This window comes from Pelecanus crispus, chromosome 3 (assembly GCF_030463565.1).
Source record: "Pelecanus crispus isolate bPelCri1 chromosome 3, bPelCri1.pri, whole genome shotgun sequence".
Classification (NCBI taxonomy): Eukaryota; Metazoa; Chordata; class Aves; order Pelecaniformes; family Pelecanidae; genus Pelecanus; species Pelecanus crispus.
This window is the reverse complement of record NC_134645.1, coordinates 5,613,525-5,672,971: the sequence shown is the minus strand read 5'-3', so window position 1 is coordinate 5,672,971 and position 59,447 is coordinate 5,613,525. Positions and strand designations below refer to the sequence as shown.

At 43.4% G+C, this 59,447-nt stretch overlaps 1 protein-coding gene across 1 annotated transcript; it reads left to right on the top strand.

Annotated features, from left to right (window-relative positions):
- Nucleotides 1–4,115: 4,115 nt before the first annotated feature.
- On the top strand, nt 4,116–30,493 carry HAO1 (hydroxyacid oxidase 1). Its single transcript, XM_009487133.2, has 8 exons — nt 4,116–4,252; nt 12,345–12,496; nt 21,354–21,609; nt 25,076–25,251; nt 26,212–26,303; nt 29,520–29,678; nt 29,963–30,032; nt 30,423–30,493. Exons 1-8 carry the CDS (start codon nt 4,116–4,118, stop codon nt 30,491–30,493), a joined length of 1,113 nt encoding a protein of 370 aa, XP_009485408.1.
- The last annotated feature ends 28,954 nt before the right edge of the window (nt 30,494–59,447 follow it).

Genomic DNA, 59,447 nt, shown 5'->3' with positions numbered 1-59,447 from the left:
TCACGCACCACTTTAAAAACTCTATGTGCTTTAACTTTCACTTTGTCTTTCCTGAGGAGGAAGGAAAGCTCTGTATTTAAACATACAGGGAACAAAGGGGAATTTAGTAATCAAATATTTTCATTTAAACTTCCACTTCATATGGAAAGGCCATTTTTCTTGGCTTGTTTGAATTTCTCAGAGCCTGCTGGTACTTCAGACTTTGACACCTGTGAATCTGAATTCCAGCGGGGTGCGAGAGCTGAACCTAGGCACCGCCAATCGTCTCGGCACAGGCTGTGCCAGTAGCTCACGTGCTTGCAGAGCGTGCAGGAGCGACGGTGGCCGTTCAAAGCTTCTGACCGTCAGTCCCTCGTCAAGGACGTGGAAAGATCGTGCTCGATGAGGGCACTCTTTATGTCTGGTTATCGCTGGGCTGTTGAGGGGCCAAAAATGGCACCGAGAACCTCTTTTAGATCTCCCCTGGCTTGTTTTTGTTGTGCTCGGTTATCCGGATCCTCCCAGGAGAACTGTTCCTCCATCTGACGCTCCAGTCTCCTTCCACCCCGACGGTCCCCAGACTTCCCAAAATAGACGCTCCTTGAGGCTTGTTAGAGCCACCTGCTCACTGTTTACGCGGAATGGCCAAGAATCCATCCGCATCCCTGCAACAGGGCCATCGTTTTCAACTCGGTCTCATGCTGAAGTTGCAAATATTTTCTGTTGTTTCTTCTGACTGACTTGGAGGGGCCAAAGTAAATTGGTTCAGGTTTGATTGACGTGAGCTACTCGCTGAAAACTCTTCACCTTACAGTGTTCACAACCTGTAAATAGGTATTTGCTGACTTTATTTGGAGAAATTCACAAATGCTCATGGGGAATGTGGAAGTCAAAACAGCCGCTTACATGATAAAACATGCTTACTAGATAAAACAGGTTTGCACAACAGCCTTGAGAAATAGGTAATCACTGGGACATTGAAGTATTTTAATTATATACTGCAGTTAACTTTTCCAGTTAGTCTTTACTGCAGTTAACTGAAGTGAGAAAATCCCAGCTGACTCATCCTTCACCTATGGAGGTTTCCGCATGTTGACAGGAGACCGTCGACATCTCTCTGATCCTGCGCTAGGATACGGTAGTTCGGACTAAAATGCTGTGTAGAGATTTCCTCTAGGAAATGGCACGCGCAAGGACAAGCATGTCATGATATTTCTTAGAACACTTTTTGGCTTTTGATCGGAGTGCTTTCTAAGCCGGAAATTGTATCTCTGTGTTTAATAGCCCTCCATGGGGTTTTTCTCCTGGAATTTGTGCTACCCCTTTTTTGAGCTAAAGTACAAAGTTTCCTTCACAGAGCCTGGTTCAGCCGAGCTCTGGTTACATGACAGTTCTCCGTTGGTAATTCCCCAGTGACCTGCCAAAGGAACAAGGGAGAAGCAGCAGATATGGGAGAGGATGTTACCACTGCCCTGATTGTGTTGAGGTTCCCCCCTTATGCCCTAATCGCATCTGAACGTTTCAGTTGAATCCCACATTGGCTTTTATCAGTGAGGTTTGCCATGGCTGCTTGGGCAAACTCTTTGCTGTTAAGTCAGATGCAGTTCTTTTGCTTCAAGGTTGAAGTTCAGACAGCCGATGTCTCATTAAGCGGCCGGAGGAAACCTCTCATCCAGAGAGATTCATTAAAATGAGGAGCCAATTACTTGGAGGGAAGCTGTGTCAGAGCTGGTCTGTATGTCGGTGTCAAAAGTGCTGGGGAGATGTTTGCTGCGCTTTCCTAGGGATTACACTCGCGGTACCTATAAGAGGCCAAATAGTCCTGCTTCAGCAGCAGATTAAGCTTCTTGTTTTGCTGCCTTTGTGCTGAGTTTCTGCTGCACCCCGGTTCAAACCGGCCAGCACTGGGAAAGCAGGGGGGTGTTGCTGGAGTAGAATTGTCCCCAGCTCCTGGTGGACTCGTGGGCTGCGGAGCTTCCCAGGGCACGTTGGCTGGGCTGCGGCAAGAAGTCGGTGCCCCCAGTTGTGGGTCGTGGTCGGCACGTTTGGGGGCATCTGCAAAGGGCACCCTGTGAGCAGCTTCGTGGTAGGGAAGAGGAACTTGTAGCCTGAGTGGCAAATAATGACCAGTAAAGTAAGAGCCCACCGATATCGTGTGAATATGGCAAATGAACATAAAAGTGGAGAGAGAAAAAGATCAAGGTGGGAAGTGTTTTGAGGAGCTTAACTCTTTTTTTTTTTTTTTTTTTTCTTTTTTTTAAGTGAATATAGACATTACAAAAGGGGCAGGGGAAAACTGGTGATGAAACAGTATTGTTACCTTCAGCAATTTCTGTGCAAATTTGCAACATTAAAAGCTTTTGAATTCATGAAGGTTGAATTCAGCTGCGCGTATTAAAATGTTCAGCTATCGTGCAGTGCTTACTGGCTCATGCTCTAGGATAAATACCTGGTTTTAGCGCAGGCGATGCAAACTTTAAATAAATGAAAGCGGACACGTCCCCAGTTTTGTGCTGGGAGCACAGAGAAATGTCAATGTTAAGCCAGTTTGCATTTAAATTGTATCTGACACTGATGTGTGATAAATGCCTCATGGTGTAATTGTATGTATATTGATATTCATTTCCAGTAATTCCTCCCATGAATATTCTGGCCAGCTATAAAAATGATGCCCCCCCCACGCCCGTACGTCTTCATCTGAGATGCCCTCATCTGGGAAAGCAGTTAGAGAAATAGCTGCAAATCTCTTCGTGCCATCATTCCCTTTAAATAATTCCTGAGACTGAGCTTACAGCTGCACCATCCTTCCTGCCTCAGCCCCCAAGATATTTCTCCAAAGATATTTGACGATCTCCTTTGAATCTTAAGTGTTTTTTCTCGCTTTTTGCAGAATATTGTGTTCCTAGTTATTTATAAACCGGCAGGAAGGAAGATGGCTGTGTTTTTCATAGAGGTATATGTGTATTTAACTTGATGTTATCTGAGTTCTTCAGCCTTGCTGAAGAATGAAAAAAAAAAAAGTCAAGTCACTTAAAGCCCAGCATTACTGAAGGGAGTGAGGCACGGCCGTGCTTCTATTGCATTGCATTTCTTCCTTTCGGTGCACCACAAATAATGAACAGCGAGCAAAATACAGGTGCTCTGGTTTGCTTGCACCAGAGGTTAGATTTTTGCTCCTGTGCGCGCTGCAAAGTCTGCCACATCTTGCACTATGCTTCGGGGGATTTCTTTCCAATTAAGGTATCGATTTCTCCCCAAAATCTGGTTTTAATAAAATGGCATTGTTAAGAATTAGAATGTGCACAGCCAGAAAACTGAATTATAGACACCTATGATATATTTGTAAGTTTTCCCTGTCAAACAAATACTGTATACCTGTTGCAAATGATGTATATTTGTTAAATTTTAAGTCAAGATTCAATTGAGAAATCTTAACCAAGTCTGTTATGCTTTGGATGAGCATCATCTCGTTGATAAGCTGGTTTTATTTCCAGCTGGTGAGTGCATCTGACTTCGTAACATTTTAAGAATCACTAGCTCTCTCTGGGATGTGGAGTTGGAATGACCTTAAAATCAGGAACCATTTGCCTGAGGATGTATGAGATGGCTAAGCTGCCTGGCAGCTGGGTCCCTGCAACTTGACTTGGTATCCAGGGTTTTAATGGAAATAACTGGAAATTCGCTTGTATTAGGTGTTGTCCGAAACGCCAGTCCAGGCTGGGACCCGCTTTTATAAATCTCTAAATCAGGATTTTGCTTTTTGGACCTAAACAGTCTCTTTCTTGTCTCAGTCTCACAGATATTTTGGATGATAAAGGCATACATGAGAGCCAGTACATTCCTCTTAGTGCAGGTTTAAGTCCTGCTTGCTGCACCTACATATTTCTCCCCTTGCTGGTTAATTTTCTATCTTTTTGCCGTATTTTATTCCATTATGTTCTAGGTTGGCCTTGATTACATGAAATAACGTGGTGCTGAAGTCCAATGTGACACAAGAAGTTGCTGTATTTTTTTTTTTTTTGGTATGTGGGTAAGTTGAGTCCTCATGAGGTCCCATATTAATGATTTACAGGCAAAAATAGAGAGCTTAAAAGAGAGGAAAGTAGGAATAAACTAACCCTGTGAGATCTGTAAACATGTCTGGAAAACCAGCTTGCATTGCTGACTTTGAAGAGTATGCTAAAAAATTCCTCCCCAAATCAGTGTACGATTATTACCGATCCGGAGCAGATGACCAGGAAACGCTAGCAGATAATGTAGCAGCATTTTCAAGGTAGGAGGATGATTTAAGGCTGGAGTGGGAGGGGGGAGTTGTAAATTCTGCACTATTCGTTGAGGTGGTGCAATATTAGATTTTTCTGTGGGAACAAAACTCAATTTTTCTGAAACTTTTTTGGGTTTTATCAAAAAGACTCTCAAATAATTCCCTTTCAGAACAACTGTCTCTCCTCTTTCGCTCTTCCACCTAACGTTTTCTGTCAAAAAGCAGTCCCTAAAACCCATTAGCGTATTTTTAGCTTTACCTGCATTTTATTTCTTTTGTTAACATAAATTCTCTAAAGAGTCCTTCGGCTCTGATATTTAATCAGCTGATGGAACTGCAATTTCTGCATTTTGGGCTATAATGGCAGCAAGGAATTGTTGTGGTGGGGTTGTACCTTTTAGGTCCTGAGTTGGTTTTGCCTTTTGCTTGTTCTTCTTAGACCAGATTAATTATGCAGCTTTCCCTGGTAAGTGCTTGTGCAGCGTTACTAGCTCAGAGCTGCACAGCCTGGCAAAAAGGAGTTGCATATCCTCGCTCTGGAGCGAGCCGTGAAAGCCAAGGCTCGGTACTGGGTGGCCAAGCCACTCTTGGAGGGTCTCCAGCGGAAGGTCAGCGCTTCACCAGGAAATATTGTAAATGATGGGAACTATTCTAAACCAGTTTTGACTTAGACTGGCCACCTGTACTGTTGTCAAAACCTGAACTCGGTCACCCTTTGCCTCAGAAGTACAAGGTCAACACAAAGTCAGCCAGCGTTTGCCATCAGATTCAGTGGAAGAGCGTCAAAACTTGTGTCAAGTCAGTTGGTTCCCCATCCCCTCAATCTCCTCTGCTGCTCTGCCCCCAGAGCATCAGCCCAAGCACTGCAGAGGAAAAGAAGGCAGCTGGAGGCGGATCGCCGCAGCCAGCTGAGCCCGGGCACGCTGCTCAGACAGCTGTTGGCTTCCCTTTCCTTTGGGTGCTGTGCTGGTGCAGGCATCTAACCCACTCCGTGCTTGTCTTTGCTACTCTCTAAAGGCTTGGTCTTAAATCCCCTCTGAGTCTAACAAACCAAAACAAGATTTTTGCAATTTGTCTTTAGTCTTTCTCCCTCTTCACTTTGCTTTTCTGTTGTTGAGCAGCAATCCCAGTTACTGCTCCAGTTGCCTTTCCACAGGCTATGAGCAATTTGGCTGGAAATCCCATGCAGCTTTAGGAAGGTTCTAGGAAACTCTGCAGTAATTAATTTAACAGGATCTCAATGGCCGGATCTCAATGGCCAGATCTCAGAAATTAGCTCAGAACCCTAATTTTGGAGACACATATAGAAAAGCTTTATAATGGCAGGAGAAGAAAACTGATCTCCACTGTGACCACTTATTCCAGACCTCTTAGTTCTATGTGGAATCCCATCACAGATTGGCGATCCCCTTGTGCTTGGTGCTGTTCAAACACAAGCCAATGGACTGTTCCAACTCCAAGGAATAAATAGGAGCAGGAGGGGATGTAGCAGTGCTTACCTACTGTTTTTTGGTTTTTTTTTTTAATGCTTCCAGATGCCATGATATTATTTGCCCTCATAAAACCAAAATGAGATGGTAAGGAAAGGGCGCTCAAAGGAAGTGCTCCAAGGCAATAAACTGTAAAAGTAGACAACTTTTTACTACTAATTACTAGAGCTAATCAAGATTAAACAAAAGTTGGATCTAAACTGCCCAGAGACAGGCTAACAAAAAACTGGGTATGTCCACTTGTTGTTTTGGTATTGGCAGAGCTGGATGTTAGTGGTGAGAGAAGAGCAGCTATGAAGTTCTGCTCTGAAGTTGTTTCCTACTGCGGAGGCAGATTCCTCTGAGAAGACTACCTCCTCGCATCGGGGTGCTCACCTGCGGGGTTCAGGCTCCTCTTTCCTGGCATCTTCTGTCATATTTTCAGTAAGAGCCTCCAGTTTTAGTTGTTCGATACTGCAGAGCTTGCAGGCAGCCTGGAACTGAAGGAGATATTAGTTAGCAGTGCCTTGAACAGCCTGAGACATTAAAATAAAGTAAATTAAATTTTGCTAGGTGCTGGTGTGACTAAAAGGCCCTCAATGCTGGGTTCCTGCCCCTCAGCAGCGAAGGCATGAAGGGGATGGAGGCTGTGTTTCTGTCTTTGCTCTCCCTCCTTTTTGTTTTGTTTAAGACAAATATAATCTAATCCAATTTCTGCAGTAGCCTTAGGCCATTTAAACGTCTTCCGAAAAGGCAGTTAATGAAGTCTTAAAAGACTTGACAACGGGGTTTACTCTATTAAATCATCAAACAACAGAACTTGTTGACAGCCAAAGAGAGAGGTCACCGGGCAGAAATGTTGAAGTCAAAGCTTTGTTGCCTTCCCATCGCTTTACACATACGCCTCTTTCTGGGTGTCCACCAAAGCACAGGAAAGTGCAGCGATGTGCTGACGGTCAGCCAGCAGATCAGCGGGAGAGCTGGGATCGGAGCCCGAAACCCAGCTCCCCCGGCGCGGCCCGCAGTCCCCTCCTTTCTGGTCCCTGCAGCGCTAGCACAGCCCTGCCCGTGAGGATGGGCATCACAGCTGAACGCATCTGCTGGGGCTGACCACCTTTACCTGTGTGGTCTGGAGCATGGATAATAGCAATTTACAGCTTCATGGACAAACGTGCTCTTTTATCTATCCAGAACAAGAGGGAGATGATAGTAAAGGTGATCAGAGTTCAAAATAGCCCTTATGTAGCACTGAAGAACATAGTTAAATCATTCTCAACGTTTCTAGTGTCTTCATGTACCTGTCTATTTGCAAACGGAAATATTTCCAGTAGGCAGCTTGCACTTGCTGCCCGCAGGCAGGCGGACCTTCCTCTCTGCAAAGGCCACCCCCTTTAATGGGCCATCGGACCTTTTCGGAAGCACGTTGAGCGCAGGGCTCCATGGGCTCCACCCCAATAGCTTGAGCGGTTCCTGCTTGTCGCTGCTGAGGGACCAGACACGGTGGTGGGTTCCTATTTTCTGAGCACATGGGATGCTACGGTTAACGGTTTATTAGACCGTGTTTGCAATGGCTTCCTGGCAACACATCTAGAAAAGGTAGAAACCCAGTATAAAGACTTCACAGTATTTTGGTTTATAAGACCTGTTTGATGCAAGCAACTTTTAAAAATCTTTTTTTCTTTGATGCTGTTGGGAGAAGCATCGCCTAATCATTAAGGATGCAGGACTGCTTCTCACGCTGACTCTCCCACAGTCCTTGTGTGCCTCTGAGCATGCTACTGGTTTTTCTTCCCATTCCTGAGCACAGCTTGTGGCTAAATATAAAGTAAGATGGACTTTACACCCCCGAGCCACAAAGCTGGATGACTTTGTGAAAGAAATGAGTACGTTCAGCTTCATTTCCCATGGCCAGAGAACTCCTGTTGATTTCCACTCAGTGTTCAGCCTGATTAAAAATGTTTATTTAAATATTTATAGAGATATGTGTAAATGTTTATGTTTAAATGGAAGAAAAGAAAACACGAAACTGACCCAGAAGCATGAATTGTTAGCCCATACCTTTGTGGTGTGAGTTTATTCGGGTGAGTGAGACTGCCAGGACAAATTGTATTGGGAGAAAAATCAGTGTTTGGTTCGTCTGTGAGCTCTTTATGGTTTTGGCAACTGAATGGTTGCATTTGTGGAGAAATAAATTATAATTTATTATTATTAAGGATGGATCTAGCAAATGAATGGTAGTTTTGATAGATGCTGGAATACCTTTGGAATGGCCCATGCAATTTTTGGAGCAGCGCAATCCGTATTCATTAGATTATAAAATGAGTGTCCTGGCCTTTTGACAGCAGCGGAGCTTGAAGTACTTCGGACCTGTAATCAGATAGCACAGCATAAAATGTCTCCAAAAGGGCAGTGTTTAAGATGAGGTTAACACCAGCTACGGTAACTCTTCTCTAGCTTCCAGTTTTTCTGGGATTGAGGGAAGAACCGGAGCTTGCATTCAACATCACTGTGTTCCTGCTAAGGCCAGGTGATTTTTTTTTTTTAATTTATGGTTTTCAAATGATGTGGAGATGGTACTGGTGTAAGGGAGGCATTAAGGCCAGAGAAGACGATTTGGGATGTCGGAGCATACATTGCTCCCTATGGCATCTGACTGCATTCACCTTCCATTTGCTCTGTGTCCCAAAACGCCATGTGTCCTTCTTGCACCGTGCTGTCTGGCGATTAAATTCACTCTCAAGTTGTCAAGGAACCAAGGGGCCTGAATGGAGAATAGATTTTATGACAAGGTCGGGGTGCCTTTAGCTTGATGACATTCAAGAAATCAATCTGAAATCTCTCCTCTCGGCATTTTAATGAAGGGGGATGTCTGTGTGTGTAGGAACACGTTTCTGCTAATCTGTTGTGACACCTCCTGCCACCAACTCCCTGGTGGCCTTTGGAGAAGATGAGTTTTGTTGTCATGTATGAGGAACAGCAGTCGCTTGTTTTTCAGTGACAGCATCGACGCATATTTTTCTGCAGATGTATCGTTGTCTTGTAGCTAGGTATTAAGGGCGTTAAAATGCCTGGGCACATAAATAATTCAAATATTGGTTAAAAAAGCGAGGCTGAGAATGTGATTGGGGTCAAACAAGTGTGTGAAGTTGTAGGGGGGAGAAAAGGAAAGGAATGCTTGCAATAAGAAGTTGGTTACGTTTTCTGCGACATCTTTCACCTCGGATTCGCAGAGTGCTGCAAAAAGAGTCGCGTGTGGATGGCAAGACACCCTGGGAGAGCAAATCGATTTTCCTCAAGCAAGAGCAGCTGTTGCTCAGCCTTGCACAGCACTAGGAGCCGCCCCTTATGACGGGAAGGGGAGCTGTAGGGGAGCTTAAGGTAGCAAAGTGGGTTGGGGTTGGGATGGAGGCTGCCTGAACGGCGTGTCCTTGCCCAAATGCGCCGCTTGCGATGCAGCACGAAGGGATTATTTAGCACGGACTTGGAAGGGCACCAAGAAGAGCTGCTTCAAAATGTGTTGCAGTTCGAAAATTTCAGCATTTTTCATGGCTGAAAACGAGTGGGGAAAGGAGTGCTTCTCTCTTACCCAACTGCGAGATAATTTACATTCTGAAGTTTTTGAATGTAGAGGGAAAAGGGAAAAAAACCCGCGCTAATCCCCCCTCCTTTCCTTTCATCCTTCTTTCAAGACAGTGTTTAGCTGAAGCTGCCTAAATCGGGAGTGCTCGCTGCCTTCCCCGCTGCGGCATCTCCCCGCTTCCAGCTGGGAAGACAGACGCGCTCGCTTGCAGTCGCTGATTGCGGCATGCGAGTGGGGACATGGCTGGAAAAAAATGTGGGTGATGAGGAGAAGATTAATTTAAAAAAAAAAAAAAAAACCCCAAGGTTTTTACAAAACATCCAGGAAATCTTTACACTCAAAGACTTGGAGGAAGCAGGTGGCGTGTGGCAGCCTAATGAACGCACGCTCCGGTTAGTGGGAAATACGGCTCTTGGGGTTTGCTCGCTGTTGTTAAGGGCTTTTCCCTGTGGGTTGTCCAGAAAATGCCTCACTTCAAGTGTCTGGCAAACAGCTGAAAACACCCACGTTTTCAAAGCAAGATCAGGTTTTATTTAAAGAGTATAGTACTAAGGTAGCGATCCCCTTTGGTGTTTTTCATGGGACCCAGTAAATTCTGAGTTCTGAGTATTGATTTGACGTCGGTCTAGAGGACGTGACCTGATAAGGTGCGAGGGGAAGAGAAGCCACAGAAGGCATCAGAGGAGATATTTACATTTAAAGTCTGGGGCTAAGGAGCCTGAGGACCCCAGAAAGCTCAGGGATGGAGTAATTTGATTGTACATAAAGGTGAGTGAGAAGGAGGCTGTTCATCGCTGCTTGAAACAGCATCATTTTTCTTGCATACACTGTTGGGAGGATTTTTTTGCTCTTTCTGTTTCTTTTCCCAAGCTAAAAGCACTACAGCAATGTTGGTACCCCAGGTCTGAGCCTCGTGCACGTGTTTTGAGATGGCAGTGGTTCGCACCAGGTAAAAAACGGACAGGTCCGGCACAGCAGAGAAACTAGGAGGGAAGAGGGAGATACTTCACATCCTTATGCTTTTGAGTTTGACCATAAAAATGAGCAAGGTTATTAAAGGATTTTTGTTTTCTTCATATTTGTTGGGAAAATGTCTCAGAGCTAGGACAGAGCCTTTGGAATGAGGATTAGGAAGAAAGGTGCAGAAAAAAAGTCGTGTTTTCTTTGTCCCACCCTCAGCCCATCCTCCCCTGAAAAATAACAAACCGATACAATAGCCTGAAAACAAGTCTGAGGAGACGTACTTGCAGTGTGTGTCTTGGCATCGAATAATACAGCTGACTCCCACAACTACATGTCTCCTTCCAAGCATCATAACTAGCTTTCCCCTCCCTGGGGAGCGCTTCCTGGAGAGCTGGCACGACCCGGTGCTCTAGGCCCACAGGAATTTGGGTCTTGTCCTGGCTCTGTCCCAAGCGTCTAATGGAAAAGTCTCTTGATCTTTCTATAAAATGACGAGATTGTGTCTTATCTTTTCTTTCTAACTTGTCAGCTTAATATGCAAGCCCAAGCTGACCGCTACTCGCTGTCGGAGCATAGTCCGAGGGTAACAGTGCCTCTGGTGGCTATCTCCTTGCTAGTCACAACAGCAGCCTCGGGCTTTCTAGTGCTGAGGAGGTAGTCAGGTTGAGCAGTACTAGAGCTTAAGCTTTCAATTATTTTCTGTAATTAAAATCCAATAGCCATCATCTAAAAGTTCAAAGGCCTTTCAGAGGGAGGGATGCCTTAGCGAGAGGTTGATGCGTACCCTACTACCGCTTGCAGAGAGGGTTTGGCCCGGCTCATCATGCCTCCATGTAGAGAGGCAGCCCCTACTATCGCACACCCTCTTGTGGTTTGTAGGAACAGTGGCTGCGCTGCAGCAGCCCCTGGGTGGTGAGAAAAAGTCCAATTTCACAGCTACCCCCAGGAATGCAACCCTATTATGAAAGGTTTGGATATTGCGGTGTCGTCTAGCTGACCCCATAAGAGGGATCGCAATCCTCTTGCGCTTCTGGGGCAGCGGGGAAGATAAATTTCTGTGTGCACAAGCATGTGGTGTGCAGCCTGAAATTGTAATTTCAGATTAAGTGTGGTTTAGTTTTGCTCCGTTTTTGAGTCGCCTTCCATTTGTACCTGGGCTGAAGACCCCAGTGGAGAATAAAGCCCAGCTCTGGGTTGATGTTTCTGGCGGACGCGTTGAAGGCAAAGCAAGGTCAGGAATGGTTGAGCAGATGCTGGACCACGTCATTCAAGGACTAGGTTGTAATTTGCCCTGTTGGGAAAGCGTTTGTGCTACTCGGTCTTTTCCTGCACCAAATTATAGTGGCCACGTTTGGTCTTTTCCTGGAAGTCTGGAGTCCCTGCGGTACAATGGGCTGTCCCTGGGGCTGCAGCTCTAGTCGCAGGGACTATGTGTTGCACAGCGTGCAGTGACTGCCGGGGATGGGCCCTCTCCCAGCAAAGCGCCTCCGTCTCTGTGCCAGTGGAGATGCGGTGCAGTGGATTTCCACACCCCTGCCCTGAGCTGAGGAGAGCCAGGGCAGCCATCCTGCCCATCTGCTTCCCATGTGGCAGCTTCTTTCTGTGCAGTCTCACTGCAGAGACTGGTAGCACAGGGACTGGGAGGGCTAAGCATGCTGGCCAGGCTAGTTTTATCCAAAAATCCCATGTTTTTTGGCTCCCTAGTCCATAGAAGGAATAACTGAGGAAGGCTGATGGCTCCTCCTGTTCCTGCACACCCTCTGCCATCCAGCTCTGCCCCAAGGCTTTCAAGGAGGCTGTGAACCTTATTATTTTGCAGCTCCCACCTTTTCTTTCAAATGATACCAGCCAACTATGTTCAAAGGGTCTTTGCCTCTTTTGGACTTTGGTCCCTCCTTGCCTGCTCCCTCCTGGCTTTGTGCATTTTGTGGGTCCTGCTGCAGCTCTGGGTCACGCAATGAGGTTCTGCGCCAGCCCCAACATGGCTTCCCCCATGTTTCTCCTGACAGCAGGAAAATCTGCTCTTGCCCATTAGGAACTGTAAATAACCCTGATAATGCAGGCTTTTTATTCTCTCTCTCTGTGTTAGATGGAAGCTGTACCCCCGGGTGCTCAGGGATGTGTCAGTAACAGACCTGTCAACCTCATTGTTGGGGCAGAAAATCAGCATGCCGGTCTGTGTCGGAGCGACTGCTATGCAGCGCATGGCTCACGCTGACGGAGAGACGGCTACTGCTAAAGGTAAACTCTGCAAAGTCCCCCCCGCAGTGAGATAGAGAGGAACAGAGTGATTCCCTGCCTGCTCGTTACGAAGCCCGGCTTGGTTGCTTGCTCCTGATGCTGTGGCCAGGACGGGTTTGAGTTGCTGCTTGGAGTAATCGGGTTTATTTTTAGTTTTGTTTTTTTACTGTTTGCCTGTTTTGTGTGTGGGTTCTCCCTCGCTATGGAACAGGGATGAGGAGAAATGCAGTATGTAAGAGGGGGGGAATCATTTGTAACAAATACAAAATTGAAAACTACATCTATCTATTTATCTTTCTATACATTCTATAAATATATATATTGTCATGGCAACATTCTTCCTGTTACAGAGCTGCTTCTGGAAATTCAGAAGCCTTTGCTTGACTGGGGAAAATACTTGCTTTGAAGAGAGCTCTTTGAGCGCATCCCAGGGAGCCAGGGAGATAAGGGCCCCTCTGGGCTAGATGCCGCACAAAGATGTTGCCAGCTTGCAGGCTGCAGCCTAAAAGGCTGCGAGAAACGGGCCGTTAACCAGAATTCAGATGAGAAATGGTTTCTTAATCCTTTAACCCGAGCTGTAGGATGACACAAAATCTGAGAAAGAGGTCACCCGGGGGGCCTGTTGCATACAAATGGCATCAGGCTGTGTATTTCAGTGCTCTAGCACTGAATGAAAAAGGATACGAGACCTAAATAGGCAATATTTTAAAAAATAATAATAATAAAAAAAATTCCTGTGCATGGCTGAGCTATTCATCCAACAGCATTTCCATGACCAATGCAGCAAATGCTAGTGTGAAGTGAGTCTAATTATCTGCCCTCCAGTGGGAGCTGGTCTTAATTCTTATTAAAAAGCCGCATCGCTGCGATGTGCACCATGACGGGCAGCAGCACAACTCTAGCAGCAATCTCTATAAACACAGGTTTCTCCAATTTTATAGTATGTTTGGGGATACATTTCCCCCCACACTTCCCAGGAGATTTATTAGGAAGCCAAAGACTTTATGCCTATTGTATGTGCAGGCAGGTTCCACACGATGGAGCTCGAATACCTCGAATTGGTTTGCGAAGCGGCGGACGGTGGGACGCCCTGGTGCTGTCCTGTCCTTTGGCAACTCTTGTGGATTATTTCTGGCCCAGGTTGTGCTGGGAGGAAACTCTGAAGCGTTATGCTGTAATGTTAAATGCAAACATATTAATGCAATGTTAAGAGCAAGATTCAAAACACACAAAATTCAGGACGTTCCTTAGCAAAAATTCCCACCAATGCTACAGCCCGGCCACGTTTTAAGGCATAAATCTATAATGGCATGTAAAGTCGAGTGGTAGAATAAGGCTGACTCCCAGGGCTGACTTATGGTTGTGGTAGATAGGAAATTCCAAAAATTAAGTTGACTTTTGTGCACTTTAATTTTCAAACTTTAACATACGAACAGTGCATTTAACATTCTTGGGTTCTCAAGCTAGGAGAGCTTGGGGTACTGGCAGCGGTTTGAATGTGTGGTCAGATAAACATATGCATGGGAGTTGGTAAATTTTTCATTGCTTTCAAAGGAGAGCGTAATTAAAATCACACCCTCTGTGTTGTGTATCTTGTAGAAAAAAATAGGGCTTTGGTTTTGTGCTCTGTTAAAGGTGGAGTGGGGCGTTCAGTGCCAAGCTTTTCGTTTGACCTTATAAGATGACAGAGATTAGCTGTAAAGTACACGTTTGGCTTAAAGGTTCCCTTCAACTTGGGACATTTGGGATCAGGGGATTTGCTACATCCAACTTCTCTTAAACTCTGCGATACCGCTGAAATATAAGTGAGCAGGTTATTGGTTGCTTTGATCAGCTTTTGCTTCAGCTGCACCAATTTGTGCAAGCCAAGAAAGTCTAAGCCATAGGCTTGTGGCTTTTGCAAAGCCTGGCAGACGTCGTAAGCTTGACTTTTGGCTCAGGTGTGTAGGAAGCGACGTATGTGGTGGTGCCTCTGCTGTTGTGACGATCCTTGAAAGCACGGCATGGTCTGAATCTCACCCCTTCCCAGCCAGGGAAGCAGGTGATGTGTGCTCCGGCTCGTGGCGGTGGGCACAGCATCTGCCCAAAGGAACACCCACAGGGTGCTTGCGTGTGTGTGTGCCACAAGCAACATGTCTGCCTGGTTGGGGTTAAACCCTGAGAGATAATCTTGGGTTCACACCATCCTTACCTGCAGAGCAGGGTGGTGCAGGTAGCAATAACAACTCTTTCCCCTACCTTTTTGTGTTTTGAGAACGATGCCTGATCCTGCCAAGGAATTCCCTTAAGTGACAGTATTTTGCTTTGAGCTGCTCCGCTCTTCCAGCAGGTTTGCCTGCAGGTTGCAGCGTAAATGTCCTCTCTAGGGACAAGGGCGCATCATGGTGTCTCTCATTAGGTAAAACTCCTTGCCCTCACGACCCCTTGCTTTGGGGCTTGTCAGGGTTTTGGGAGCTGCTGCCCCTTGCTGCTGCTGCTGCTCCTCGAGAGATGCTCTCCTGCAGCAACCAAGCTGGTGGAAAGGAGCGTGCATCTTACCCAAAATAGGGTAAAGTCTGGCAGCTTGCCTTAAACACACCTTTGCTGACAATTCTGTTCATTAGTAAAGGATCTTTTTTGGGAAAAATGTTCAACTGTAATTTTAAAAGTTGCTGGTGATGGGCCATCCAATGCAACGTAAGTTATTCCAAAGGTTAACTAACTCTGCTCTGAGCAGAATAAGCTGTAATCATGGTCAAAACTTGTACATTCAAATCCAGATGTTGGATTTACTTATATTTCTGTAAGCTAGATTTGAAAAAAAAAAAGAAAAAAATACTGTCCATATGGGCACTAATAATGTTGCCCCTCAGTTTTCTTTGACACATCTAAATGGACCTGGAGTCCTTCCTTATAGAGAAAACTCTCTTGTCCTTGAAACAATTTCATGGACCTTGGCAGTGGTCCCAGTTTTTCCAGGTCTTTCTTCAAGTATATTCCCTAGCATTTTAGTTGTAGTTCATCAGTGTACGTGACAATTTTCCAAATAATGGATTTTCTGTTCAGTAGAAACTGAAAAATTGGGAGGAAAATAATTTTGGATTAACTGAAATGTTCAATTTGATCCAAAACATAATGTTTTATTTCATTTTCCTACTAGCATGTGCTTTTAGCTATAGTTCTGTTCTGAAACAAAAGTGTTAGCTCAGAAGAAAACATTTCCATTTTGAAAATATCAACACATGACATTTTGACTTAGGTGAATTTTTCTCCTCCTTCCCACTCCAATTTCAACCTCTTGAACTAAAAATATTTGCCAAATTTGATGAATAATCTTAGCCACTGTTAAAGAGCAAAGGGCTGTTCTCTAAATACTTTTCAACAGAACTCTTCTGATTTTACATAATTTTTTTTTCCTTGCCTGTCCATTGGAACATTCACTGTTCCTCCATGCAAATACATTCATTTGCCATCCCGACTTCATGCTGTGCTTGCCAGCCAATGTGATCCCCGTGTCGTCTTTGGTCAGCGCTCCCTGCAAATGCAGTAGTATTCACGCTCCTGTAAATAGGGTCCACCTTAAGTACACTGAAACAAAATCTTGTGCACCATCCAGCTGCTTAGCAAGAAATAGAATCATAGAATCGTTTAGGTTGGGAAAGACCTTTAAGATCATCCAGTCCAACCATTAACCTAACACTACCAAGTCCACCACTAAACCAATTAAGGGTAGAGTAAGAATTAATTTCATGTTTCCTGGCTTCGTGGCTGGATTATTTTTTAATGAAAGTAAAACCAGGAATCATTAAGGTTGGAAAGGATCTCTAAGATCATCAGTCCAACCATCAACCCAACACCACCATGCCCACTAAACCATGTCCCTAAGCACCACATCTACATGTTTTTTAAATACCTCCAGGGATGGTGACTCCACCACCTCTCTGGGCAGCCTGTTCCAATGCTTGACTACTCTTTCTGTGAAGAAATTTTTCCTAATATCCAATCTAAACATCCCCTGGCACAACTTGAGCCCATTTCCTCTCATCCTATCGCTAGTTCCTTGGGAGAAGAGACCAACAGCCACCTCACTACAACCTCCTTTCAGGTAGTTGTAGAGAGTGAATATAAATAAAAATAGCATTTCTTTTTAAACCTTAATTGATTATAAACAGACATGTAGCATTATTTTATTGAGATTTCTAGTCTGTTTATATTGCTGCTAATTACATAATGCTCTCTTACTGACCAATCACCCTATATTCTTGTATTTTAGCCCCGAAGCAGTATTGCAATACCTGACTTCTCTCTGACTTGCTGAAAATCAGGCTGAACAGCCTGACTGTGTTCTTGGCCAGATCTTTTGAAAACTTTGAATGATAGTTGCTCAGATCTGATGTTTTTATGTTTATCCTCTGCAATTGCTCTCAAAAAACTTTGAGTTATTGCTGACGCAAGAAGGGTTTCACCATCACCTGCGATGTGACTGCATCATTTGCTTTGCCAAATGGAGAATAGGCATATTGACTGAAAAGCTTTCTTTTTTTTTTCCCCCACCCTGTTTTAGTTGAGTTCCTTGCAGCTCTATCATTTCCACTAGAGAGGGAGAAAAACACCTTTGTTCCTTTGGCTCTTAACAGACTTCTACCATGCTTTTTGTTTGCTTTGATGCTGCTGAGCATCTGAATTCAGGTCCCTTGTGCTTGTCAGACGTGCCCATGACTGTGAAGGAGCGATTTTGCGATCTGTTGCTTTTTGTGCTCAGCCGCAGTGAAAGTAGCAGGACTTTGTACCTATCTTTCACCCATTACCTATGTGTTGTTCCAAAAAAGATGTTAATTTTGAGGTATGACTACTCCAGAGTCATTCAGAGGACAATATTCACATGGGCCAACATGGCCTGGACTGACCTGGCCCTGACTGCCCCCAGAGACCGGCATGGCCGGGGGACTTTCTGATGCAGTGTATGCAGGCAGTCTGACACGACAGCCCTCCTAGACCAGCCAGATCCATTTTGGCCACGCGTATTTTTCCCTGCTGCCTCCAGCCTTCCTGCACAGCTGACAAAATGCATTGTGTCAACAAAATGATCGTAGGCACAACTCGCACGCAGCGTTTTGTAAGGGGTAAGTGAGGTAAGGCTGGGCAGGGGATTTTTCAGCCAAGTGTGTTTCGTCAAGAGAGTAATGTTAAGTACTTTAAACAACTCTGTTTCTTAGGAGATGCAGCTCGAAGAACATAGCTACTTCTCTTGAGAAATACCACCGTGCCAAAAGGACATCATGTTGATCCCAAGTAGTGTCCTCTGGCCCCTAAGATGGGGACAGTGGATTCACTGGTGGATTTGGGGAAGAATGATCACAGTGGGCAGTTTGGCTGCTGTGCTTTGGAGATGCCCCTAAAAGGGAAGGATGGGAATTTGCACAGCTAGAGAAAAATAGCAAGAGTTCCCATTCCTATACAAAGTAACCCTGACAAAATATGTGAGCTTAAACTGGGCTCTTCTCCAGTGTCCTCCCCTGAAGTTTGTTGCCTCTGGCTTGCCCATAGGGCCGAACTCCTTACTCTTCCCATACCAGTTAATGGAGTAATGTCCCATCAGATGTGGGAAGGAGACTCTGAGGTTTCAGGATGAAAAAAGGGCTAAAAAATGTTCCCGCTCTGTTCTCCTGCGGACTTCCCAAGTGGGTCCCCTCGTATGGTCAACCTTGATTTGTTGCTATGTAAAATACTTCAGTTGAATTCCCCAAGAATGAGGAAAACCCCATTTTATTGAGGTTTATGTTCCCTGGTGTGAAGATATGTCCTTGCTCTGGCCTTCCCTGGGCTAAGTACAGGCAGGTAGCAGTGGGGCTGAGGCACCTGCACCCACTCAAGGCAGCCGTGGAGCGAAGGCTGTGAAGCTTCCCTTTCCTAGGCACCCCACTCTATCCCAATTCTAGTTGCATTCGGCCCTGGAACAAGGTAGAGTACGAATAACTCGAAGCTTTATCCTTCTGATATCAAAAACTTCCCCAGCCTCCTGTGTGCGGCTAATGCCATGCTCTCTGCACTGTCATTGACCTCAGTGGGAGCCTGCAGTGTGTACAAAGGCAAACGTATGCTTTGGGCAATGCTGGGGATTAAAAGAAGACCTGGGGAGGGAAGGAAGGCTAAAAGCAATCTGAAATGGCATGAGGAAAGGCTGGTTTACAAAAATCTGATGTTTAAACTCTGGCAAATGTCACATATTGCCGCAAGAGCGTCCCATGGGAATATGGATCCAGTACTGATTTGTAAGAATAATATTTGCAGCATGCCAAAATTTAAAGTTTAAAATATAGTTGCTGGAGGAAATGAATTGCTTCTGTTTTCTTCAACTGCAGCTAAATGTGCAAGAAATGGGAGTATATTTTTAGCAAAACCTGATTTGAGGTAGAAAAAAACCAGAACCTGGCAACTCTTCAGGACTATGTATCATATGTTTTTGAAAGTCTAGAAAATTGTCAAAATAAGCTTTAAAATGATCAAGATAAAGCACAGATCGACTAAAACTGGAATGTGGAATCTCTAAAAGTTTGAAAAATTTTGTGTGCGTAAAGTTTGAATTTGCCCATGCAGATCCAAAATACGTGTGTTGAGCTGGTGCTTTACCAGAGAGTTGTTAACTTTACAGGATAGACGAGAGGAATTTTGCAAGTATGCTTTCGTGAAAATGCCATAACCCAGCTTGGGATACTTGAACTCTGATTGAACCAAACTGCTTAAATCTAATCTTAAATAAGATGAAAGCAGCATCTTCTCTATTGCCACGTGTGCAGATAAGTTGAAAGGATATGGTATTATTTTGTGTTTTAAATCTTCCATTTGCTGATTATATTTTATTGTGCAGTTTCTATTTTAATTTTTGCTTTTGCAACTCGTGTGTCCGTAGGGCTGTAGAGGTAGACTTGAGAATAAAAGTAAAAATGGAAATAAATGGATACCTAAAAGGAGATTGAACCATAACATTTACATTTTTCCCTTATCTGATCTGAGGGTTTTGCAATTGCTGGGTTAGCAACCCTCCCTCTCATTCACGAACTCGTATCTGACAGAGCAACAGGAATGTGCATCCCTTGTTTCTTAGCATCACTTAATGGACTTGATTTGGCAAATCACCCATTACAGGATTTGTGATAACCCACCACAGCTGATTTTAACAGGACTTTAGGCATTCAGTATGCATGGGTTCCTCAGAAGAAACTCGTTTCTAGGTACTTAATCTGTGAGAGGGAACTCATTCCAGTAACTTTAAGGGGACAAATTAAATGGCTAAAATGTGGAGTGTTTTGGTTCATTGCTACTGTATTTCCACTGATTGAAAGCTGCCTGGTGGCTGTGGAAGGGTGTAACCAATTTGTTTGAATAAGCTGTTCATAAGTTTCCACTCTAAGAGACTTGTAATCCTTATTTAATAAAATGTTGTCATAAACACCACTTTTTAATTCCTCAATGGGCTGGAGATGACGTTTTGAAACAGAGGTCCATTTACATTAAAAATACGCATACTGCGGTAGACCAAGAAAAATAAGGCTTTATATAACATTTTTTAGTTTTATAGTGTGTTTTCCTTTATTTTACATTAAGTGACAGATTACTCCAAAAAGAATAAGTGATAGATTCATAAAAATATAATTGCATGAGGTTAGCTGGTTTGTAGTGCGGGCCGGGTTGGAAATCGTTGCTGGAGGGGCGGCCAGTACAGAGCCTCCGGCTGCTTGACCCCATCTGGGATTGTTTGATGACATTTAACCCTGGGGCTGCCCACACCTCAGGAGTGATTTTGCTCCACAGCTTTTGAAGGTAAAAGAGGAGGGATCAAAACACACAGGGCACGAGCACCCATCCCTTGGGTCTCAGTGGAGACTTTGGAGACCACTTGTCTGTTGTACTGGTTCATCTTTGTATGTACTTTTGGGGTCTCCTGGGTGGGGACTGCCAGCTGGGATGTGTTTTTCCCATTCTCAGCAAGATCGGAACTTCTACTTTTTACTGGCAGAAGTGTGAAGCTTTACGTGTGAGATCACACAATGGATGTGGGGTCCCTCTCCTTCAGGCCACGAGACAGGTGGTGAAAGTGTTGAAGCAAAGAAAAGTGGAGCTTCCCCCTCGAGCCTTTAAATAAGGTTGTCTGCTGGACTGTGTCCTTCTGGTTTGTTATGTCCTGAAATACTCAGTAGGGATGACAACAGGCATTTGCTAGAAGAGCACTTCAAGGAACGTAGGTTTAATGCTAGTGAACATTTTGGAGGTGGGAGAAAGTGGCCAAATTGCCATGATCAAGATGCTCAAGGGAGAGCGTGTGGCAGTGGTGAAGAGGACCAAAGAGCAACGGTGAGAATGACAGATCCGAAACACCGATCTGCAGCAATGTGGCAGTGTACAAAAAGCTGGAAGCCTTAAATGCAATTTTTTTTAAGATCATTTAAAACTCTGCATGTGTGTGTATGTCCTTAAATGTATCTGCCAAAATTTCTGACAAGTGGTAGCCAGATGCTAGGGGCTTACAAACAGGCTCCCCGTAGGATAAAGAATTATCAATATGGGTTAGACTTAGTTTGACTATAATGTCTTTTCTTTCCAGTATTGGAGCAGGGATCATCCCAAACAGTGTGCAGACAGCAGTCACCAAAAATTGCCTATAAACCCAGAGAATAAGCCAGAGAGCTCTCACAGCAGCCCACCACTGTTAGTAACCGCTAACTATTAACGTACCATTCCCTGGAAGCTGAAAATGCATTAAGACTGAGGAAAGGCAATGTGAAATTACATCCACCGATACACTCTGGTGAGCCAAGTGCTCCTGTCTAAAGAAGCCTCTGTTTTGGGTAATCTCAAATATAACCTTGTGTTCCTCCAGCCTGCCAGGCAATGGGCACAGGGATGATGCTGAGCTCCTGGGCCACCTCTTCCATCGAAGAAGTGGCTGAAGCAGCTCCAGCTGGCCTTCACTGGCTGCAGCTTTACGTGTACAAGGACCGGGAGGTTACCAAATCCCTTGTGAAGCGTGCGGAGAGAGCAGGCTACAAAGGGATCTTCGTGACGGTGGACACACCGTTCCTCGGCAGGCGCTTCGATGATGTGCGCAACAAGTTCCAGCTTCCTCCCCACCTCAGGTAGGTGCCCACTGGTGGGATGTGGACAGGCATGTGGCAGTGCCACGGTCACCATGAAGTGGTGTAGGGGAAATCTGTCTCTGGCACAAGGAATTTCTTGCAGGTGCCACACGCCGCGCTGGGTGATAACACTGGGGAACTGAGCAAGTATCTCTTGCTGTGCTTGGGCTATGACCTGCTTTGGGTCAAAACTAAGCTTTCTTGGCTGTTTCCAGACTGTGAAAGACACTGCGTACCAGGCAACGTGAGGCTGCAGTTAGAGGCTGACAAAGTTAGAGAGATGGGGCATTTCTTTGTACATCTGTCTATATATTCTTGGATGTCTTCCAAACTCAGCTGGACATAGCCCTGTGCAACCTGCTCTGACTTTGAACTTGGATGCAGGTGCAGAGCTGCCTGTGCTCTGAATGGGGGCCTGGACTAAGTGCACCAAAGGTCCCTTCCAACCGATGTTATGGTCCCTTCTAAGCTGTGTTATCCTATGACACTGCACTGGGTCCAGGGCCATGTTGCTGCTGACCACGGAGCCCCCTTCCAAGCAACTTCAATGCTTCTTTTAGTCAAATAAAGAAACACACGGAGATCAGCCTTTCTAAATTCTCCATGAGGACAATTTCCACCCCCACATGTGTTTTGGGACATTGTCTATATCTCAGAAGAATTTGTGGCCTCGTGATTAACTTCAGCACGAATTCTAGTTCCATTCTACTACAGGGCCTATGCAGCATTTAATTTTAACAGAGTTATCCAGTGGTGTTGCAAGGGCACTGATTTCACTGGCCTTTTGCAAAACTAAATTGGTAGACTGTAGCGACCACCCACATAAACATACACTTGAAGTGCTGGCACAGTCTTAGCAGCCAAGGACTGGCTGGAAGACGACTTAGTGGACGGGATATCCAGGATCTTGGCTCTGCAAAAGGGAGCTAAAAATCTTGCAAGAATCTTGCAGGTAGGTCTTGGTAGTAACTGCAGTCTGCCACAGCATATATTAAGACTACTGTGTTTGCTGTTATTCAGAGCCTGCAAATGAACACAAAAATGGAGTGAAAACAAAATAAAGGATAGCTGAACATATTTTGAAGCAGATCAACTTTGATTTGAGTTCTGGGTGAAAGCTAGATTTGAATATTATCAATGGATCTGAAGTGCTCTTCCTATGTCTCCCAAGACTGCTATGTTGTACTACGTGCATACCATATGTAACATGTACCTAGCAAGAAATATAACATCACATCCTGAGGTCTTTCTTCTTTTTCATAATATTCAAATTGAAGGTAAGCCATGGGACTCTGCAATGAATCTGATTCTTCACCTTGCAGGCAAAAAAACCTCCAGAGCTTGGTGTGTTGGATCTCCCCCATACGCTTGTACTTGAAGCTAATAGATGATATGATGAAGGTTGACAGAGCAACCTTAACTCTGCCTATGATTTCTGTATTAAAGTACAATCTTATGAGGGAAGCACCAGAAAACAAAAAATCTCTGACAAATCTAACATTAAAATATGCCCCATATGCTAATCCTGCTATAAATCTGTGATTGGCAAAACATGATTGATACACACTACCATTTTACCTAAAAAACCCCCCAAATAATTCTTTAAATAGCTTTTTTTTTTTAGGGGCAATATCATTTTAAGGCCCAGGGTTAGAGGGTTAGAGTTTTTGAATGTGAGTCAAATAATCCAAAAATATTTGAGAAAAGCGATAGAGCATTTCTGAAACACTTTGACCCCACCTGACTGAACTGTAACAAGGTTTTGTTTGAGTGAACCGCATGAAATAATATCAAGTTGGAGTAATCTTTAAAGGTTCGAATTAATCAATTCAGATTTCAGAATGACCCTCCAACAGTGTTTTGTTGCAGAGTCGGCGGTGAAACTCTCCTAGCGTGGGGCTCTGCTCAGTTATGTGATAACTTTTTCTTGGCTTCGGGATTTCAACAAAGTTTTCAAGCAACAACAAGGTGCCATTGTGCTCAGAAATGTATGTAAGGCAACATTCATTCAAGTGTTGATCTGCATTTCACAGGCCAAGAAAAACATATAATCTTATCCATGGTTCTGTTTTTCTCTGGGTACCCCACCCTCCACAAACCAACAGCTGAAAAGCTGGATCTTGCTGAGAGCCTGCTCGTTTCTCATTTCCTTCTGGGCCTGGAGCTGAACAGAAAAGCCATGTGAAATGCTGCTTATTGCAGGCATGAAATCAGCAGTGAAACTAGCCTGTTTCCATGCAAAAAACCCCCATGCATTTCCCAAAATGTGGAATATGAGTATCAAATAGCGCAACGTGGAACACGACACAGCTTCTGAAGAACAGAGCAATCAGCCTTGTGTGGGACATGGGTGTCCTTGGCAGTCCTGGTGTCACCGATGGTGGTTTAATGCTTGTGAGCACTTGGGGCTGCTTCAGCTTTCTAATATAAGCACAGCCTGAATTTCTCTATTTGCCCTCCTTTCCCCTTCTCCTGCTTTGTCTAGTAAGTCTGTGAACTCTTTGGTGCAGGGGCTGTCACTTACCATTCAGTTCCTAAAACCCGTGAGAATGATTTGGTGCCAAAGAGCAAATAACAGCTAATTTTTTCATATGAACTTAATTCTCCCCCCCAACATTTTACAAGGAAACATACAAAAAAGACACAAGGTGAACTGGCTGGATGTTGGTCTTGTTGGACAGATGAAAATATTGAATTCTTTGCAAGGCTTCATGCAGATCCATCTGACTCATGGCACTTAACAAAATTTCCCTTCCTTCTTCTCCCCTCCCAGCTACCCAATCCCCTACTCCCTCCAGTAGCTGTATTCCCTGGATTTGAAAAAAAAACCCTCAAAACTAAAACCATATTTGCTGCATGAAAGCTAAGGGGATTTTTGCTGGTAAGTAGAGGTGCACCTCTTGACTTCAGTGGGTCCTGGGTTATGTCAAGCAAGATCAACGTTCTCACATCCAGCCTGTACCGCTCTAGGGTCTGAATGCCCCACAGCCACTGATGCATTTATCCTCGCAGTGTTCCTGGCAGATGCTGCTGTTCCTATTTTATGGTGGGAAGCTGAGGCAAAAGGAATGGCCAAGTGTCACGGCCAAAGTCACATGGGAGGTCTGTGGGAGGACAGATGCTTGAGCCCAAATTAGTGTTCTCACTGCTGGGTTTTCCCTCCTGACTGTGGATTTGATGCTGAACCTTTAGATTTTGGACTTTATCCTATTTCTTTTGAAAGTACTAGGACTGTTGCCTTAGGGCAGAGAAACTTGCACCAAAGTTATCAAATGCTTTGCCAGCCAAAGGTTTTGGCTTACTATGATCTGACTATGATCTGACATGCTGGGATAGGCTTTTTTGCTCCTGCCCTGCAGAACAGCAAAGGTTTAACATAGGTGTATTGAATGCTGGCATTAGGGACTGATTCGTGGCTACAATGAATCTTTCTCAGGCTATTTTTCGATGTCTTTTGTCATTTTAGGTTAAAAAACTTTTCAAGCAGCGACCTGGCATTCTCCTCAGGAAGAGACTTTGGAGAAAATAGTGGACTGGCTGTGTACGTAGCAGAGGCGATTGATGCAAGCGTCAACTGGGAGGACATCAAATGGCTTCGGGAGCTGACCTCGCTGCCCATCGTTGCGAAAGGAATCCTCAGGGGTGTGTAGCTCTGCCACTTCCCATGGGGGAGGCAAGGCGTCCCTTCTCGCAGAGGCACCAGGGAAGGAAAAGTGCTTGTGCTGGGGAAATTTCTGTAAAATTGCATGGAATTGCATTGCTTTTTAACGGCAAGGACCTGCTTTGCTGATAGGGAATATGGTGGGATGAACGTTCATATTTCTGTGCTGTGCTAAGTAGGGAAGATTTGCCAAAACAGAGCCAACAACAGTCAAAGGGAAAAAAAACCTTCTCTTCCTCATGCATGGTTAGGAACCCAGCAACCAAGACACTTGCAGAAGCAGCTGCTTAAATAAGTACCTGGAGCTGTCAGATGGTTGGTATGGCTGTGCGACAGCGTGTGTCTACCTTGATGTTCATGAGGTAGGGGCCAGAGCCACTGATCACTAAACTCGTCAGTCGGTCGGCTGGCATTGCATCAGTTATATCTGAAATCAGATGCAGCCAGGAAGATTGAACCTGCTCTGTTCATTGTGCCTGTAAACTCTAACTCTGATCTGAGTTGTATACTACTTAAAGGAAAGCTGGATTTCCATTTTGTCAAAAGAGCACTGAGCACAGTGAGGTCGTTTCATTAAGTATGGATTATTACTGTAATCATGTCGATAATTTTGGCTTGGAGAAAATCATTCAGCAAAATAAATTCTTAGTGATGAGTTGTGGGACATAGTAGAGAAAATAAAGGCTAGCAACCAAAGTGGCTGCTTATCCAAAGTGGTAAAATGTTCTGCTCCAACACTTCAAATTACTTTTCTGGTCTTGCTGCTTAAAGATAAAACTTTTTTCTGTGTTGAGATGGGGCTTTGGAAGGATGAAGCCCTAAGGTGGCTTTGAATTAGCTGGCAATGTTTTTTTTAGTGATGCCAAAATTTCCTTCGTCATGGTGTCAATGAGCTCCCAGTTATGGAAGGGCATATCTTGTTTGTTTGTTTGTTTTCCTAGCTGATGATGCTAAAGAAGCTGTGAAGATTGGGGTAAATGGTATCCTGGTGTCAAATCATGGAGCACGACAGCTTGATGGGGTCCCTGCAACTGTAAGTACTGGTGCCAATATGCACCAGTAGTCTCTGGTTTTCTCTACCTTTTGGCTTCTTGTTTGCTTTCTCTGAACACATGGTAGCTGGAGGAAAAACCTGTAAATATGTGTGTTATATGCCTTAACCTGTGAGCAGTAGTTTCTCTCCACTTCTCTGTGTACATTACATCGTACTCCGAGTTAGACACAGCCTCCCCTTGGTCAGATCAAATGAAAAAACACAGGATGGTTTACGTGTGGCTGTTTCTTCAAGCTACCTGGGAACCCTGTCCTTGGCTGCAGCACCCTCCATGGAAATCTAGAAGAGCAATTTCAGACAGTGTATTATTGTCAGTTAAATGTTTAGAAATTGGAAAGTCTTTAAGAAATTTTTTTCTAGTCTTCTTTTTTATTTCTTCTTTCTCATCCTCTTTTGAAAACCCCCTGTTGCCATTTGCAGTTCACTGAAGGTTGTACTAGAGTTGTTTTTCCCTTTTAATATTCTTCAGAGACTCCTGAAAAAATTACAGAGTTCCAGAACAGCTAAAGGCAGAATGAAACTCTTCATTTTTCTCCTTTCAAACATTTTCACCTTTGGAAAAGGTACAGGGTGGTTAAATTACAGTTTTTTTCTTTTTTCCTTTTCCTTGTCGTACTACCCTGTGCCTTTTCCAAAGGTGAAAAGGGATTTGAGAAGTTCTCAACTGGCAAAAACAGAAAGAAGTAACGAAAAATGAAAAAGTATGTGTTCAGGCTGAAGGAAACCCCCCAAAATTCCAGTCATCACTCATCCTTCTTCATTTGGTGTGGGAAAGCTGCGCAAGTAAAAAGAGAACGAGAAGGAGGAGAATCAAAGCCCAGTTGTGACTGTTTCAGTATTCCTAATGTGTCCTTGATGAAAACCCTCCTGTTTTCCATGATTATTTCCTGAAGGGAGAGGGGGATAGGTAAGCCCTTGTTCACTGTGGAGTGTTTTGCAGGTCAAGTCTTATCTGCTCAGCTCTGCTGTCCCACTGGCAGGTCCTCCCCTCCCCTGGAGCTCTTCTGCTCTCTGCTTATCTCCCTGGGGGCAGATGAGGCTTTCCCCAGTCAAATTCCTTCACCCGCTGATTTTCAGAGGTCTTCACATGGAGCCATTGATCTCCTGGTTGTGTTGGCTGGTTCTTCACCAGCCAAGCCCTGCACTGGGGAGCCAAAGGCCAGCACAAATGGTTTTCTGAATGGTTAACAAAGTTGAGGCATTATCCTCTGAGATGCTCTTGCCTGACTGTCTCCAGGTACTCCTGGGGACTGGTAGGAGAAAGACCCCTTCATGTCGGGACTTCTCCAGTTTCAAAAGAGAGACTGAGATTTTTCTTTTTTCAAATGTGACTTTGTGCTCTTGGAGAGTTTGCAGCTATTAGGTTTTAGACACCTTAAGGGGAACTGAATTTTCAGAGTGTGGATGCCGAACACTTCTGAAATGAATTTGTCTTCTTTAACTTCTGTCCTCTTTATCTTCTTGTCACCTTTTGAGATTGTATTCCCCAGTTTCACTAAGAGTATTTGAAAATCTTGGGCAAGTCTGTGTGTGAGGTAATTCAACAGGAAGAATGTATGAGGATATTAAAAACATCACTTTGAGAAATGAGAAAGTTCAAGAAATACGAATTAACTTTTTGCCAGCTGCAGTAGAACAGAAATTAAACTTGTAAACTACTTGTTGTGAGTTATTTCTTTGTGACACCACAGCACAGAGGAGAAGGCACTGTTAAAGCTGATGTGTTCACTGGATTTCATTGTACAAAGAACTGCATTTCACAATGCAGTTTTCATAATGTAAATATCTGTATCGGATCATGCTAAATGTTTCTGTTTCAGAAACATAATAATTTGCTTTAATTTCATGGGTTTTCAGAATGTGAGCTGAACCCAAGCTGGTTAATATTTCTAGTGTCTAGTTACACATTGAGGAAATCTATGTTTTAATTATGGTTTGCATCATACTTTAGTTATTATAGCACTTTAATGTTGGTACAGTTTGTCAGGATGTACAAAGTGGTCTCTGTATGTGGAAATAGATCCAAAATATGTTTGGCAGGAGAGCAAAACCAAAGGGAGGGGAAAAAAATCACAGCAACTGCCAAACTTCAAGAAAATTTTAATCCAAATCTAAAAACAAACTGCACTGTCAAGTTTTTTTTCTCCCCATCTCCTAGTCATTTTTTATCCATTAGAAAGGAAATTAATTACATCCGTATTTGAAAGACATGAATCTGTGTGCCTTTTGTCTTACTACCACACACTGTTTCCAGTCTCCTTAGTACTTGGCTTCCAGTTTTGTCTTTCCTGATTTTCATGAATAGGAACTATTTAGGTGTTATAGGAACAGCTAACGCTTAAGGAGTTGAATTCAGGAGGCTCATATCTTTGCTGGGGCCTCTTGTGTGGTGTGGACATGTTACTTAACTCCCTGGTTACTTACTTGCAACTTAGGAACAGAAAAAATCCTTTTCCCCCTTATCTTTGTCACTGGTGTAGGGGTTAAGTAGAGCTTGGTGAAAGTAACACATACATGCATTAAAAGAAAGCATTTCCCACCTTGCTCAAAACTCAGAGGAAAGGTGATTTTTTTCTTATATGAAGAAGTTTCCTCTACAATTATTCCTGTAATCAAGATGTATTTTCAAAAGGAAAAAAATATATTCATTAACACTTTTCAGACAACTCTAAGTTTCTCAGGGCACATCTTTCTCTTACTCCACATCTACAGGTACAATGCCTGCCTCTGGGCTTCTGGATGCTAGCTGGGCCTTAATATAAATGTATAGATTATTTAAGAAGTGATAGTGATCCAATTGCATCCCGAAACTAGTGAACACTGGAAGTTTGAGGGGGGGGTAATATCAAGCAAAAGCCTCCTCTGTTCTTGCCATTTCTTATATTCTTCCAAAGTATCTGATACTGCCTTGTGTTGGATACATGTCATGGGATCAGATGGACATTTTGTGTGACCCTGCTGATTCTCATTCTATTTATGTGACTCTCCAAATAAATTTGACCTTTGTATATATCTGCTAACATGCTAAGTCACTACTGTTTTTTCAATAAAAAGCTGTGCTATTTGTGCATAGTTAGGCATGCAATTGCTCATTTAGCCTCTTTAAAGCTTGGATCCTGTACATAAGAGTTCATTCAGAAAAATAAATAGGGTTACAGAAGCGGACAAGCTGTATTCCTGGTTTCACTCTTTTAGATTGATGTCTTGCCTGAAATCATTGAGGCTGTGGAGGGGAAGGTGGAGGTGTTCCTAGATGGTGGTGTAAGAAAAGGCACAGACGTTCTCAAAGCATTAGCTCTCGGTGCCAAAGCTGTATTCATCGGAAGACCTCTCATCTGGGGCTTGGTTTATCAAGTAAGTAAGAAAAAGCTGAAACTTCTGGTTTTAGATACCTAGACTCACTGTTTAGGTTTAGTGTATGCATTTGTGTGTATACATGTGCACATAGGGATGTGTGTGTCTGTGTGTATCCAGACCATCTAATCTAAAATTTGCTATGACAAGTACTCAGGAGTTACGCTTGTGTGTAAAACTTTGTTGGAATTGCATAAAACTTTGTTGACACATATATGTGTCTGTATTTACACACATGAGCTGTACATTCACATAATAGTACATATTGCCTCCTAATCTCCCAGGGTGAAGAAGGAGCAAAAGAAGTTCTCCAGATGCTGAAGGAAGAGTTTCGCCTGGCAATGGCACTGACAGGTGAGGCATCATCATTTCCTCTCAGTAATAATCACCTCTGTCTCGCATTTCCTCATAGCTTTCATTTTCCCTGGGCAAGATGCTGTCGTAACCTACAGAAGGGAGATGGAAATGTTTGCAATAGAAACAGATTAGGCTATGGAGAGATGGGAAAAGGACTTCTTGTTATCCCTGTCTTGTGGATGGGGAACTGAGTAGATTAAGAAAAAACAAGTGAAAATGGTTTTCACAAGGACAGCAATAAATCCGTAGAAAAGTAGTGGCAAATCTTTGGTCACTAAGGGTTGGATTTCATCCGACAGAATGTAGGTTTCTATGGGATGGAAAAAGAAAAGGCTTAGAGTGGGATAGAAAAGCACAGCTCTCACTGATATGTAACTTTTCCTCTAGGATGCCAGAGAGTAGAAGAAATTGGCAGGACACTGATACGAAGACATCAAGTATTATTTTCCAAGATTTAGGTCTGAAGATTATTGCCTCATGTGCTGCCTGTTGTGCAGAACATGTGCTACCAGACAAAAAGCGACTGCGTTCACTCTTTGGGCCTCATCCTGCAATCCTGACTGAGAAGGGGTGGCTGTAGGAGATCCCTTGTTGAAGAAAGTACTTGAAGCAAATTTTACAGGTGTTTCTGCATTCTCCTAAGCTCTTAAGGAAAGCTGCTCTACTGGGAGTTGTGATTAGAGATGAGCCTTTATACAAGACCAACATAGAAACTTTGAGGTGTTTTGCAACAAATGCTAATATTAACTTAAATGCCTGGAAGTAACCTAGCTGTTAAAATGAAACTACAAACAGAAATGTTTTGATAACAAGCAGCTATCAAAATGCAGAAATTTAAAATGTAAAAGATCCTTCTTGCTCACTGTTTAGAGAAACTACACTGTAGATCGTAGAGATGAAATCTTGCTTTATTATGATCATAGTGTCATTTCCCTAGTGATTATGTGCTATTACTTGATAAGCATGTGGGCTGGTAGCATGGAAGGCCGTAGGAGCTCAGAGCACTCTTAGATGTAAGGAACCAAACAGCAAAGTGAAATTGGGGAAATTCGGCTGTTGAAGTGACACAAACCCCTTTGCAATCAGACAACCATTGTGTATGTGCATCAGGTATAGGTCAGATCCTCAGCTGGTGCAAGACCTTGTAGCCCTGTTGCCCTCACCAAACTGTGCTGGCTGCACGCAGCTGGAGCCCTGAGTCACATTTTCAACCTGGATTCATTTGCTGACAGTGGCAAGTGAAGGCTGATGCTACCTGGGAGAGTTTGTAGGATTTGTAGCCATGTGCAAAAGAAAAACTTGAATAGTTGAGGTATTAACTCATGACTTGGGAAGATCCTAGTGGCTCTACTCAGTTTCCATGAACACCCTTCAGACAGATAAATCTTAGTGTTATTCACTCTGCTTATGATGAGGATACAGAGACAGACAGGATCTGCTCCTCTATTCTCAGAACAATCCAAATACACACTGAATTCAGGAGAAATCTTGCAACTGTAAAGAACAAAGGAATAGCTTCATACTGCGAAGTGACCTCTCCCAAAGTGAGCAGGCAGAGGAGGGTAACACTCTACCAATATAATCTTGGGTAAAACTAAGGGTGGCTTTTCATCTGTCTCACTTCTGCTGCAGGTATAGCAATGTTACTGGGAGAAGGGAGAGGCCACTGCAGAAAGGTTTTGAAAATCTTGTTGTGGAAATTTAGTGTTAAGGAGGACTAAAAAAAAAGAAACCCCCAAAAAAGCCTTGACTTCACTGTTCCACTGTCACTGACATCACTGGCTCCACCATTTGTTTCCCATCAGTGTCAGAAGGACTCATGCATTCTGACTCGCCCTTTTTGCTCTGTTTGAAATATCCCTTACTGAGCTTTAGAGGCAGCTTTGTAATGAAATGATGGAATATTACAATGTGAACTAAAGCTGGGGCTGGAACTCAAAATGGGGAGAAAACCCAAAAGGCCACATGCTTGCCCTTCAGTTGTAAAATTTGTACTCTTATTTACTGCAGAATGTAGTGGTTTGTGTGAGGGTTGCATAGCAACAAAATAAAGTTTATCTGTGTAAGGAAATATGAATGTTTCTCAGAGCATAGAGAAGCATAATTTCTGCTGTTTACTGCATTTATCATATCTGTTGCAATGTGGACTGTGTCAGATGTCAATTACAGAATAACTTCAGAAAGACTGTTTATTTTAGATAATATAAATGTTACTTAAAAGATAGGGGCATAATATCTTATGTTTACATGTTTAAGATCTATTTCTAAAGTTTAGAAGATGCAGTTTCCTGTCTTTGCCCCAACCAGATTGAAGGAAAGTTCTGTAACTCTGTGGTCCATGATAAATTCTGATGGTGAGGAAACTGGTTTTGTTACTTGTGCGTAATTAACTATTTGTAGTTCCTCTGGGATAATGGGGTTATGTTGTTTTTTCCTGCTTGTTATCTGAGAATTGTCTGACTGCCTTCCAGTTCAACCCTAGTAAGAATAGACATGCGTTAAAAAGCACGGTCAGAGCCAAATACTGAGAGGCTGTGAGATGGTGTTTGCAGAAACGAAATTCACTTGCCTGGTAGACTTCTGGTTTTAAAATATTCCACAGTGAAGAGACTTTCCCTTGATTTTGAGACATCCAAACACAATTGCTTCTGGAAGTTATTAAAAAAAGGCAGGAGTTCTGTTTGGGTTTGATTCCGGGTTAGAAAGCAGGAAGACTCACGAGTGCCCCTAACAATTTTAAAAGCTGAACAATGTCCAGTCTAAGCATGACTCTCTGCAGTTTGTGAGGGTGTTTCTGAGGAGAATATAAGCAATATAACAGAAGAAAATAATAGGCCTTTGTGGGATATGTTAAGTAGAAAAATTACAGTGTTTGCCTCCAAAGTAACAAGTGAACACAACAAACTCTTAGGAACAATAAATCACAGTCCTCAGATCAAGGCACAGAAGTTGGGGGGGAACAGAAGGTGTATTTTGCATTTATGACACTTTAGTATATCTGCCTATCTGTATGTCAAATAACAAAATTGTTTTAATTGTGAAATTATTCTCTGACTTTACCTTGGCTCCAGATTAAGCCATAGTTACCAAGAAAAAATGTCTACATAGAAAAAGTTCTAATAAGGGAGGAACACTGAGCGATATTTATCTACCCAGAAAGACAGCACTTAGCTGGTGTGCTGGGTGCCTAGAAAAAACCAACCCATTTGGGAGGCTGGTGTCTGAACAGTAACTGAATGGGTTTCCCCAACCACCTCTGAGGTAGACCAGGAATATTCCCTGGAAAAAGGAGATTGCAACTCTTAATGAAAGAAGGTTTATCAGATCTTTTGTGGAGAGAGAAGAGACCAAAAGCAAAACCTGCGAGTGTGGAAGAGGAGGAGGATCCTGGACTTTTTAGGAAAAAGTGGTATCTCCCAAGAGGATAAGATGTGACGCAGGCTTTATGAAAAACTGATGTTTCATATTCAGCCTACAATGTTGACTTCTGTGGTGCTGTCAGTTTGGAAGATCCCATTTTTGGAAGCATCGCCACAAAGTTGTCTCCTTGGCCCCTGTGAGACCACAGAGGATTAAATCCACTGAAGAGAATATGGAAGAGCACGGCACTCGAGAGAGGATGTGTAGAAACCACTTGGGAGATTTGGAGATGCTTCAGCCCTAGTTTGGGATCTCAACAACTGGACTCCAGAGACCCTTTTCTAGCAAGAAGTTCTAGGGAAGACAGTCTGTGTCCAAGTGACAAGGTCAGTGAAAGAGCCTGTGACATTGTCTGGACATCTGATAGAGCACATCCAGGCCAGATGTGCAGGGAGCAGGGTCCTTCTAAGAAAAATCAATATGCTTCTGCAAAAGACCGCTTTGAGCTGCAGCACATTGGTGGTCTGGGCCTGGAGGACAGGTTTGGCTGCATTGGGAACGTATTTGCCATGAGAGCCTGGCAGTTAAATACAGCTGAGGGGAGCACCAAAGTGTGGAGGTGCAGGACTGCAGGTACAGCAGTCTGGTGAGCAGAAGATGGCAGAAGTCAGCCGAGGGTTGTGAGACCATCAGACCTTTCAGATAGAAGTGGAGGCAGAGATTAGTGTAGTTTTTTGGGACAGATTTAACTCTCTCGCTTAGCCTGTCAGTTCTTTGAAGCAGAAACCTGCTGCTTTTTGAATGCTTGGAGCCTGCGCACAGGGTGAGGAATCCAGTAAGTAAGTGATAGGAGTCATAATTCAGGGCACTGAAGCTGAAGAGCTGTGAAAGACATGATCTGTTTTCTTGTGACCTCCACCTCTCGCTGTGACTCTGGGACACGTTATTGTGTTTTATTTTTACTAGTGGCCAAGTCAAACAAATAGCTCTGGAACTGGTAAGAACTCCACCTCCATCCCCAATTTTTCAGGTTAAGCATGAAACTTGTCTGTCTTACTGGGAATTTCTGAACATAAATAAACAGACACTTAGAGTAACTTGCTTTGATAAATGGGCAGTGTAGGTCAGGGCCTGTTGGATATGCAGGCGACTCAAAGATGAAGCAGAGCTGGGGAAGTAGGCAGGAATGTCTCTGCTTTTCTTGGCTTCTCAAATGGTTTTCAGGCTGAAATCAAATACTTGAGAGCATGAGGAAAGCTGGCTTCTGAAGTCATGATTTTGCACTGAACCTCACTGTAAGGATATCTCTTATAAAGCTACTTTTGATGTGGAAATTTGGCTCCAAACCACACTGAAGGCCATTATAAATAACCACTTCATCACAGGACACACAGAAGTTGGCTTCCTTGAACACTCCTAGAAAGCAAGTCTAACCTTATTGAGCCATAACCTCAGCTAGTGTAAATCAGAGAAGCTCCATTGACTTCATTAGTTTATACTGATTTACGCCAGCTGTGACTGTGGCCCACAATACAGCAAGATATGTCAGCTTTTAAATTCTGTCACTGAGTGTTGAACAAAGCTGTTTTTAAAACAAGATTGGCAATCCCAAATTTAGATACTAATGAGACACAGCACTGTAATTGTTTCATGATGCCTATATGCTCCATTTTGTTTTCATTTTGCCTTGCTTCTGTTTTTCTTATCTCCTGCCAAACAGAGGGAGAGTACCACATATGTTACATTCATAACAAAGATGTTTTGCTGCTTTGAGAACATGTCCTCCAGATGCAAAATGCCTTTGTGTTGTCGTTCAGTGTCTTGCTTTCTACAGGTACGTTGGTTATGTGCCAATGTAAGAATGCCCTTCAGGGCCAGCCCCGTGTTTCTCCAGGCCCTGGAGCTCTCAAAGGGACACCCAGAGGCTGTCCCAGCTGAACTTCAAAGACCTGAATACCCCTTAGGGCGTTCCAGCTCCTAAGTCATCATTTCAGGTGGACAGGATGAATTGTGTCCAGGAGCACCCTGATAGGAATGCCCTGAGACCATCAATACATCTCCTGTGTCACAATCCTGCAGGATTCTCATGTAGTTAATCGTATTGTTAAATCAATTGCACTGGTGGCACCTTTATGGTAAGCAAGGCTAGTAGATACATACAGATGGTTTGTTCAGCCAAGGGGAAGACATTCATGCAACTAGACTGACAATGATTAATATTTATTATTATTTTATAACAGCAGCAGCCATAAGTTCCAGCCAAGGTCAAGATAGCATTGTGCACTGCAAAGATGTTTTTCTGCAAGCAGCAGTCTCTACCCAACAGAGTCTGAAGTGTAAATTGACAGGCACAGGAAGAGGCAGTCTCTCTATAAAATGAGGACAGAAACTAACTGATTTCTTCATGTAAGTCCCTTAAATTTCCATTCCACTGCCTTAATTATAAATCATGCTGTTCTCCCTGAGGCAGATAACTCTGGGGTGGACATCGCATACCACAAATACTCAACAACCATGGGAAAGGTCCACAGATGAACTACGGAGCAGAGGTAGAGCTGGGCCACAGCAGAGCCTTTAACCTGTGTATTTTTCCGTGCAGATGGTAGAGCTCCTTATGCAGCCGGGCCTATATCTTATGCTCTGCCAGTTTACCAAGCAAAATCTGATTGTAGTGGCTTTGCACTATGGGAATGGAAGACCTCTTACTTCTTGCTGGTTATCTATAATTCAATAGCATAACATGATTTTACTTGGGTTCTTCCCAAGCCCCTCAGTATACTAACCCCTTTAATTCTGTATACTGTGGTTTATCAGATTTTCCTATTCGGATGACTGGAAGCAGTTGGTTTTAAACACTTAGTTGTCATTAAAAAGGTTCCTGCAGACCAGGTACTCGTGGTTAGGTTCATTTCACATGAGATTTGTCTAATTTTCAAGAATGGTCATGCAGACTTCAAAGGAAGGTGCGAGCATCCTACAATAAGGTAACATGGCATAAATTTAGCTCTCATACAAATTTAGGATATGTGTTGTACACATTTCTATTTGGTATGGTTACCAAATAAGTTCACCATGTATTGTTACTGGACCTAGAAATCTAGCATGGATGTGAGATAAACAATCTTCTTAACAGGTGAGACCTGAATGCTGATCAGAGGTGGGAATTTGAACAGCAGGATCATCTCACATACCTAAGCTTTCCTCTGGGTCTCTAAGCATGCTCTATCAAAGATAAGCTAGCCTGGTGTGTAGGTGGGGTCTCTACTGGAATTTTAATAAAGTCACCGACTCCGGAGTTACACATCTGCAGCCTTTCCATCAGGTAGTTAAGAGCAGCAAAAAATACTGAATTTGGTATAAGCAAATTCCCTTTGACAAGCTTACATCTCTACCCAGGAACCTGGAAAAACTAAAAAAAGCACCCTTCATACAAGAAACTCCATTGGCAAGCTCTTCGAAAGAGTTACAAACAGAGAAATTTATATTAGGAAAAGGGAACTCAGTCACAGTCTTAGGAAAGCACAACAACAGAATATATCTGCAAATAAAGAATAAGAGCTGGCAATAATCCACCTCATTTCCTTACTGCCTACTGGTGAGTTTGTTCCACAGCTCCTGATCCATGGCTGCAGGTCCCAGGTGCCAGCATCCATCTCGCTTTGTTGTGGCATTGCATCTCATTGCATCCTGCATATTGTGGCCGTGTCTGCACCAGCCTTTGCTGCAAAGTCCTTGGTTTTGATCTCACAGGGAAGCTGGAATAAGATGCCTGGGACCTTTGGGCAGAGTCTTTGCTCTTTGGAAATACTTTGAAATGAGGTGTGGACAGGTGTGGGTGTTGGAGAAGGGCTTTTGGCCAGAAGGTAAGAGCTCTTTTTCATTTTTCAAGAGCCCCCTATCTAGGATTAAAGTTGAAGTCTAGTTTTAGTGTTTTGCCAGATGGGACAAGGGAACCTGCATAGGTGGGAGTTTAGTGTAAGCCATAGGTGCTTCAGCAGGACTTTACATCAGTAGAGAGAGCACAGAGTGGCTCCTCAAGGCAGAGGATCCAGTCCCTGGCTGGCAGGCTGCACACCACCTATAGCCATGGTAAAGAAGTCAAAAAGGAGGCTAGCAAAGACCTTAAAGCCCTCTCGCCTGCACCATGTTAGTCACTGAGTAGTGTTGACCTGGGGCCAGGGAGGTTAGGGCTTGCTGTTCCAGAACTTCTGCTGTAAGGGTCATGCATTTGAGTAAATAAAGAAGCCCACCACCATTACAACATTCTTTCCACTTCATCTGTTTAGATGCTGATATGATCTTTGTCCAAAATGTTTAGGGCCAAATCGTGAGCTAGCATAGCTCTGTTGCAATCTGTGGAGTTGTACTGATCTATGTCGGCTGAGAATCTGAACCTACGGGCTCCTCTCTCCCTACCCTCCCAAGAGGCACCAAAGTTTCCATTGGTTTCACTGGAATTTTTGTGTGCATCCCGTCAGGCCTGTAGTATTTGAATTTGTGGGACTTGCAGCTGTCGCGTGAGGCGCATGATTGTCACTTTTATCAGGAATTTTGAGACAACAGCTGGAGGAAAGCAGCAAGTTTTGCAGCAAGGCCGTGATGATTGTTCTTAGTTTGGCAAGGCTCATACAGTTACTTTCTCAATGCTGCTGAAACTTCCCAGCCAAAGTTGTCCTGTTACAGAGTTGGTACCAAATATCGGACTGTCTTGTGTGAATGGAAAAATGAACAGCCTTGGTGCCTGACATCCACACTTTAATGTATAAATAAACAAGTACCTCATGACTTCCGTACTTCACTCTCCATGTTATCTATCAATAAACTGTACCTTACCAGGATTCAGTCTCCCAACTTTTGCTTTTTCTGTGCTCACTGTTAACCTGGAAGATGCCACAGCTGTACAGCAGGCCTAAAAGACATCTCTGACAGTTCTGGCTCCAGCTTATTGTCTGGTTATTCAGTGGTGCCAGAGAAACTCGGGAGACCTCGTGCTGCATCAATAACAGAGTCTTCTCATGTTAGGCTATGGATAGTCACTTGCAAGTAGTTATGTGTACGTTCGTAACTGCTGCATAACAGACTACAAAACCACACTCAATAATTTGCTAGCATGCTAATGAACAGTAAACCCAGACAGTTCAACCATCTGTATGCTCTGCTTTTTATCAGTTTCAAGTGTGTTGAGTTTGGGTGTCCCCCCCAGCATAAAACCATACTTTTGATCTATCACAGAAAGGCCCTTTTACCATAAAGATAAAAAGACAAAAAAGTATTCCTTTTGATTCTCAATCTTTTTTCCATTATTGCTCTGATATGGACGGGAGTCGTATTGTCAGTAGTTATAGAGGATGTAGAGTGCATTCAAAGAACAAGGAACTGTGGAGTACATCCAGCCCACAAGTTCATTTATTAATTTGTGTTGCTGTTTACTAATGTGTTCGGAAATCTTCGGTACTATATGACGAGCAAAGATGTTGGCTGCAACGTAAAACATCTCTAAGCCAACACTGCGCGCTGCTGCCATGATCTCTAGAGCTGTGATTGCAGCACAGTCATGGAGAAAGTTTCCATTCTGACTGAAGCTGCCCTGCAATGCACTGGATGATTTACCTTGGAGGATTTTTATTGCCTCTATCAGAAGCTTTTTGGTTATTAATACAGGAAAAGTAATATGTATATTACTACATATATTAATACATGGGAACCCTGAGCTTTGCTGCTTTTGATGGTTAGAAAAGTGCAGTGACAGAGTGACATTTTCCAAAAAGTTTGAAATCTTTATAAAAGCTAAGTGTCTGCATGCCATATAACATGATGCATCAAAGTAAAGGTGGCATCTTTTGCACAGCAGGTAGTCCTGCTAAGTAATATTCCTTTCTCCATAGTTAGCCTTTTTCAGTCTCACCTTTCCGCTCTCTTGAGGAAAATGGCTAAGGAGAAATTCCTCAAAGTTTCTCTTTCCTTTTCTACTCGGCATTGGTGTATGCTCCCTTCCCCACCGCCTCATTGGCTGTGGGGAAGGTGTCACTGTGATTAATTTTTTTTTTCCTTGTTTTTGTTTCTAGTGCTGGCAATAGTGCTGACTGTCCTGCGGTGCAGCGTCATGGTAAATGCCAGAAGAGCTTATCTCAATATTAGTATGTTCAGTGAAGTATGCCAATTAATTACTCTTCACTTATGCTGTCACAAAGACACTTCCATTGCCCTAACAAGATGCTTTTAAGTAGCACAACAGTATGTAAACAGCTGATAAAAACAGGGTTGTCAACCTAGTAAGAACTTTGGATTATTTGGTATCGTGTAATTTGCTGCAAGAGAACAGTCAGTATGTAACTTTACAGGGTGTTTAGTGTCAAAAGCAGCAATTCCTGATAGGTTATTTTCTCTTTGTGAATTAAAATCTTCCAAATCAAGTGATCCTAAGTCAACTCCAGCAGGTGATTTAGGTCTGCAAAACAAAATTTTGCACATGTGTCTGGCTAAGGGGCTGCCTTTTGATCTTACATGTATAAATACATCCCAGACGTGCACATGCAAAGTGGTTACTTGTATGTGGAAGCAGAGGAGCCATGGTAAGGTGTCCTGGTTTCGGCTGGGATAGAGTTAATATAATAGAGGTAATATACCGAGAAGTATACATAGCTGATTATAAAGAAGGTGGAGAAAGTACTTGATCTTGGTTTGGAGGTACCAGTGAGACGATTTTGGGGCGCTCTCATCTCCAAAGACATACAGGATCCAGTGGCTGAAAGCTAAAGGTATTAAAACCAAAGTGTGTGTGGGGGGTTTAGCAGAAAAAGGTATTAGTGTTGGAACATTCCCAAGGGATGTGGTAAGTTGTCCTTTGTAGTATTTAAACAAAAAATAGATGGTTTTTGAGAAGATATGCTCTATTTTGGCCACAAAATATTGGAGACTTGTTGGGTGAAATGTTCTGGCTTTTTCACAGTGAAAATGAAATTAGATGGTTGCAGCATGCCTAAAACTTACTAAGCCTATCAATTTCCTGTTGTTGTTTTTGGTGTTTGTTTTTTCCATTTGTGACAGTTTGCATGATTGATATGTGTGACCCAAGCTACCAAGAGGCGTACCTGTTCCCTGATCCTGAATGTTACTGAGCCTCTTTCTCAGAACTTCCCTGTGACTGTAGGCATTTAGGATTCTTAAGCCTCTAAGATCCAGTGATGCTTTGGCTTAAGGTCCCCACCCATGTCCATCAGTACAGCTCTTTAGGCTGGATTGGTACCTTGCTGAATTAGACTCACTGAGGATCTGGGCTGTCGTCTCGCTTCTCTGACATCTCTGCTTTTGACTTTGCTCGTGTGGATATGTCAGATGCCTCGCTGTCTTGCTGACCCACGGTAGGTTTGAGAGCATAATTCCAGGCTTTGTGAGCAGGGAACATTTGTAAAGCAGCAGCCCCTCACTAATCTGCAGAGGGAAAGCACGTATGACAGGCAGTGGGGATTCCATTTTTCAGGATCCAGGGTTTAAGATGGGCTTAAAGGAGTCTTATTAAAAGTGTTTTCCAGTGCATGTGGCTCCTTCTGACAGCACCCAGGTGGTTAAGAAACCAGCATTAAGAATAAAAGCTGTTTCTCTTTTCTGCACAACAAATGGTTCAAGTGTCTGGTATTCGATTCAGAAAGGAAACCTGCAGCAGTCATGTCCCCTGAAATAAACCCACCAACATTTTGAGCTGCCAACACTTCTGTCTATTACGTCAAGGCATCACAAACTTTAAAGCGTAGCAAAGTAATATATATGTTTTTTTCAGTAATCCCAGGGTAAATATTAGGTAGACAGCATTTCTGCTTTGCGCATTAAAAACCCGACTGAATTTGAAAAGCCTGCAAGTGCACTTTGGGGATTTCGGAAAGTGTCGTTTGGCCATGAGCTAAGACCAGAAGCTGCCATTTTGCAGATGGGGCAGGAGGGAAAGGCGTTTGGCCTCACTCATAACTTCACAGCTACTGCAAATATCAGCTGATGAATATTTATGTTATGACTGGCAGAGGCCCGAAAGGCAAACGGGGAGGGGGGGGAGGAGCGGAGAGGGAAGCTTAAGTTAGGAAAATGGTTGTCTGAACTCTGTGGGATTTCTTTACCAACACTTTCCATGCTTGAACAGTAGCTGCTGAATGAAATCATTATGTACGGAGCCCCTGCGCAGGAAAACAAGGTTTGTCAAGACTCTGTTCGTTAGCACCTCGTACTCTGTTTGAACCTTGGACATTTGCTGGGCCCTGTAAAGGGAACCTTTTTTCCTTCAGATCAAACATGCTATAGAGCTAAGCCACTTTTCTTTTGTTTAGTCATTGCTGCGATGGCCCTAATTGTTAAATGGGGTCTCATCGTTAGGAAAATAGGGGGCCAGACAGGAACGTGAAGTGCTGGTGGTGTGGGTACTGAGGAGGTGCTGCTGCAAGGCAGACTACGACAGCAGTTATGGAAAAGGTTAAATTAGAGGTGTCATTATTGAACAGACCTGTAGTGCTTGGCTGTGCCCAGCTGTGTTGGTGTCTGCAGGCTCATCCCCTGTGCCAGGAACGCACTTGAAACCAGACCTCTGTCGCCCAGGTTGCTGCACAGCTATTGAGAAGCAGAGGAGATGAGGGGAAATGCAAATTGAATTATTTGGGCACCGAGCTGGGAGAGACTAAAAGCCAGCTATGCTTTCCTCTTTGCACAAATCCTCAGCACAAACACTGTGTTGCATTTAACTGCTGCAGGCAGTAAGTGTTTGGTTAAAATAGAAGGAAAGTTATGTTGTTTTTTGTAAGAGAATAGTTCCCCAATAATTCCTGTCTGTATCAGCAGTCTCCAGTGTTACTGGTTTAGTTAGTATTGCACTTGAATTTTAAGGAAGCAAAAGAGGCGAGTGTCCTTCCTCTATATAACATAATTCCAAAGTAATGTATTTCTTCGTATTTGTGTTATCTCAAGTCACTCCTTGAGGGGGGAAAAAAATCCAAATCTCTTCCTCTCGCCTTCACCAGGCTGTAAATTAACAGCAAGGAGCAACTTGCAATAAAGTTCACGAACATGGCTTCACTGTTGGGATGAATCAAGCCCAGGAAGGAAACTGAAATAAGTAAGTGCTGAAAGTCAGCTCGGGCTTACGAAAAGTGACGGTCGGCTGCGGGTGGCCAGGCTGAGCCCCCTCCACAGGACCACCGGCTCAGAAAGCAGCAGCTCGGGACTCGATGAGATGCCAGCGCCTTTAAAGGCAGGCAGCCCGAGTTAGATATGGAGGAAAAAATAGAAGTGCCCAGAATCAGTTGGGCACTTCAGAAAACCATTCCCCAAGGGCTCTGGAAAATTGTCCAGGCTCTGCTTTAGAGGAATAGGGAAAAGCCTAGATTGTGCCTATTGTATTTCTTCAAAGAAATCCCTAAACTCGGCACTAATTTGTCTGTTTTTCCTCTGGGAGGTGGCTTTTCTTAGACTGCTTATTCAGAGGTACCTTAATTCCCTCATAAGGAGGAAAATCTTGAGGAAATGTCTACGTGCCCGAAACCACAGGGGCTTTGCACCCCGCGAAAACCACTCTTTCTGAGGGAGATGCCCATGTGTCCCATTTACAGAAGCCAGCAGATGGTGCTGCAATACATCAAGTATTTATTTCCCTGGACGGGGAAAACTCGGGACGGCGGTACTCGGGGCTGCCTCCCACCGCCCCCAGCCCCTGAGGCAAAGCCTGAGGCAAAGCCTGAGGCAAACCCTGAGGCAAACCCTGAGGCAAAGCCCGCCGCCCCCCCGGCCCCGGCAGCCTTGTGCAATTGCACACGCAGACGGTGCAGCTCTGCCTCCCACCCCGCCGCACGCACCTCCAACTTTTTCTTACTTCCAGACATGCCAAGCCGTTTCTAATGGGGAGGGGAGGCCTTTCGGATCGAGCTTTCCTCACGCAGCAGCGAGACGGGGCGGCCGTGAGGGTGCCGAGGGCAGCTGGGCGAGGGGAAGGTGCGTGCCTCTCCTCAGGGCTGGTTGGTGAGGGGTGTGGGGATGGCAAGGCAGCCACGGTCCCTGGGCACTCCGCCCAGCTCGGCCTTCCTCAGGGCGAGGGGGTCGCGCAGCACAGGTCTCAGTTTGGGGGCACCCCTCAGGGAGGGCGGCCATGGCTCGCTCCTTCCCCGGCCCTTTCGTTGGTGCTGGGTTTCTGCCCGCAGCTTGGAGTGGAGGTGCTTGGGGCATAGGGAAAGGCCTGTTTTTTCTCAAAAAAATGAAAAATACATCAAAAAAACCAAGAAAAAATTGCGACTTTATGCCCAGCACTGCAGCCCTGCTGCCAGCCCCGCCCAGAGCTCCAGAACCTTCTGGCGCCTTCCGGAACCTTCTGGCGCTTCCCCTCTCAGGGGAGCGGGTGCCACCCAGATGCTGCCTCCACCACCCGCCTCCTGTGTGGTGAAAATAATGAGGAAAACCCCCCAAAAAAAGGACAACAGAGGTACAGGGGGATTTTGGAGCGTGGTGCAGAAACACACGCAGTGCACCACGAGCGAGCAGGACATGTTTGCGTGCAGAGGGGGCTTTGCAAGACACGGCGGTGTAAACCAGGACCGGCGTGGATGCGCTGCGTTATTTTTCCCCTCCCCTGTGGAAAAAGGAAAGTTCTCGAAACGTTTGCCATTTATTTGTGGGATTGTCCCTGCCAGCCAGCACCTGGTGCCCTGCGCACCGACGACGTGCCGTGAGGAGAAGGGGCCGAGGAGCTGCTCACCGGCCGGCAGCAGCAGCGAGGACAGGGAGAAATATGCTCGGGGAGGGACCCGACAACGCTGCGCAGCTGTTTTTGTTATACCACCGAGCTGTAAAGTTGAAAAATGATTTGAAAAGCAAGGGATGTGCCGGGAGTACTGGCGTGTCCCGCTTATAGGCGCTTGGGGCATTCTGTGTAAATTGAACTTTTTCCCCCCCTGTTTTTTTGGATGGCTTAATATCGCAGGAGTGGAAGGGAAGAGCAACAACACGCTCGCAGTGCGGAGCCTCTTCCCTGATCCCTCTGGCACCAAACTGCACCAGAGTGAGCTGAGGACAGAGGCGAAGCCCGCCTGCTCCCTGGCTCTTCATTGCTGTAATCCAAAACATGGAGGTTATTTCAGTGCGGAGGTGGCACATAAGGCCCCCAGTTTCTTTTATTACAGAAAAAAAGTAATAAAAAACCAAAATCAACTGACACAAGAAGGATAACTTGTGCATGATTTACTGGACAGCAGGGGAGCGAGTGGAGGGACCTTGCTGGCGCTGGAGCGATTTGCACCGGGGAATGTCTGGCCCGTCAGCTGTACCCAGCGGTTTGTACGCTGATGCTCCGCAGACCGCGGCCGCAGCCCCCGGGACTGAGACTGCCTACATCCCTTTCACAAGTAAATAGCAACATGCAACTTTTAGCTGCAGGATTATTTGATAACTGTGAGTCGGGGTGTGTGTGGAGATTTCTGGGTGGGTTTGTTTTTTTTTTTGTCTGCTTGGTAGCCTTTTTGGAAGGTGACCCATTTGTTTCCGACCAAAAGCACCTAGGAAAACCTGCCCCCTAAGAGGAGTTATTCATCTCAGCGAGGGAAAAGGGATGGAAAGACAATGACTGTGTCTTGTGGCTGACATAATCATAGAATCATAGAATCATAGAATGCTTTGGGTTGGAAGGGACCTTGAGAGATCATCGAGCCCAACCCCCCTGCAGTAAGCAGGGATTCAACCTGTGAACTTGGCGTTATTAGCACCATGTTCTAACCAACCGAGCTAACCCGGCATGTGACTCCGAAAGTTAAGCAAGAGTGCTGGTGTGATAGCCTCTTTGCCACAACTTGAATTCAGTGTGAGAGGCGCCAGGTTGAAATGTGAAGTAGTTCCCGTGAAGCCAGGTTGCTCTGGCTTTGCATCCAAAGCTGCTGGAGTTGGAAGTTAGTTCGTAACCTAGAGAAAATGGAACTGTTTATGGAGCTTATTCCTATTACAAGCACAAAATTTAGAGGTCTCTGCGGTAGTCTTTGTGTTTTGATTTAGCAGGTAGAAGGTGGATTTCATGCAAGAAAGCAAGAGGGTGCTGTGGCGGTGAAGCAGCCTCATGGTATTAGGGCCTGCAACCCTCCTGGAGGCTCCTGCTATGGCTGAGGCAAAACCTGCAAAGTAATCTCATCTTTTCCTCCTCGCCAGACTCTCCTTTGTCGTTCTTGGATTTGTTGTATACTGCAGATTTGGATTTCATCTCTGTGTGGGAATGGGTGCTGGTGTCCTTTTGCAGGATAAGATGGCTGTGAGGTGTTTTTTCTGCACTTTTCTGATGTTCCTGCCCATGTCTCTATTCCAAGAGGTTCGAGGAGCTTTGAATCAGACTGTGAAAGGATGGGTCCTTGCAGGGACTCCCTCATGTGCAGGGTCTGGAGAAGCTGAGCTGTATGCAAAGGAAGAATAATTTGTTTAACTTGGCATTTTTAGATTTCAGAATATGGCTTTAGGCTGGGACTGAGTGACAATAAAAATAATTATTCTATGAAAAGTGGACAGTTATGGGAAATTCAGTAAGTGTCCTAGAAAACTGAAGTTTATTTTGACAAAATGAAAAAGAAAAAAAAAGGGAGGTTGGGCTTTTTTGCCTTTGTGTAGAAATTATTAAAAAAAAAGAAAAAAGAAAGAAGAAAGAAACAAAATAAACAAAAAGTTATTATGATGGCTTATTTTTTGATGCCTTTTTCTCTGGGAAATATCAATATAGGGAATTCTTATGCTACGAGGGGAATTTTATCTTCCTGTTCTGCACATGAGCAAAGTCTTGATTAAGTTGACTTGTTCCGTGAGGGTATTCTGCCAGTGGTATTTCTCCTGGGGGGCAAATGCCTGCTGTGGTTTGCTGGGTACTTCTTGAGAAAAGCAATGCTGTAGTCCCGCTGCGGCAGGGGCCTATTGCTACTTAAGTATAGTGCTATCATTTGGAAAAGGAGATGCATTGAGAAAAGAAAATACACTGTTGCTGTCATTAACGGCTCAAGTCGGTATTCTTGTTCAGGAGTGTTTTCCCTTGTTCCAGTCTGTACTGGGACATCTCACTGAAGCGTTATTAGCAATTTTACTGGCGGTGTGTACTGAGGTGATCTTGCTCTTGGAACTGCCTGCATGCACTTGGTTTCTCTCCCTTGTGTGCAACGATGCACTAATCTGGGGTGATGTTCCTGATGCTTTATATATAAAAAGCGTAGCTGTTGCAAATGCTTCCTGCAACACATAAGGTTTTTCAAAATTAGACATTGCAAACATTGGTTTAAAAGAGGTAAGAAATTCAGACTTAAAAAGAATGGGAATTACAGAAATGTCCCTCCTTGTCATTGCTCGCTTCCCTAGCTTACCTCTTCCTCCCTTCGAACTGTGCATTTATGGTTTTGGTCTCTGCGCTTGAGTACAGAGTTGTTTCATTTTTTCAGGTAGCAGATAGGGAAAGAAGTGATCCTTTAGGTAGATAAACATTCATTTTGTTGTGGAAACCATGTGCTGCCTTGTGGCAGCACGTTGCAGAAAGCACCTTTGAAGGCTGTTGGCCAGATCATCCTGCCTGTGGGAGAGCTGCCAAAGGCTGAGCTCCTCAGCATGGGGGTTAACGGGGCTGCGTTCTGACTCGGGACAAACCAAAGGTGAGTGAGCCTGTCTGTGAGCTGATGTCCCCTGGAAAAGAGTGTGCTTCCTCCTGCCCCCCAAACTGTTTTCATGCTTACTTCAGAGCCAGTCACAGGATGTAGCACATTCGTGTGACTCCTGTTGCATTGTACTGCCCTAGATGATGTTTTTTTAATGAAGAAACATTTCCCAAAATATGTTGGGCTGTGTTTTGCAATAAGGTGGCAAATACTGCTTTGTTTGTCAACTATGGATGTACTGTGGATGGCAAATGATTCATTGCCTAACAGGCAAGAGTTTCATTTGCAACAGACATCTTTAGTTTGACTTCAGGAAATCTGTATTTTTTTGTACAGAGGTCTTGTGAGAATGATAAGAATTTGGATGAACTTTCACAAAGGTACTTAAGGTAAGTGGGAGATTAGGCATCTAAAACCTTGGCAGATTTGGTTATACTTTTGTGCAGTCACTTCAAAAAAAGTGTAGCTGTGATTTTATTTCTGACTTCAAGGAAACTTGATTTTATACCTTGCTTTGGGATGTGACATGCACAGTTGTTATCCCTGAAATTGGGCAAAAGAAGAGCAGATGGGTCTGCTTTGGGAAGGATTTCAGTTTTCTTCTGGAAGTCTGTGAACTTTAGCAGATCACAATATACCTCCCATCCAGGAAAGTGTTGTGTGGTTTGAGGTTTTATTATAGACTTTTTCTACAGTTCCACTCAGGGCAGATTCATGCTTAAATGGAAGCACAGAAAGGCAAAAGCCAGGTGTTTAGGATGTGGCATTGGTGACTCAGTAGGTGGTACACTTCCTTCTACGTCAACATTAAACAAGTGCCCTTGTGTGGTAACAGGGACGGGTTATTTCTTGGCTGACATCAAAAAAAACAAGGTCACTATTAAGAGTTTGGGACCAGTACAGGAAGATCTTCTGTTCTCTGTAGTGAATGGGAAATTAGCTTCAGGATCACTTCAATTGAAAAAACCGACATCCTTTAAAAATGAAAGCTGTAAGTGGTGTACTGCAGTAGAAGCAAGGAACCCCAGCTGATGTCAGGGTCCCATCGTGCCTCACATAAAAATAAGGACAGGTAAATGGGGAATTTTCCCTGCTTGTGTTCAGATGGAAACACGATTGAGTGAGCACCAGAGTTACCTGAAGGGGCACAGGTGAACCTGGAGCTGGGATCTCAGTGGGGTACCTTAGCAGATCTTTACCTTTCCTGTCTCTGAGCAGGTGTGTGAACAGGATGGTCCGTCCAGTTACCTGTCACTTGACATGTTTGAACTTGAATTCATTGGATTTGATGCTGCCTCTGCAACTTGCTATTTGCTACTGATTTGGGGACTGATCTGCCTGCCAGCAGGATAAGGGAAGGACAGGTAGTACTCTGGCTGTTCAGTTGTGACACGGCTGGGCTTTGTGTGTCTGGGAAGTGAGAACTGGATTTAATCATACCTCTAAGCTGTGCCTGTGGGCTTAAAAGGGCCAGTCTTGATGGTGCTGCCATCTGAAGTCCCCTGGTGCTCCAGTGCTCAGACCCTGTAGAGAGGCACAGGAGAGGTCCCTTCAGCTCTCAGCAGTCTCCCTGCAGCAAGGCTGTAGATGCAGGAATAAAACTGTATGTGCCACAGTTTCAAACCTCTCTGAAACCTGCCAGGGCTCACAAATGACCAAAGCATGCATGACTCTTGTTCTGCTTTAAAAAAAAAAAAAAAAAAAATAAAAAAAAAATCACATCTTGGAGCAGTAAAAATGTTTTTTCACCTCAAAGATTGTTATTTCAAAGGATATTTTCTTAGTGACTGAAAAAGGAACTGGAAATCCTGTATTATTTCTCCTTCCCTCCCTCAGCCAGGTCCTTTCTGTGCCCAGAATTGTATCTGCTGTGAGCAAAAGGCTCCCTGGATAGGCTGCGAGATGTTTGAAGACAGAGCATTTAGGTGGTGTTTGCCACCTGGCCCGAGCGTAATCGGTCGGTTAGACGTGAGATGGCATATCCATTGCAGATGGCACACTTAGGGGGACTCTTTTCCAAACTCTGCTTTAAGGGACAGAGGGGAAAATCTTAGAGATTTTAACTGTAAAATGGAGCGAGCGGTACTTCTGAAGTAAGCACATCAGATACAGAAAAAGACAGAGATAGCTGACTGCTCTGTGCGTCTTCCCACAGTAAGATACACCATTGTTTCTCTTTGGCTACGACTGGACCTAGAACATGGAATTACACAGCAAAATTTGGAGTCCTGACAAAATGAAGAACTTTTCTGAGTTCAGTTCACATTTAAAATCTGCTTTATTTTAGCCACAGAAACCAAAAAAAACCACCAGAAACAAAAACTCCAATTCTACAGCACAGTTTTACAGCTAATAGCACCTTCCGTATCTCCAGAGTTACAGCTTACGTAGGCTCTTAGTCCCGTTAGAAAGATCACAGTACACCTTTTCAGTGTAAGGGCTTGAGCCTCACTGCCTGTCAAGATTACAGGAGATACTGTAATAAAGAAGTGTTTCTTTTTCTTTTACTACATTAAATCATTACATGGGATTATGTAGCATTATGTAGCAGTTCCAGGAAAAGGTGTATGTATTTCTGAATTCTTTCATGGCCTCACTGGTGTTTCAGTGGAAATCTTGGTGTCCTAAATGTTGGTGTTATCAATGGGAGTTAGATCCTTAACCTCCGTAGGGACCTTTGAAAACCCTTTTAAGTGCCTGTCTGTGCTTAAACAATTTTGAAAAGCTGGTCCTTCACCTCACTCTGCCTCATTTACATTGTTCTGTAGTAACATAAAGAAATAGCTGGGCTAATATTGTTGTGTTGTTTCTTAGAGTTAGCTGTCTTCTTAACTTCCTGGAAATTGCCCACAGAGAAATATTTGCCAATTAGTGCAAATAAACCCGGTATCTTTCCCCCTGTATTTTATAAACAAAAGAAAAAGCAGTAGTTGTGCAGCTTGAAAATATTTATAAAAATAAATGAAATATTTTTTTTTCCTACTGTCACACAGCCAGATAAAAAGCAATAGTATCAGTGAAACATTGCAGGTGAGCATCATATGGCTCACTTTTAAGAAAGAGGAGTGGCAAGTTACTAATTGTGGGGGTTTTGCCATCCCAGGTCGTGGGGGTTAAAAGGTGATGCTCTGATTTACTGTGATGTGAAAACCTGTGTCGTGGTGCACACAGAAGCAAGGCTCGTTTGAATGGCAGACCAGGAAAGCAGGGCATGAAAGAAGGTAATGGAAAAATAGGAAATGCTGGTTGCTGCTTGTGTCGGTTGTTGGTTCATAGCTGGAAGCAGCTTTTCTGTAAGCACTAAATAATCAGTGGCACCTGCTAGTAAGTTGTTACATTCAGGACAGGTAGGAGGAAAGGAGCATGTGTACTTTACTGGTAAGGGTAGTTGCTGGAGTAATGTTTCCACTATAATGTAACTGTCTGTACTGCCTATATTTTAAAAAGAGAGGGTAGGAAAAATACCTTGAATTATATATCCTGATTAGTCATGTACAAGGGAACAAACGCTGAGGAAAGTTTTCACTGAACTATGGTGCTTACTCATGGTGGGTGTTATGTTATGATTTCTTAGCTGGAGGCTCAGCAGGGGATTAGTGCTACAGAGAGACACCCAGGGAATGACTACAGAGGGGGACAGTGGCCCAATTAGTCTTGGGCTTCCAGGCAATTTGTACCTGGTGCTGATGTTGGAAACATTTTTATTTTTCTAGGGAACTTTTGTCTTTTTGAAAAGCTGAAAATCTTTTTGCTGGGTGGACTTTAGCTCTTCTGATGGAAATTTGCAGTTTGCTATGGAAACCAAAGCCTCTACTTGGAGGGAGCTGTTCTGATAGACATACAGATGGCTTTAGATGGAACAATTTCCTACCAGCTCCACACATTCAATAGAAACTGTTTGTGAATGAGCTTCCCTAATGACAGTGAAGCGATTCCAGTAAGTCTCGTGCAGGCAGAACGTCTGTGGATTGGTGTATGGCTGTGTTCATTGCAAGCTGTCCAACTTCAACTTACTTTTCAGACAAGTAATTTTCGTTCCACGATTCTTTTGCATTGTGCAGGAGCAGCCACAAAAAGCCTTGTTTTCAGTAACAAATTTACTGTTGTCTATAATAACTCCTGTAATGTGAGGCATTATATTGAGCTATGTGATCTAACAGCAGTGATTGCTAGGACCCGCAGTAAACGAAGCGCTAGTGGTTTTTTGCAAAGAATGAAACTGATTCATAGCAAAGTTATATGAGCTTCTGCATGCTCTACTGGTGATGATCCGAAGGTAGTTTGTAGGCTTTCACTTTCACCCACATTTAAATGGTTCCCAAATTTCCAGGAGAATAATTTTTTACATTTGAGTACTGATAAAGACACAGCTCTTTAAGGCTTACAGGAGCTGGGTAGCTTGAGTGGCAGCTGAACCTCCCTTCAGCAGAGAAAGATGAAGGTGGACTCTAGTGGATGTGAAAGTAATGAAAGATGGTAGCAAGTGGTATGTGGCAGGAAAATCTTCTCTCACGTTCGTCTGGCTGTCTGGGGAAGTGCTGGAGTACAAATGATGAAAGATGTGAAGATCTTAAAAGATTGGGATCTGCAGGAAAAAAAGGTTGGAGGGTGACGGAAGAAGCCAGTCCATCAGGGAAGCATGACTGCCATAATCATGGCTGGTTTCTCCTTATTCTCTTTCCTTGTCATCACTCAAAGCAGATGTGTCTTTTCCTCCTGGCCTACTCGCTTTTTCTCCTGAAACTGCTAGGGTCACAGCTAAAGTGCTCTTCCAGGCACGGCTGTTACTCAGGATGTGCTGCTCTCTGTACTGGGCTCTAATCCCAGCCCCTACTGACGACAAAGGGCCTCATGGCAATCGCGGTTATATTGCCATCAACAGAGAGAGCAGAGGTCAAATGAATGCCTGGATTAACCCAAAAGGATCTCGCAGGGAAGCAGCAAGAGTGGTGTCCTGGTGTGTTGTGAACCTGGATTTACTCTGAAATTTGCCAGTGCTGTGTGAACTTAGTGTTGAGGTAGGGCTCACCTTATGGGGCGCAGTGAGTCCATCCCGTGGAGATGAGGAGCGCTGGGTGGGGGTGGACGGGGGAGGAGGAATTGGACCCCGTAGCTGACAGACCCTGTGCAGCTGCAGGTTTTCATATCTTCGTCTCAGTCATCTATTTGTGGCATTGGTGATTCCCATGACCTTGGGATTTTGCTGTGAAAGGAAAGTTTTAAAAATTACTGTCACTTATTTATAAATAGTAATAAAAACAGAGACAGTTTCTGGGCTCAGTAAATTCCTCGCAGCAGGATTCCCCCTTGACACCAATCTCTGTTCCAGGCTGCCCTCCGTTCTCTTTCTGCACTAAACTTTCCCTCCTCCCAGCAGTAACCCTGTGCTGCTCCCAGTAGCTCGGCTGCACCGTAGTGCATCATGGTGTTGGGCCCACTGTCTCTCCCACTCCAAGGCCTCCTGCGCTATTGCTGTGCTCTGATGGGGAAGGATTTTAAGCAAGAGCAAGTCCAGAGTATTTAAATTAATCTGTAAATTAGGTTCCGAGAAGTAACACCCAAGTATGCTATTCCTACGTGTTTCCAAACAAACCATGTATTTTCTCAGAGATTTAAAAGCAAGCTTTGTAGGCTGCGTATGACAAAAATCAGTGGAATCAGCAAATACCGACCTTTATGATAGAACAGGATATTAGCTTTAGTAATCGTAGCCCAGGTTGGGTGATCTAGATCTGGGAAGAAGATAAAGTTAATTTGCCTCTTAATGTGATCTGATATTTCTTAACATCTGATATCTAGGAATAAATGTCATGTCATAAAACCACAAAGTTACGACCAGAAAAATAGCATGGAGGTTTTAAAATAAGAAAAAAATGTGGGGTTTTTTTTTTCTTTTTTTCACTTGGGCCAAAATCTTGTGATATTTTTAAAATATAAAAAAATATTATTGTAAGTGTGTGGTAATATGGATGTAATAACTGCCTGGAATAAGGAATCGGATCTCAAATGCCTTGTACCTGAGCTGTTGTTATTTTAAAAAGCATACAGGCGGTACATATGTTTGAGCTATGCTGATTCACACCAGAAGAGAATCTGGCCATTTAGTGGTTTGGGCTTTTTGGCTGAGTTTTGTTACGAGTGTGGAAGTTAAATAGTAATATTGACTCAGCCAAGGCATTGTATAAGCCTTTTTTGTCTTCCCCTGGTCCTCAGATTTGTTAATATGTGTTAGTCTGAACTTTCTGGGAGTGACCAAAATGTCTCTTTTTGATACTCATCTGGGCTTAGATAGCACTAGATTCTCTGAATTCAAGTAGCTTGTTTCTACCTTCTAGAGAGAGCAGACCTGGGATTCTTACATCGTTGTCATGAGAAGCCGTACCAGTGAAAGTGTACCAGTAAGGAGAGCAGGTTTGCCTAAAATAGAAAGGGTGGGGAGGACTCTCCTCCCTGAAATGAATGTATCTTGAGTTTTATCAGCTTTCATTTTTGATATTTGTTCTTTAACCTGAACACCCTCAATATTAATTGCAATTAACGTCCTTTTAAACATCAGGCAGCTCTGTCAGCCAGCACAAGAGGCTGCCTCTAGATAGTTTTTGGCCTCAAGCACGTCATCGAGCTGCCAGTCATCAGCTGAGCTGTAGCAACCGATCACACATGTTTTCTTAGACAAATGCTTACAATTAATATGAATGGGAACTGCATGTACAGCTTCCCTGGTGAGATTTGGACTTTTTGTCCAATTTTAAAATATTTTTTATTTTGTTCATTTTACTCTAGAGACATCTGTTTGCTTTTATTCCAATGGAAATTAAAGAGCTAACCTCGGTCAAAGTTTACATTTGTTATTAGTGTTACATTATATTTTCAGAAACTTAATCAAGCCTAAGTTCACTCAAGGAAATTAGCTCCTCTTATTAGCCTAACTCCTTTTACTCTAAGTTCTTCGTTGACAAGTTGTGTTGCATTTTAGTGGGCAGAATTAAAATTAACCTCCTACTCACCTGAGTCCAAGACAATACTGAAGCTAAGGCAACACAGCCTCATACAGTCTTAGAACTGGCTTTGGGAACATACATTTCTAAGCCGTTTCATTTATCGCCCCTTAATATCTGTCAGCAATAGAAGCTCATGCTTATGTGTGATGTTCCAATTTTAAGGCCCCTCCCAAAGAATGGGGAAATGTTGGATTGGATTGATTTTAATTCTACTGAAATGCTTTGCCTTTTTTTAAATTGTCAGCATCTGGATGTCTCTGGAATTGTCACTGGTGGAAGAGGTTGTTCTTTCTATGGCTGCACAGAAAGAGTGATTTTTAACAGAGGACTGAACTGAATTGTTTTAAGTATTGTACACTCAGGGCCTTCCAGAAATTCTGTTAACTTGTCTGGGCATATGGATGAGCTGAGCATTAAACCATCTTTCATGGAATAATAAATGCAGGGTTTTGAAATTAAGGAAGTCAGTCAGTCGATGGGGCCCGTGAACCGAAGAGAGGAAGTCACTCTGTATAGCTGCGTAAACACGGATCTTGCTGTATATAACTCAAAATAAGATTTTGCAGCTTGACATGTGCGCTTCTGAATTCTTACATCATACATCTTTAACGTTTCCTCTATAAAAGGGTCAGAAACTTCTGTTAGAGCTGTTCGCTTTGAAATACATTATTCAGTACTGCATCCATCTAATCCAAAGCTTTTCCATCAACACTAGACTGAAAGTTTCCTGTTCTTTGGTTTTCTGTGGTCTACCTTCTTACTCACCATAACCTCTTGACTGCCAGGTCATACATGACTTGTAAGTTCAGACTTGTGTTTGATTATAATATGAGCTCCTAAACCCCTTAATTTGGTTACTAATTCCATTGGGAAGGACTGAAATATGAGTTTGAAAACGAAATGTTATCTATTAAAAAGCCCGTTTTACTAGTATGTAAAAAATGTCCAGTTCTGTCTAAAACCAGCTTTTTCTGTCTTGGGATATAACATTCTGGTGACATCAGAGACACGCTTACTATATTATTTTTGGCCTGTTCACAATGGCTTTAACTCTCTCTCTTGTCTCAGCCAAAATTGTGTCAAAAGGGGTCAAAAAGGAGGATATGGTAGCCACACTACAAAGGTCATTTTTGCTTAATATGTTGGGTGTGCTCACTTAAACCCTGGGGCTTAGTATCTGAAGAACATTTGATTAGCTTGGATCAAGTACAAGTGCTTCTATACTGGAAACTAATCCTGATAGATTTTACAGGATGTTTCAAGCTACTAAAATGCAAAACTCTGGACGACAGTAAGTTAGAGGGAAGGAGGACCCTGCTGGGCTTGCCTCTGGAAGAAACGTCAGATGCATAACGACTCATTTACTTTAAGGAGGATGAGTGAGAGGGCGTTGGGACACTGACTAAGGCTGACAGACCCTTGATGGCTGGGGAGATGGGAGTTACACACCATTTCCATTATGTTAATGTCAACTTAAAAACACAAATGTCAATCTTTGTAACTCTCTCCGCTCCACATAGCCTTCTAGCAGCTAAATACAAGTAACAACCTAGCTGCAGTGTTCCCCCTCCCCAAACTGTGTGCGGCATTCTGCTCTTGGTTATGTCTTTTTAAGGTGAGTCCACGCCACTGGACAGTAGTGAACATTAGGGGCAGTAGGGCACATATTCTTCATGCAAAATAATGTGAAATCTTGGCAGAGGCTATAAAAACCTTCCTCTGACTCCCACTGAGGGTTCCTTGAGACTGGGAGTGATCACTGCAGGGGAGATGTTAGAAACAATGTGATAGACAATGGAGAATCTTTAGATTTATGAGAGGGGAAGGAGAACTGGCTGAAGTACATGTGATCAAACAACGTCAGAGATAGAGTGAGAAGATGACGTGCAGAGCAGGAGCCTGCTGCTAGGATGCCTCTTGAACCGTATTTTCTCCACTTTGTTCTTTTTTTGGGAACCTGCATGTGCTTCTCTTCCCCTGGGGAGTTGAGAAGGCAGAAAAATGCTGCTGTGCACCTGCAAGTCCATGCTGCTTGCTGGAAAAGCAGTGGGTGGTAAAGATATCCTTTCTGTTTCTAAATATGATCAGTGATGAGGTCCTGATATAAACAACCTATTGAATAATCCACTTCAGCCTTCTTTTAGATCTACTTTAAAATCTCTGAAAATTTGATATTCACTGGTATTTTGCTGCTAAAATTTTTCCTTGGTCCTGACCTTTTTTGTTATACTATTATCCCTGTGTGTATATTTAAGAGTTAGGTAACAAAACATTAGGACCCTTAACTATCAAAATTTGCTAGAATTTGGATTATGCTAGAAAAGGATGAACAGTATATTTCATTTTACTAGCTACCTACTAACTATTTGCTTGTTCATCATCTCAGACTGTATTTAGATAAAATTTGGAATTAAACTATAATGCAGAAAAAGACCACCAAAATGTTTTGTTAGTTGTTTAAAATATCTTATTGTTCCTGATTATATGGGAAAAAATATTTATCTGGAGATATTTTGCATGTAAAACTAAACTGTTAAATACAAAAGTAAAGAATTTAAAAGGTCAGCTTCTGGTTATCATGTTCTTTAACATTTCAGAATTATTAGGCATCATCAAGCTTTCCTATTCATGCATGGATTATAAGAGGAAAAGAGACTTTCCTTCTTTTTAAATCCCAATCTCTTTACCAATTCTGAATGAACTAGTCATTTTAGAGAACTAATTAAATGCGTAGGAATTAGGACAGTGTTTCTTCTGTTTTTTAAGGAAGAGGCCCTGCTATCAGAAGTTAGCTATCAGTTCGTTAAGTGTTGGTTACAGTGGCGATCTGTCGATCTACTCAGTGCCTTAGCTTCCTATATGGGTTTGACAGTAAATACCTGTATCTCTTCATACTATTTTAAAAATGTAATTTAAAATATTGTAATAATTTTTGGGCTTAGACTTTAACATGGATCTGTCACTATTGGATAAACATTTATTTTTAAACAGGAAAAATACCTCACTGACATTTAAATGGCCAAATTGATCTTATTTTATTTTTAAATGGCCTTCGAGTCCTAAAGGACAGAATCAAAACTAGACTTGGTGTTGATGTATGCCACTTCATCATACAGGGGAGTCAGAGCTAAACTCACTGGCTTTTCCTGCCAGTGTGAATGTCAAGTGTAGCAGCCTGCCGTGATTCTGATGCTTGTGCAATGCTCTTTTCGCCAGGGTTCCTCTGAATCTGCCGTGGCGTTCATGGCTGTTGTCGTAATCCTCAAGGTTCCTCCAATCTGTGTGTGCTTTGGTGTGAAAATGAAAGCCTGGGATGTTGTGGATTAACCTCTTGAAGGAGAAATTCCAGTCTTGCTTCTAACAGTCTTTGGATGGCCCACCTAAGCAAGTAGGTAAGGTTTTGAAAAATTTGAGAAATGTATTCTTTTCTGCTTAGCTTTTGTTACCAGTAACTGGTGGCTTCAGCACCACTTCAGTAATTTCATGAGCTCTTGGGTTACTGATGCTCTGTTTGCCATACGGTCAGTTTTAGGTGCCATTTTATTTGTAGTAATTCACCATTAGAAATAACTTGGCTCATGGTCTCCAGATAGTGAACCAAATGCTTGTTCAGAGACTTTTCTGCAGAGGTCCTTCTATTCCTGCTCTTTTTGTGCTAATTACCTCAGCTGAACAGATAGAAGCAGCATGATTTTTTAAAATTATTTCTATTTCTGTTAATCCTAGATCTGAAAAGAACAAAGATCTCTCAGATCTCTAATTTGTGGGAGTCAATGAAACTGAAATCTTGTGTGAAAGGTTATGTTGACATTATAGACTTGGAAAAACCTTAACAATCCCCTCCCCTGAAAACTCTGATAAGATTTCTGTTGTCTTTTTGCATTGAAACAGGTATGCCTAAGACCTTATACCGAATTCATTCGAGTTGGTTGCAAGTCTTGCACTGATCTCAGTTGAAGAATCAGGCCATAGGGAAATTAACAACATAAATGATGTCTCTAGGAATAAATGCCAAGGAAACAGGAAAAGTGGCCTAAATTTCTAAGTCTTTGACTTAGGTCAGGAAGAAAGAAAACAATAGGGGCAGTGTTCTTTTCACAGAGAAATGGACAGGAAGCACCAAGTGTGAAATAAGTCAATTATGTACTTCCACTGCTATTTATTGGAAAGCAGTGAGAACCTTTTTCCTGCCTACTTCACCATGAGGAAGGAAGGGCTGAACTAAAAAAATTTGAGTTTTAACTTCCAGCTTTTCTACTAACCTTTTATGTGACCTTGAGCAAGTGACATAATTTTTTTTAGCCTCATTTGTTCTCATTTGGAAATGAGGATAGGAGGTCTTTTTTTGTTAGCCTTAAACACGGGAGTTTTCTTATTGAGCACTAGTCATCACCAAAACCCTAAAGCCTAAAAAAGTTAACCTTTTTGCTAAGTTACTCTCTTCCTAGAGATCAAAGAGAGATGAGCACCTAGAGACCCTTCCCATCACATCCCATGGATGGGATATGTTGTCATTTGAATGTGCCCACCTCCTTTGAATGTATGAGGAGACTTTATGATTTTAGTCAGTGCCTCATTTTTACACAGAAGACTGTAAACATGGACTCTGTACAACACCTAGCATGTTGGGGATCCCGCTCTGTTTTTATTTGTACTAAGAAATATGAACTGGAAGCAATGATATCATGGGAGGGGTAGAAGACTCTATCTGGGTAGCTCCTACGACTGTTATGACTTCCCGGGATCAGTAGGGCAGGATCGCTTCTTGTGTGATATCCTCATTAGAAAATGAAGTCAACTATTCACCCATAGGATTTGCAGACCCTTGGACAAAAGAAGGTTAATAAAACATTGCTGGAAACAGGCTCCTTCTCAAACATTTTTTTAGGCCAGTTTTACCCAGCATCATTTTGCAGGCAATTTGCACCTCTGTGTGCATGTACAGTGTGACATGTTTCCACTCAGCCAGACCCCTTTCCATTTCTGTGCAGAAATCGTGTCAAACACATGGTTTGGCACAAGTCAAACTGAAAGCATGAAGTGGGTAAGCAACTGGCATTCATACCTTGTAGGTTTATTCAACTGGAGATGAATAGACTTGCTGTTTTCAGAAGACTGCTTTTCTGAAGAGCGCACTTGTATAAGAGTTGTAATGAAAGAGAAAAAAGGTTTAAGCCCTCAGCCTTGCTTGAAATAATAGGAATTAGACCATAGAGTCACCACCAGCAGCTTGATTGACCAGGAATGCTGGGTGACACAGTGGGCCTGCAGAAGTCCAAATACCCTGTGTTTAGTGGCCCGGGATTTCTCCCACCTTGGACCGTGTAGCTGCAATATTGAATCAGCTTTTGTTGTCCTGAGAATATTTACGATTGTGAGAGTAGAAATCTTAAAAACAAAACAAACCCCTCCCCCAAACC

Coding starts and splice junctions, on each gene's coding strand:
- HAO1 (XM_009487133.2), top strand. CDS start 4,116: ATGTCTGGAAAACCAGCTTGCATTGCTGACTTTGAAGAGTATGCTAAA. Junction 4,253..12,344: donor AATGTAGCAGCATTTTCAAG/GTAGGAGGATGA, acceptor TCTCTGTGTTAG/ATGGAAGCTGTACCCCCGGG. Junction 30,033..30,422: donor CCTGGCAATGGCACTGACAG/GTGAGGCATCAT, acceptor CTTTTCCTCTAG/GATGCCAGAGAGTAGAAGAA.